The 72,089-nt window shown below is 40.7% G+C and overlaps 3 protein-coding genes across 5 annotated transcripts; 1 reads left to right on the top strand and 2 right to left on the bottom strand.

The window, feature by feature from the left end:
* Nucleotides 1-33,781: 33,781 nt before the first annotated feature.
* Nucleotides 33,782-42,506, bottom strand: LOC116039549 (protein Wiz-like). Of its 2 annotated transcripts, none has more exons than XM_031284413.2 (9): nucleotides 42,400-42,506; nucleotides 41,551-41,622; nucleotides 40,431-40,997; nucleotides 39,477-40,211; nucleotides 38,926-39,273; nucleotides 37,990-38,204; nucleotides 37,696-37,876; nucleotides 37,433-37,592; nucleotides 33,782-33,997 (listed from the first exon to the last, which is right to left on the bottom strand). In XM_031284413.2, the coding sequence occupies exons 2-9, from the start codon at nucleotides 41,561-41,563 to the stop codon at nucleotides 33,841-33,843; spliced, it is 2,376 nt and encodes a 791-aa protein (XP_031140273.2). In that variant the 5' UTR covers nucleotides 41,564-41,622; nucleotides 42,400-42,506; the 3' UTR covers nucleotides 33,782-33,840. The 2 variants fall into 2 exon arrangements, with proteins under 2 accessions (XP_031140273.2, XP_031140274.2); XM_031284414.2 differs by having other exon boundaries at nucleotides 40,431-40,931.
* A 3,011-nt stretch (nucleotides 42,507-45,517) lies between these two features.
* On the top strand, nucleotides 45,518-49,794 carry prdx2 (peroxiredoxin 2). The gene is made up of 6 exons (XM_031284419.2): nucleotides 45,518-45,652; nucleotides 46,665-46,785; nucleotides 47,001-47,154; nucleotides 48,326-48,448; nucleotides 48,752-48,882; nucleotides 49,406-49,794. The coding sequence occupies exons 2-6, from the start codon at nucleotides 46,683-46,685 to the stop codon at nucleotides 49,486-49,488; spliced, it is 594 nt and encodes a 197-aa protein (XP_031140279.1). The 5' UTR covers nucleotides 45,518-45,652; nucleotides 46,665-46,682; the 3' UTR covers nucleotides 49,489-49,794.
* Nucleotides 49,795-51,244: 1,450 nt separating this feature from the next.
* On the bottom strand, nucleotides 51,245-52,976 carry LOC116039550 (transcription factor jun-B-like). 2 transcript variants are annotated; one of them, XM_031284416.2, is made up of 2 exons: nucleotides 52,493-52,974; nucleotides 51,245-52,225 (listed from the first exon to the last, which is right to left on the bottom strand). In XM_031284416.2, the coding sequence occupies exon 2, from the start codon at nucleotides 52,185-52,187 to the stop codon at nucleotides 51,273-51,275; it is 915 nt and encodes a 304-aa protein (XP_031140276.1). In that variant the 5' UTR covers nucleotides 52,188-52,225; nucleotides 52,493-52,974; the 3' UTR covers nucleotides 51,245-51,272. The 2 variants fall into 2 exon arrangements, with proteins under 2 accessions (XP_031140276.1, XP_031140275.1); XM_031284415.2 differs by having other exon boundaries at nucleotides 51,245-52,976.
* Between the last annotated feature and the right edge of the window lie 19,113 nt (nucleotides 52,977-72,089).

Genomic DNA, 72,089 nt, shown 5'->3' with positions numbered 1-72,089 from the left:
TGGCTAGGGAACAGTGAATGTCTCCTCTTTGTTTCCTGATTCTCAGATAAGAGCATTGACCGTATCCGCTGGTGCTCGCATCCGAAAAATGGTGAAGCTCTGTTTCTATGACCTCTCCAAAGTCGGCAAGTATGTAACATCGAGCTATGTTTATCTTCTCTAGGTTGGCAAAGACGTGTCACCAGCTCTCCCACCGTGGCTTCAGCATCTCCGGCAGGGGGTCATCCCAGCCAACACCTTGGTGGCACATTTCCTGTAAGATCTTCTTCCCAGCGAGAACATATGGTGCAAGGAAGCCAAGGGGATCATATATGGATGCCACAGTAGACAATATGCCTCTACGTGTTGCTGGTTGGTCTTTCAAGGTGTTGTTAAATCTGACAAATCCTTTGTCTTGGTGTCTACTGCACACTCTGATGAGGGTAGGCTCTGTAGGACAGCATGGTTGTTTGACACAAATTTGTGAAGACGGAGACCACCTTTGGCGCATATCTCTCTTGCCTCATGTGCCACCTGAATGGCCTTTTCCACAGTGTTTGTACTTGTGACTCCATCATCAACATAAAAGTCTCTTGCCATGAACTGAGATCCTATTGGATGTGAGTGACTGTTTTCCTTGGCTAGGTATTTCAGCCCATAGTTCGCATAGCCAGGGGATGACACTGCACCGAAGAGATGTACCTTCATTCGGAACTCTTGAGGTGGTGTGTCTGTGTCTCCTTCTTTCCACCACAGGAATCGTAGGTATTTGCGGTCATCCTTCTGGACATGGAACTGGTGAAACATTTTCTCTATGTCACACATGAGAGCTATGGGATGCTGTCTGAACCGTATGAACCGCCCGTTAGGTTGTTCATCATGTCTGGCCCTGGAAGAAGGTGTTCATTTAGGCTTGTGCCGCCGTACTTTGCTGAGCAGTCGAACACGACACGCAGTTTTCTAGGCTTTTTAGGGTGGTAGATGCCATGATGGGGAATGTACCACCGTTCACCGTTAGTTCCGTTTTCGTCTACCTCTTCGACATCACCTCTTTCAATGATCTCATTCATGTATGCTGTGTAGTCCTTCTTATATTTCTCATCCCTGTGGAATTTCCGTCGTAAATGACTGAGCCTGATTTCGGCGAGTTTGTTGTTATCAGGTAAGTATGACCGCTGCTTAAAGGGTAAGGGCATTTCATAATGTCCCTGATCATCTTTCTTTATGCTCCTTTCGAGTTTGTCCAAGAAAACAAGATCCTCTTGTGAGACAGTCTTGTCGCCTATTTTAGTGTCCTTAAAGTCTGACTCCAGAGCACTTATCACATCCATCGGCGTTACTGGAGGGAGTTCCTTTAATGCGTTAATGCTTTCTCTACCTTCATGTCTTCTGTAGTTTTCATCATGGAGACAGGTTGGGTGCCTTCCCTTGCACACATCACAAGTGTGGCGGTGACGACATTCCTTGGCGCTGTGACCTGGTTTCACATATCCGTAACACAGCTTTTCCTTCACGTGTTTCCGTCGGTCTTCAAGGGACCTTTCCATGAAGTCTGGACACTTGGGGAGTTGATGTTTGTCATCTTTGCACCATATGCAGGGGAGCCTTGATCTTCCATTGCTTGGTGTTGATTTATCACTGTTTAAGACAGTTTGAGTGCTGAAGACGTTGGCTTTGTTTCCCTTTGTTTCCCTTGTGTTTCTCTTGTCATAGGGTGGGTTAGATGTGTGAAGAGCATGTAGGGAAGTGACTGGGTTGCATGCAATCTCTGCTTCTACTGACACAAACTTTGTGAAATCCTTTAGGGTGGGAAACTCTTTATTTTCCATGAGGGCTGTAGTAACCCGACAATTCCAACGGGATGCATGTAATAACACCAGTACACCAAGTACCAGCACTTTATTTTTGGAGAGAACAAAACAGAAACAAATGAGCAGAACTATTTCCTCAGTATTAAGATGCTGTCCTGTGTCGACACAGCTGAATATTTACTGGAGCGTTTCAGCGAACAGAACAGAAGTGTTTAGACTGAAGAACTTCAGTCTTCCATTTCCACAGCAGCACAGAACCCCTGATCATGATGTGAAAGTAGTAAGGCTGCATTAGAGTATTTATCATGAAATAAACAAATAAATAACTTGCACACTGCAGGGATCTAATGTCCACTTACTTATTACACCTAAGTGACATTTCGAGCAGTTTTCTTAGTCTGATGAAGAGCATTTGTTCTCGAAACATTCAACACATTCCTGCTGCCTTTAGTGACTAACCGACCAACAAGATACAGTGCATCCCTAAATACTACAGAACTGATTCATACAAGCTCTTACCAATGACCAGGTATGGCAAGGCAACATCGGTCAGTCGGTCCACCACTTTGGTCCAGACGGAAATATGTATGTAATAAAACCATTGGATGGATTTCCATGGAATTTTGTATAGACATATATGGTCCATAGAGGATGAAGCCCAGTGACCTTTTGCACTCATGCAGTGAAATATCACAACATGTGATTAATGGATTGGCACAAATGTTTCACAACGTGCGCAGGTCACTGGAAAGTACACTGCCCTTGAAAATGTAATTGAGAATGCAGTTTCGTTGTTTGGGAACATATTTTTTAAGGAGACAGGGTTGGGTTGGAAGACACTAGAACATCATACAAACTAGCATAGCTAACCAGCCCTGAGAGTTCCTCTAGCGACACCATGAGTTTGACATTTTTGGTTTTGCGTGAAATGTCTTAACCACTATTGTATGGATTGCCATAACATTTGGTTCACAAATCCCCTGACCTTTTCTCTTGCGCTACCATCAGGTCAAAATTTAAGCTTGTCTAATACTTTGGTTTATGACCAAATACCAGCAAAACTAATCCCAGTCCCATCAGCCTCAGCCGTACTTTGTGTTTAGTGCTAATTAGCAAATGTAAGCATGCTAACATCTGCATGTTAGCACTGTTATTATTATATCATTGTTAGCTTAAGCACCACTGTGCTTAAGTGCCCTTTCTAGCTGCTAGTGTGGCTGTAGACGTATTTGTTTACCGTCAAATAGAAATGTTCTTCTTTTCTTCAGTATATTACTGTGTCCACTCTGCTCTGCCACTGTATCAGGCATACACAGATAGCTATCACTTTGTGATATCTGTTTCTATTGATCACTACCAGCAACATTAAATTAAAAATAGAATTGAAATGCATTATTCTCAGATTATTGACATATCTTTGTTTATTTAGTCATATTGTTACAGTCATACAATACGTAAATGGATAAGGGACTGTTCGTTATTTATATAAAGTGCCACCGGAGGAGTTTTGGGATCTTTAGTAAAAGTGACCCTCCAAAATGGTTGTGAAAAGAGGTATGAACCTCCCCATCAAATTATGGACACCTTCTGTTCTAGTTAGCACTTGGCAAAGAAGTGCAGATGCATTTTATTTTTTACAGCCATGACATACATGATTTAATCTCTGCCTTCTCATCTTATACATCACACTCCTCTGTTATGGTGTGGTGGCCATTTCAGTAGATTCACTCACTAACATTGTTGTGAAAACACAATAAGCATGGAAACTAAATGCACACTTCCTGCATTACTTCAAATAGTTAGTTAGTTAAAAAGTTACTCCTCTAATTAACTAGTATCCACATGAAATAAAACAATAAAACATTGAGACCATTCAGCAAAGCACACTGGGTAATTAATTCAACACACAAACTGGTTGCTATGGACTCGTCACTAGGCTTCCTCAGGCATTGTATATTTTAGCTATATAGGTAAAGCTGCCGAAGCTTAACATTATCCAAAACATTATCCAAAACATATATGTTTATTTTTAAAGCAGATTTTAAATTACATTGTAACAATTTAACAATTCGCCCTTATGAAATCCAATCAAGGCACGGCTGTCTTGGAACGCAATAGACAGATGGTGGCGGAATGCCCAGACACTAAATTCAACTAAAATGTAACAGTGAACAATCAGTGTTTGACCTACATTCTGTTGAGATGCCTCTCCAAACACAGAAATGAAGCGCAGTCACACCATAAAACGTTAAGACACGTTAAGAAAAAAAGATCAGTAGATCCACAAAAAGGTAAATGACACGGTGTATCCAGCAAGGCCTATACGAGCGTCACATTCACCAGCCAGCTCCAAACAGGTGAACGAGGCGAACTTCGCCTTTTAAACAAATTATTAAACGTATAAAGTCCAAATCTACACAAAACCCGCAATCAATTAGTAAGCTGACATCAAATGTATATACATGGCATTTAGGAAACCTTTTATTGCAACGTTGGCACAGCAAGATGTCCAGACTAGTGCAACAGTAATTTTCGTTTTTTACGTCCTGCTGCTCCCATCGCCAGCCAGGTAATATTTTTTTTACTAAAGCAGTATATGAAATCTGATGTATTACCTACCACCATTTAGTTGTTTTGTGTTATTTAAAATATTTATAAAATGTCTGGTCATGCCAAACATAATTATTCCACTAATTTTTTAAACAATGCAATTACCTGTTTCAGCCACTAGGGGAGCAGTGCTCCCTCTACCCCCCCCCCCAGCAAACTCATGGGTCAGACCCATCTGGTAGCGAAGGAGGGCCGAGACTGAGAGCTACATGGAAAAATATGCACCATACAAGCCACTTTGAAATTTTGCTGTTTCATGAATACAAAAGTTGTGTGACCCCCCCCTCCTAGACTAAAAAATGTTGGGTGACCCTCCCCTCAACAAAGAATAAAAAGACATGACCCTCCCCTATTTTCCTCCAGTGGTCCATTCCATAAATACCAAACGGTCCCTAATGGTTATAAAATTAACCTGACTTAATATTCACAAATGTTGAACAGATTCCTCTTCTTCAGTATCCAGCTGTCACTGAAGGTCAAATGAAATGTCTGACTGAATGACGTCTGTTCTGGAGGACAACGTTCTCCCTCTGTTATAAATCTATCACCGTGTTGGGTCTACCGCATGTCCTTGACAGTTTTTACACCAATGACAGTGACTGGTCGAGGAGCTGACACTATGTGCTCAGTGAAATATTGTGAGTGGATGACACTGATAAAAGGGTTTCAGAAAATGGAGCAGCGCACCGCAGTATCTGGAGGCTAGCAAAGCCAACACGATTTGCCTGTTTTGTACAAATTTATGTTCTTTGTCAGGATTTAATTGTTGGGGTTTGGGGATTTGGAGGGAGAGGAACACTTAGGACAGCAGAACAAAGTGGTGTCATGACATGTACAAAGTAAGAAGGAGAAGAAAACACCGCAGTGATTGGGACGCCAGCCTCTGTGGCTGTCCATTCACACACAGGCATGCTGTTTTAGCACTGAGTAGTTTGTCATGCCAAGTACAGGCATTGTTTCTACTGCTTAGCTTGCTTCAGGCATTCATTTTCTCATGCAATCTTTTTTTCCATTCCCTTTCTCCTGTCATGAACCATCTTCTAAAATGCCCTCAAACATCACTTATTCCAACAACTGCTCCATTTGCATTACATCAGTAAAAGTGTTTTTGCTAGTTTTCTAAATATACTGATATGCTTTATTTCACGACTTTAAAAATGTGTCTCCTCGCAAAAAGTCAAACATCATCCTCAAGATAAGTTTATGCACATGACAGTCTGCGCTCCCTGGTTTCTAACTTTGGGAAGTGTTCTTGCAGAATATTTTCTAAGATCACAGAAAGAACCCTGTGACCTTAAAAAGAAAAGAAAAGACATTAATATATTTCCTTTTACAGTTAACTGTTATGTAATTCAGCAGCTTGAAAGTCTGCAGGTGCCAGGCAACACATCCAGTACAGGATCTCAACCAAATGTAGTTCTGAGAAGTGAAATTCCTGAAACTTCCTTCCTGTTGTCTTTGCAAAACCGTAACATTTCTGTGGCTTCTTTTCTCATCATTTTTTTTTTCATAAGGGAAACCAGTGACCATATCAGTGTTTAATGGTCGACATCAGTCCAGATTCTCCCTACACTGCCTCGGCCAAACTAAACCATGTTTAGTCAATATTTGAATAAATCTATAAGGGGACTCTGGCTGTCTCCAGCTGAGTTGGCTGACGTGTTTGGCTTTGGTATGGTTAAAATTGGATGGGTATTTGCCCAGACATAGAATTTAAATACAAAATACATGAAGGGCAATGGAAAAACATAAATCCTGAGTTGACATTATTTTCTTGTGCTGCTCCATAAATGTGATCCACATTCCTATTCCAGGACCTTTTAGATCAAAGAAGAGTAAAAAAGAATCACTTTTTCAATGCAATTTAGCAGATGAATATTCAGAAACTTTGCAGGGAGACTTTACATATCTGAGCACGGTGATCCCTGACAGCGCCCTCAATCATACCACACGGGTTGTGCGCTTTGTTGCATTACTAACATCTACAGAAATAAAAGTGAAGGGCTCGCCTCTTTGTGGTGATAAATGAGAAGTCCTGTCAGTGTGAATAAAATAGGGACAGTGGTAATTAAAGTGGGTTTGCAGCAGAGCGAGATTTAAGAACCCCAGCATGCTAATCAAGTCAGCAGAGATAATATTACAGTATGGTGACACAAGCACCCAACCACCTATCCACTCCCCACACACAAACAATTATGCCGTCACATATTCAGTCAGGCATTAACCTCTTAGCTGGAACCACCAGCAAGTACTTCAAGAAACAATGTGTTAATCTGTTAATTCTGATCAAATTTGGGATTTTAATTCCATTTAATACTATTTGCAATTGCATTATTTACATGCTGCAAGTGTAATTGCATTTGGATGAATTAGTTATGTGCTTTATTTCTCAGAGTTGTGTCATTTTTATTTCTTAAAACATTAAAATACTACTTGGACATTTTTGGAAATTCACTTATTCACTTTGTTGCTGAGAGTTATATGAGAACATTAATACCACTCTCAATCAGCGCTGTAAATATGAAGCTACAGCTAACACACTGATAGCTTAGCTTAGCATGAAAGACTGGAAATAGCTAGCCTGGCTCAGTTCAAAGGCAACACAATTTGCCTTCCAGCACCTTTTAAGCTCACTAATAAACACGTTATACAGTATCCTGTTTGTTTAATCTGTACAAAATCTGAAGCGCAGTTCTTCCTTTTACAATGGCTGGGAACAGTAACTTTGGCACATTACCCAAACTAAATATCAAAGTGTTAATTAGTGAGCTTTAGAGTTGGTGGTAGTTGGATTTTGATACCTTCAGACAGAGCTAGGCCATCTGTGCCCCCCTGTTTTCAGTCTTTATGCTAAGCTAAACTAATCGATTGCTGGATGTAACTTTATATTTAACATACAGACACGAGAGACACGATAGTCAAACCTCAGATTGAAGAGGAACAATGCGGATTCGGTCCTGCTCGTGGAACAACGGACCAGCTCTTCACTCTCGCAAGGATCCTGGAGGGGGCCTGGGAGTATGCCCATCCGGTCTACATGTGTTTTGTGGATCTAGAGAAGGCATATGACCGGGTCCCCAGGGAGATACTGTGGGAAGTGCTGCAGGAGTATGGGGTGAGAGGGTCCCTTCTCAGGGCCATTCAATCCCTGTACGTCCAAAGCGAGAGCTGTGTCTGGGTTCTCAGGAGTAAGTCGGACTCGTTTCAGGTGAGGGTTGGCCTCCGCCAGGTGTCCCAGGCACGTCCAGCTGGGAGAAGGCCTCGGGGAAGACCCAGGACCAGACTACCCTGGCCTGGGAATGCATCGGGATCCCCCAGTCAGAGCTGGCTAATGTGGCTTGGGAAAGGGATAAGAGGATAACGATGGATGGAAAAATGTTGAACTGTTCCTTTAAATGCCAGATTGTTTTTCAGAAGCAATTTGCTCAGTGAAGGTTGTTAATTGATCACAGACTGGTATTGAGGGCTCAATTGTATTCTATCAGAATAACCAGCAAGAGAAGTTTAGAGGACATAAAACACTATCTAATAAGGACAAACTGAATCTAGCCTGAAACTATGAAATTAGCCGATCTACAGAGCCATATGGTAGTGAGCCAAGCCAGGAAATGAAACACAGCCCATTAGTTTCTGTTTTCTTCTTCTTTTTGTCTATTTCTGACTTGCTACTGAATCAAGTGAGAAACATTTAATTCCCATCAACCTTGAAACCAAATGCTGGATGGCATTAAAGCAGCCATATTATGCTCATTTTCAGCTTCATAATTGTATTTTAAGGTTGTACCAGAATAGGTTTACATGGTTTAATTTTCAAAAAACACCATATTTGTGTTGTACTGCACCGCTCTCTCTCACTGCTGCAGATCCTCTTTTCAGCTGGTCTCTGTTTTAGCTACAGAGTGAGACCTCTTTTCTTCTTCTTCTTCTGTACTATCTTTGATTGCACTGCACATGCCCAGTAGCTCAGATGTAGATCATGTCAGCTAGCTAGCTCCATAGACAGTAAAAGAAAGGCTGTTTCTACAACTTTGGTCAGTTACAAGGCAGGACTAGCTGGGAGACTTCTAAATGAGGGCGCACATGTAAGTAGTTCTTTTGTAGATTATGGTGAACTTGTGTGTTGTAGCAGTGCTTTGCTATTGAGAACGAGGTAGCATGCTAGCGTTAGCATGCTAGCGTTAGCCATAGCGTTAGCATGTTAACGCTACGAGCTAATGGTTGCGGTTAGCCTGCTCGTTTCGGCTTGTGACGTCACAAGCCGTGCCGATTTTGAACAGCTCACCCAGAGACTGAAGGCAGGACACATTCAGAAACCGTATCTCACTCTAAACAGCATGGATGGATTTTTTTCAAAGTTTGTATGTGTGTGGAAGCACCAGAGACACAACATAACACCCCAAATCCCAGAAAAAGTGATTTTTTCATAATATGGGCACTTTAAATAAGGCCTTGTCATTGCGTTTTACCATTTACTACACCCACTTTTATAAACCTTTTTCGCACAGGTTATATTTAGATTTTAATGGCAGGTTACTATTTATGCATATATGTAGATAAAAGTGACGAGTTTGGAGTCAGGCAAATTGTTATTGATCGGGTAGCAATTAACCTTTGAGACTGAGGGCGCAAAGACCACAATTATAATATATGTCAATGTCACTCCTTTAAAATCAGATGCTCTGCAGCACACAAAGAGATTTACAGTGTCAACAATAATAGGAGCGGTGGCTTGGTTGGGATTTTTGAAGCCATCCGTCTTTTCAGTCCAGCTCCCTCCCTCCATTTCATTTCCATTTCATCATCAGTCTCATAGCCATGATGAAATGTCAGTGGCTATATACGCTGCAGCTTGAGGGCTGGAATTAATAGGATTCATCTGGACTCAAGTATTGTCATAGTGGCTCTCATCATAGAATAAAATGTCCTTTGTCACATACATTACTGAACTCAAACACTTAGGGTAAAATCTTTATAAATGTTTCATGATAAATGGATAAAAGGAAGTTGCCTGATTGGGAAAAGGTCTGCATAAGAAGCTTGCCTCTCGATAATTCCCCTGCATTTATCTTCAGTCTGAACGGTTATGCAGAGATGAGTGTACAGTAGTGTATGACAGATTTAGTGCAGGCAGGCCGCACACAGCTGTGACGCCACGGGAGAGAGCGTAGGCAGACGGACAGATAACTCACACTCTCGACCTTAAAACTTCTGCCGCGTTGACCACACTGAACTTGCTCAGCATAGTGCTTTTAAAGGTACATACTGTACTGTGGTGACACAGAGAAAGTAACATGCCAGCTCACTGATTTCGGTAACAAAGCTGATAATACATCCAGTCTGGCCCTCCCTTCTCTACTAACAGATTTTTTTCCCTCCTATACCACGTAGTACTGTATGTCAATGGGGTTTGAAACTATAATGTCTAGAATCAAAATCCCTCTAAATTGTGGCATATATTTAATTTGTGAAAGTAGATCATCAGTTAAATCAACCCAAAAAGTTAGGGTTATGAAAGATTGATATATCGCAGTATAACATAGCTGTAATCATGATAAATAATATTTGTCTACACACATGTACAAATCATTCACAGGCAGGTTTATAAATGGGCTCAAAATCATGAAAAAATATTGAGCTTCAAAGTTTTTATTGACCTGGGAAACGGTCTAAATAACAGAAAATGATTAAGGCAAGGTTCAATTACTTGATTTCTTGTTGAGCTGTCAGCCACAACTCATGGCCTTTATCAGCAGATGTTGTCATGAAGAGCAAAGCAGTCTTTATTAACAAATACATACCTCATTAATAGGTATGATAATTACAAGAAGTGCATAATTAATACATATAATGCATACAAACATGAATATAAATATGAAGATTATTTTATATATATTTTCAATCATTCATTATCTGTTTATACATGGATACTTCACAGTTGTTATTGTTGACAAATACGTGAATAAGAACTTATATCTCCTTATATCTGTTTTAAACATATTATACATGATTGTGTGTTATAACCCCTATTTATTAAGTGTTTCTATACTGTATACATGCTAACAGGGTATGTTATCTCTATGGATCACTACCTGGCCACAACCTTGCTGTGTAGTAATTTGGTTAACCAATACCAATGCAAGATGGAAAAACTAAACTGAATTAATGAAGGTCTTACAACTGGATCCCCAAACTGATTTTTAAATAGTCAAATCACCACAAACCACTAGACATCCAGTGAACTGATGTTCTGGCCATTAATAATAATAATAATAATGGATAGTGATACTGTTCCGCGAATACTGTTAGTTCTGTCTGTTTCAGTCTCTTATTGATGATGAAACGCAAACAGCTGGGACAGAAATACAGAAATACATCATATATAGTCAGTGCGCTCTTGTTATAGGAACCTGTTGAGGCTCCATGAAAGCATCAAAGGCTCATCATTGAGCCTTGTTCCCACAGCATCTCCAAAGTCCAGGCTCACCCTGACGTGATGGCATCTCAGTTCACTGTCGAGTAAATGTAATAAAGATAAACATGGTTTGAAGTGAGGAACACAGCTGAACTGCGAAGTATCTATTTCCAGAAACCTCAACAGATTGCTGTCTTACATTCTGTCATGTTTGTAGCAAAACTCACCACATCACCCTCACTTACTGGACTGGTTAGTGCTCCATGTTCCCTGTATTTTATGATTGATTTTTTTTCTTCTTGTTTGCTGTTGCTGTCATCACTTTGATTTATTTGGTCTCATTACCTGATAATTCATTTCATGTGGTACAATGTGATTAAACTCTAATGCTATTGTTTTTTTATTCTATACTTATTTATTGCCCCGTGTTGTATTTGTAAATTAACTTTTGTTATGTTTATTGTAATCTAGAGCCATTGTCTGTTTGTTTGGGGAAAAAGAAATACAGTAAAAGAAAAAAGTGGCAGTTTTGGGGATGTTTTTCCTTCTGCTTTTTAATGGTGTGTCTACGTTAGGTTTCCAACATTTAGGTTCTAGTTACATATGCTCGCAGTGAGACACCTTATTCAAACTGATTTATTTCTCAGTTTAGTTTGTCAAAAACTGAAGATCCGTTTGAAAATTAGGTTTTATGAGCCAACAAGAGACACTTTAACTGATGATAAACAATGTGGTTAGACATTTCTATAAAAGGTTTTACAGCAGGAACATTATGTCATGTAGAGAATTAGGAATGATGAGACATAACACTAATATTTAACCTGTAAATAGATCTGAGGGTCATTAAAACTGTTGACTCTAAATGCCAATATACATCTCATTGTTTTCACATAATCCTCTTTTATAGTCCTGTGTACTTTATGAAGCATCAAAAAACATACAAGGACACATCAAAACACTCTTTAATTGATCCTTGCCGTGGCTCAAACATTTGTTGCATTCCTTTGTCTGACGGAGACAATGATGTAAATTTGCTGCAGTGTGTAATGTTCGCTTTGGCAAAGTGCGGCCAGTTCTATGTAGGTGGCCTGAAGCAGCTTCTGCCAAATTACTACAACTAGTGCAGTGCCCGTTCAAAACGTGCCTGTTTAGAACGGGCCGATTGCTTGGCCTCTGGTATTGCTGCTTGCAGCTTCCTCGAGAACCATTGTACCCCAAAATAACTCACAGAAGGCCCTCCAAGCAACCCAACTCTATACTACTGACTTACTGTGTATTTCTATTTCAGAGGAAAACATTGTACTACTACATTTACCTGACAGAGAGATGTTACTGGTTATGTTGCAGATTCAGATCAAGTAATCACAAAACATAAAAATTAAAATTTAATGCATTATTATTCAATAGACTATCCAGCATTATATCAAAGTTGAAAGCTCCACCTTGAACAGACATTAAGTCAATTTAAGTACATTGTACTGATAATGCCTCTCTCATTTGAATGCAGGACTTATACTGTGCAGTTCACTTCAGAAAAATGTTTTGAGGAATTCTTCTACCACTGCCAATACCAACATTGGCAACTCAAAACGTTTTGATGATGAAAAGTTATTACATCTTAGTCTAGTTTTAGTCTTTACTTTGAGTAAAAAGGTTTTCTTCCTGACTTTTCAATTCAATCAATTTTATTTATAGTATTAAATCATAACAAGAGTTATCTTAAACTTAACAGATAGAGTAGGTCTAGACTACACTCTATAATTTACAAAGACCCAGCAATTCCAGTAATTCCCCCAAGAGCAAGCATTTAGTGCGACAGTGGTGAGGAAAAACTCCCTTTTAGGGAGAAACCTCAGATAGACCCAGGCTCTTGGTAGGCGGTGTCTGACGGTGCCGGTTGGGGGTGTGATGAACAGTGGCAATAATAGTCACAATAAAGATAATGGAACTATGACTAGAAATAGTAGTTGTAGTAGTTCATGGCGTAGCAGGGCACTGCAGAGCATAGCAGGGCGTAGCAGGCGTAGCAGGACGCAGCAGACGTAATTACAGAGATGTGGACTAAGCATAGACACTCTGCTGTCCTACTGTAATAACAGATATGTGGACTAAGTATAGACACTCTGCTGTCCTACTGTAATTACAGACATGTGGAATAAGCATAGATACTCGACTGTCCTACTGTAATTAAAGACATGAACTAAGCATAGACATTTGCCTCGTTTATGGACGGTGGTGCGCGAATGAAACACTGATGTATGATTAGATTTATTTACTTATTAATCGAAGGTGCCTGAGCAGTTCTGGATCGTTCTGGCCCACTTTAACCCCTGGTTAAATGATTATGAATGCAGCTTTGCAGTTACTCAGAGTCCTCAGCGGAGGTAGTGAATGTGGGCATGGTTTGCAGCACTGCCGTGAGTTGTTTGACACAGCTAGTGCTCATTGACTAGTTATACTCTCCATTCAAATGCAGTAGTGTGCTGGAACCTGGGATGTCTAGTACACACCAGAGACAGACAGCCACACCGACTGTTTTTTGTTTACTATTTAACTGTTTGCCGAACTTTGTCAGTTTGCGTACTACGTGTGGCAGAAAAGAAGCTGTGTATTTATGTTGGCAATGTGTGTGAGCAGATGTGAGAATAAAAAGTGCCATTGTCTGTGAGCGGATTGTCCTGTCTGTGCTCGCACAGAGAGAACTCACGGTGCTGGCGAGTTTTGCTACAGTATTAATTTTTAAATTATTACGTATTAGTCACCGGCTTTGACCACCGCTGGTTATAAAGTTATTTTAAGGTAAAATAGTTACATAATGCATGCTTTAAAGAATGGATTTAATTAGCCGATGATAACGTTATAAGTGTTATAAGTTAGTAAGACAAACTTATACAATTTTAGTTGCAACCTTTTAAGATATCCACTCCTGCTTGTGACTCGACATGGGAAATAAGGAAGAGTTTGGTTGGTATATCCAGCATCAGCAAAACACACATGGTGAAATACACAGCAGAGGTATTACAGTAATTTCCACCAATGGCCTGTCAGAGTATCTGTGACGCCTTTTTTTTACGCATGTCAGCACGTTTGCAAAACAGACAGCCGGACGGACTCACTCACTCACAGACAGAGATTCCTGCCTTTATTAGTTAGATACCTACTGTAAATGTTTGAGGGGTGGAACTTGATGGAAAACAAGGAGGAAGTTAAAAAAAAGTGCATGCTATCAAGTATATGAGTGTGTGCATGTGTATGTTACATGCAAGGGTGGAACTAAAAGATTAACTTCTGATTCTGTAAATTAATAACTTTTATATACTTAGACTTTTAAAAGCAATAGATTGATACCACTCTCCTCTTTAGAGTGGTATCAATCTTCTCATCTCCCAAACTGTCAAACTATTTAACTATCTAACCCTAACCCTTTTAAAGCATTTCCAGTCAATAATTGTACTTTTAAATATGTTTTTAATAATAATAAGTAGCCTATATTTTGTACTCCATTAACACATTTTAAATGGCATTCATTGCAGAATAAAAAGATTATTACAACATTTGAAACGGAAACTCACCAGCTGTAAACTGGCCAGACCACAGAATTTTGTCAGCACAGAAGAGTGATTTGTCTTTGTGCACTTTTTATTTTGTTATTTCCACATTATCCATCTAAAACACTTACATTGGAAACTCAAAATAGCAAACTCAACTCAGTAACTCAAGAAATATATTAGTGAAGAAGTGCTTCAGTGGGGCATTTTAGTACTCCACAGCTGCTGGATGTATGTATGTATGTCTGTGTTACCACTAAGTTACAGGATGTCAGTGTGCCCTGGCATTCTCACACACTAAACCTAAACCACATGTTTGGCATGATGCTGCTCACCACATGAGACTTTGAGCCAATTACTGCAATGTCTATACAAGGGTAGTACAACACACATTTTATGTGGTTAAAGAGTTTCTTCAACTAAACTTAATTCTGCGCTGTACTCTGAATTAGGAAAAATATCAATCTTACTCACATATCTTTTCCCATAGGTCAGGAAAATACAGTATTTCAGTGGACGACAGCTTTTTTTTTTTTAAGCGCACAAAGGCCCGGCTGTTGTTCAAAGCACAGAGTGATGATGCAGACTTCAAAACATCTGGAACAAATAATACTTTTGTGTTCAAGATCTGGGCAACATTTGAGATTTTTCACATTTCACTCGTACTATGAGCAGGTGTCAGTGATAAAAACTTATTATAATGGTTATTAGTTCAAACACAGTCCGAAAGGTCGTAATTTAAGTCGAACAATGAACTTGGCTGATGAAGACAAATGATGTATCTGATGACCGTGAGAGTGTCACTCCACCGGAGGTTGGCCTCCGTTTGTCTTTTAAATGTGCTCAGATGGCCCTTACATTGTACTCCGTGCATTGTGTATCATTTGGAAGCATTTCAAAGGTTGTTCTGGTTGTTTTGACTAAAAGCTGGGACATTTTTTTAGCTATAGACTTATGAAAGTTCTTTTAGGATTTCACTACAGTCCCATTACTCATTCCTTACTTCCATTCATAATGTGAAATACAATCTTTATTCCAAAACCCTGTCTGTCCTTCCACTTACACATTACACATTATTTCAAGTTATACTGTATATATGTGTATCCTCTACATTTTGTTTTTGGAAACAATTTTAAGATAGTCGCCATAGTTTATGGTGGTATTAAATCATACTGGCTGATTGCAATTTCTTTTTTTAAGTTTGTAATTACATTACTATAGTTCGCCTCATGGTATCCTAGGTTATTAGCTGGAATTTTTCCTCCCAGCTAATGTAAATAGCAAATTAAATGTATGTGCAATATAATGATTAAATAAAGCCTTTACAAAAATTGACAAAGGAAATATGTCAATAAAACTGTCTTCACAAAAAATGGAAAACTTTGTGTTTAAAATCTAGTGTAGTGTGTAAAAGAACAAAGGAAAAGAACTGATCTGTACAGCTGACTCAGATGTTGTAGTCCAAATCAGATACAGCCAGTGACTCTGCCAGATTATGATAAACCCTGTTATCAGCTCTACTATTGAATAAGAATTTGTAATGAATCTGACCACGCTGAAATGGGTTTAAGGCCAAATGGTTTTTGGAAGGAAAATATTGGCAACAGCAAACATATCATAGAAAAAAGATGCAGCACAAATCATTTCAATCAAACAAAAACTTGGAAATATTGAGTGTAATTGCATTAAATTCTCATGTTTTTTGTAAAAGCACTTAGGTGAATGTTGGTGGGGCGACGTTTAATAGTTCCTGTGTGCCAGCTGTCAGTCTGCAATTCTCTGTGATGTTCAAGCCAGTCCGAAGTAGGTCAAGAACTGGTTTAAACTCCTTTTCGATACAGGCGAGCCAGTCCTGTCTGAGTTCCTGTTAAATATACAATGTGTTGGCATGGAAAGTCGTTCACTGTGGCTGATTAAATGCTGCTGAATAGAGTATGGCTGAAGGCTGATTGGAGGCCAGTGTAGTAGAGGTCACCATGCAACAATAGTGTTGATAGTGGTGACATCTTTCATCCAAACGGCACTCAATGCTGCCCTTTTACAGTAGTTTCTTTTAAAATCCAATTTAACAACAAATGGCTTCAATATGTTTATTTAGGACTGTGTCAGAAGAAATACCAAGCAAACCCTAAATGTTATTCTCAAGAACGGGAACTGAAGAATCTTGACTTTGACATTTAGCAGACTTTTGAACTCGACTGTGTAATATCGACATCTGTACACCATTACATAATATTTTCCTGCCAGACAGAATCTTTTTCCTTTGAACTCAGGTTCATCTTGGTGCTCTGGTGTTAAGCTTTGGAAAGATGCAGTGTGAAAAAAAAACACGTTGGATGGCTAACCAGTAACCGTAGGAGTAGGAAATGGCTGGTACAGCTAATGTTCGCTACTTTTGTATGTTCTTGGGCCTGGCTGGTTTTATTAAAAAATCTGGAATCTAAATAAAGCTAATATTGTGCAATGAATGAATCAACTGTTTGGACTTTACAGTTATAACAAATCAGGAAATAGAGGTAGTTCTGTCCCTGTTCTGTTTTATTGGATATGCACACTATTGCAACAGCCCTTGAAAACCCATTAGATATTTAATGAGTCTATCATATGCAAAATCCCTGCTGATATACTGTAATTGTCACTTGTTTCCCAACTTATGTGACTGTGTTGACAACCTTTGAGTCTGAACTTGAAGTTAAAGACCTTAACTGATGTGTCCTTCAGTAAGCCATCGTCATTATGCAGTTCACTGTTCACCCCGTCCCCAAACAGTGATTGTCCAACCCTAACTTAGAAACTGTTACTAGGCATGGCAGACTTGTCAAGCTTTGTATTTCTTTCTTGAATATGTTGAAGCAGGGCCCACGGGGCTGTAGTAAGAGCAATCCTATGAATTTAAAGAGTTTGGAGGATGAAGGCAAGGAATGGCCAACATCGAATGTGACCAGTTTTAGCGCAAACCCCTAATTAGCTTATACGCGAAAGTAAAAAGAAATTGCTATTTCCATACCACTAACAATGCTCTAAATAGCACCACACTTCCATGGTAGCATAATGAGGGTTCCTACATGTAAACTGAAGCATTGAGAACTTTATAAGTGTACAGACTTAAGATAGTTTATAAAGACTGTACCTTCACGTATACAGGCAGGCGCCATCTTGGGAAAACAGTCACGATCAGTCGAACGACGAACGCCATGCTTGAGCTATGTTACTAGTTACTGGTTGCACTACGTTCGTCGTTCGACTGGTCGGACTGTTTTCCCAAGATGGCACCCACATGTATACATGAACGGTACTGTCTTTATAGACTATCTTTTTAATAAACTGTCTGTACACTTACAAAGTTCTCAATGCTTCGGCTATTTTGGGCCTTGTTAGTGGTATAGAAATAGCAATTTCTTTTTACTTTTGCATGCCCCGAGGACTAACGTTATAAGCTAATTAGCGGTTTGCGCTAAAACTGGTCACATTCGATTAGCATGAAAACATATCCCAGAGAACGGTCGACTCGGTACCCATGTGTTATTAACACCTACGTTCATTTTGCGCTGGATTTGTGCTTTAACATGTTTATGTGCTCTAATATCATATACGCATATAGTATGTCCAGCTAACTAGCTTACTACCAATTAGGAGTGACCCAGTATTACCACCAAGGCCAACGAGCACATCATCAAATCTACATTAGTTTGTGGTGTTACGGTTACGCTCACTACAACCACATCCACTCTGTAGTTTTTCCCCACTGTGTGGAAGCTGGTCCTGGAAGAGTTTAGATTAACAGGTCTGTCCTTCCTTTAGATTTTGGGGAAGTTTACACTTCAGCCAACGTAAGCCGAGATAGCAGTATGTTAAAATAGTGTTTAATACAGACAAGTACACTACGTAAGTTAAGGAGCCAAACAGGTTAATAGAACAAAATACCTGCCATTTTTTCTTATCATACTTAAAGGACTAACAAGTTCTAACATTACACTGCAATGATAAAGGAATACTGTTTCTCTATTTTCACGTTTTTGATGTGGCTCAATAACTGGTGTGGATGCTAACATTTTTCTGAGACATATGCAACTTTAACCTCAGTCTTTTAGCACAATATTGTGTGTCATTACGTGCATGTTTTATTTGTTCATTTTACAGGATTCTTGTTTTGAAAATGAGTTAGTTTTATGTCAGCTGGACATGATAAGTCGTTAGCTTAATTAGCTAGTTAGCTACGGCTGATATTGACTGTCGCCGGGTCGAAATTAGAAGCCAGCTTTTGTCTACATCTGTCTTAAACCAATGAGTCATTGTTTAAAAAAATACTATTATTGTTAAAATATGCCACTTTTTTATTGTAAACTCCATATGCCTTGCTTGACAGGTGAAGCAACAGAAACTGGAGGAACGGTCAAGTCAGTGAAGCTAACATAAAAGTGTGCAGCAGGTGCACCAGGGATGGAATGTACAAAATGTTTCTTCTTTCTGTTTCACTGGGAATTTTCAGTCTTTTCACACCCTAGACCTCGGCTCTCCACGGGCTTCTGAAATGCACGAACCCATGAATCACATGCAGATCCCAGTGGAGAGACGGAGAGGGGAAAAGAAGCAGAGAGCTGAAAGGGGTGATGAAAATCAAGAAACTACAAGGAGGGTTGATCCAATGGGTGTGAAGCTAAAAATCTGGAAGTTTGATGCATGTTAGGATACAATACATTCATTTTGGCATTTTGTCCAGCATATTGGCTGCACTCTCTCTTTCTGAACAATCCACATGAGATCACAATTTCAAATCATGTTTTCTCTTTTTTTCCCTGTAAATTCTTGCTCAAATTAGTCTGGGTGGGTCCGTTTTTATAAATAAGTACACTTCCATGTTTTCAGTCTTTGCCATTTGGGAGGTGCAGCTTGTCCTGAAGTCATCCTTGTGTGAATTTATGGGAAGTTTCACTGGCCAATTTAGGATTTGCCAAAAACATTGTCTATATGCAGTTCAGATTTCAGAGTTTGGTGGTTATACTTTGCAGCTCGAGGAAAGGATAAAAAATGTGTTGACTGACCTCTGTGTTCCGTGGGTGGAGAGGACACTGAAATACTGGACTGGTGTCATCCAGTCACAAAGGGAGCGGGTGGAGCCTGCTGGCTGATTTCCATGACCGTCTATAAACAGCTGAAGAGATTTGAAGGATAGCAGCTAAAGATGTATTATACACAGATACAGGCAGAGGAGTGCACTGATTGACCTGTTAGCCACCTTGTTTGTGTGTGACTACAGGCAGTCCTGCCTTGAACTGGTCAAATTGATCCATTTCTTACCAGCCATAAATTACACTCACCCAACAGGTTTGCCAATATACTGCGGATATAAAGGAATAAACAAGATTCATCATGAAAAGATCATTAGTGTCTGTCTGCAACCTCAGAGTGGCAGTGAGTTATTTATGGTATGAATTAGCATGCCTCTGTGTGTTGGTTTCTACTAACATGTGAGTCATCAATGGTGCAAAATTGGTTTGTTGTGTGTGATGTAGTGGTCGGTATGTGAAATAAAGCTTTTAAAGCTACTACTTGCAAATAAATCTCACACAAGGGTGTTCAAACTTGTTTTTCCACTTTCACATGCTTTGATTGGTTAAGGAGGTCCACAGAGAGCAGAAGGTAGAACACGGTGAGACAAATCGAAGAGGAGAGTGAACAATCCATTACGAAACAACATGAGTCAAGCGCTGTTCAGGAGCCAAGCTCCCTCACCGGGATCGAGACGAGACGGGCAGTCACATTAGCCTGTGCTCACTGCTGATTGAGGCATTACTGTAAACATCACAGAAACAAAATCATACAGCGAGCTTTTAGAGATTTTGGTCGCTCCCCAATATTTTTGGTTCCATATTTGGAGCTTGTGCTGCCCTGCAGAGCATCACAGCACCATAGAGGAGTTGTGTGTTTATGTGACACAATGAGGAGTCACTGAATGTTATGTACGAACTCCACAGCTCTGTGCAGCAAATGATGTGAGACTTGCAAATATGTCACACAAGGTTGTTATTATTCCGGAAAGTACACCTAATGCTTAGTTTTGCATAAGATGACTGTTATCTGATGCACTATAAATATTGCTGCATGTATTTTTGGTGTATAAGGTTTGTTGACTTACTGAATATGGGATTACTGAAACACTGTGCAATGTTATTTTGTGTTTTGCTATATTTGCCTTGTAAATAAATTAGGAGTATTTTGAATAATTATGAGACATAATAAGGTGTTTATTTTCCAAGTTAAACATTAAGACACCAATTAAATTTCAGGCTGGGTCTTAACCTCAAAACACCCCACATGTGTTCCTGGTCTGACTCTGACTCAGTATTCATTCACCTGGACCTTCTTGACTGGCTGTATCTGCAGACTCTTTCTCTGATGAACCATACCGAAGTGTTGATGAGTGACAGAGGCTCAAACAGTCACAACACCATGCTGTACTGTACTGTACGACTTTCCTGGAAATTACTTGTGAGTCAGTGTGTAGAGTTCACTGTTACTGTGGACTAAAAGAAAGACTTGAGACTTCACAGTGCATAACAACACAGTCATGTGGATTTTAATCTACAAAGTATAAATAGCAGGACATCATACTGTATGTCGACCCTATCTGTGAATGAGGGAAATATATTTGTTCATGCATAGTTAATGTAACAATTTAAAACATGAATTATTTACTTACATGGTGTATTTATCAATGCTTTATAGTCATTTATGTATTTTGGCCCCCTCATCGAATGTACAAACCCAGTTTGTGACAAAGGGAAGGGTTTTTAGGGGTCTCACTAAATTGACCCAATGAGTTCCAGTTTTTTGGACTGTAAGTGAAATATCCATTTTGCATGGCTTACACCTTACAGCACACTGTTTCCCACATTCCGGTAACCACACTGGTTTGGAGCATTTTTCGTTTGGCCGAAGCACTCCTCTATAATGAGCAGAGCTACTGTGTCTGCCTGTGTCCTGTTACAGCATCTTATAAAGTTAAAAATGGTTCATGTAAGGTTATACAGTGTTGGGAGGGGAGGAAAGGCTTTGCATTGAACTATTGGTAGTGAGTGGAAATTTAAGGACTTTGATGATTTGCTTTGAATTTAAAACGTCTTCGCTCATTCATCTGAAATGTAGTATTCTCTCTGCGCCCATTAACACTATGTAGTTAATGTGGACGGGTGCTGTTGGACCATGAATAAATCAGGAGTCAGAGTTGGACAGAGGGACAGGAAAATGGGGAGTCAGGGGAGGCAAAGCTTCTGGCGACATGCCTGTTAGTATGGTCAACTCGGACACATAGTTATTAAGACAGTGACATCTACGGAGCATCTTTTGCCAAGTACCTACAAAGTATTTACCGAAAGAAGCAATTTGGTGCTCTGCCACATCCCTTTTCTCTATATTTTATATGAATATGAATGTGAGTCATTTTGTATGTGACCATCTGTGTCAGCACTGTGAAGGACTGGTAATCTGCCCTGGCTCTGTCTCTGGGCCTCCAGTTTAAGTCCACGCAATGTTTTCTTACCTTTGCACAGTACAAATGTCAACATCAACCCTGGCCAGTTCTGACAGAGAGGAAACATGCTGCAGGCCAAATAATGTCACTGGTAACTTTATGTGCTGGTACAAGAGTTCATGTTCTAAATTCAAAGCAGAAAAGCAACCACAGGCTATTTAGGCATGGCAGCTAATAGAATTTCAGTTTTGGTATCCTGTTGCTAGCTCAGAATCACCCTCTCTGTGAAATAAGGCAACCTAAGCCTTCACTGCACACATGGGCTCCTGAGAAATAACCTCCAACAACTGCAATTCAATCAGGAGAGACTTCGTTGCAGATATGCAAGATTTATTTGTAAGTTACATATGCAAAATAGGAATTGTACATAGTCTTTGGAGATTGGACTCCATCGTATAAAATATATATATATGTTTTAAAGGGTTAGAAAAACCCAGACATATCCCCCGATGGAGTCAAGACACTGGTGGTGGCGATGAAGGGGCACGAAGACCGGATCAAAGCAGTCGAAGGGAGCGGTCAACCGGAAGAAGACCGAGAGTGCCGTGGGTAAAGATGCCTGGAGGTGGAAGGGGAGGAGGAGGGTCGCACTCTTTCCTGAAATGACAACTGACAGCCGCAGAGGAGAGAACAGATTTAAAACATGGATGTCATGCTGTGATTGGCTTGTAAAATACATGGCCGATTCTGATTCGTTTAACTGAAAAGTGACTCCCTCGAAAACAGCTGATCAGTTTAGGAGAGAAGTGATAAAGTTATTGAAGTCTCCCTGAAAGAATTTACGCTGAGCTACATTTGCTTACATGGTTTCCTCTTCAGTGAAAATGGGCAGTGTGATTAGTTTTTGTTTGTTAAATTCCTCTCTGAAGTTGCCAGTCAATACAAATCAAAGGCAGTTTGTAAAGCAAAAGAAAAGCTTGATCTCCACTTTTGAACTCCCTGACAGAAATATGCATTGATTAAAATGGCCCAGTGATGGAAACGTCCTACCACGTTAATGCCAAATAGTTTTATAAATAATGTGGTGTTATTAGGAGTATTATGTGACAAGATAATGAAACTTACAGCCCTGCCTTCCCCCTTCTCTTCTTACCTTCTGGAAATACACACTGACTAGTATTCCTTCATTCCAACGGAGTCAATTTGTACAAGATTCTAGTTACAGTAAAAAATATTTTGACATTTTTTGCTCCAAGTGAAAATTGGACAATCGATCTCTATCGATCTATTTAGCACCCATGATTTTAGTAATGAACTGACACAGAAATTCTCCCCCTGAGATGGATATTTCAGTGAATATCAATTACGGTTATCACGGTTTTTAAACTCTTCAGGGGAGTGAAGGCGAAAAAAAAGTCTGGTACCAGACAACACTGGGGGTAGACTTCTGAAGCATTGTGCAGAGAGCAGCTGGCTGGCATCTTCTCTTTTATCTTCACAAAGTCTCTTCAGCTCCACAGGGTCCCCCGTCTTTGGAAAGCCTCTGTAATTGTTTATCAAAACACGGAAATCACCAAATGACCTTCGGCCTGTTGCCCTAACTTCTCTCATTATGAAGACTTTTGAGAAAGTTATAAAAACAAAAATCTTGGATGTGACTCAGAGCAGTTTAGACCCAATCCAATTTGCCTACAGGGTGGGTATGGGTGTTGATGATGCTGTCAACGCCAAAAATGTGCTCGCTTGGTTTTTATTGACTTTTCCTCTGCTTTAAACTGTATACAGCCTCACATTTCAGCTGATCGTCTCACCAACATACACAATATTGACAAGAATCTAATATGCTGGCTAGTTAACTTTTGAACAGACAGATCTCAGAGGGTGAGGGCAATGGTGTTTTATCAAATACTTTTGATACTTTCGGCTCCCCTCAGGGATGTGTCCTCTCACCACTTTTATTTAACTTATACACCAATGAGTACAGGAGACGAGATGTAGACAGACACATTGTTAAGTTTGCGGATGAGTCAGTTGTTTTGTCGCTACTTAATGACAAGGACACTAGTCATGGTGTAGTGGTGAATGATTTTATTGAACATCTGGGTAGAATTATAGACCATAATCTGACATTTGATGCTAACACAGATGCGCTTTGTGCTAACCAGCGAAAGTACTTTTATCGGAAGTTGAGACGTTTTGCTGTTGATACATCTTTTATGAAAATGTTGTATTCTTGTTTTATAGAGTCTGTTTTAACTTTCTCTTTTAGCTGCTGGTTTGGGTCTCTCACTTTGAAAAATAAGCATAGACTAAACAGCATCGTGAAAACACTACTACAGGCTCAGAGCCATGAGGAAGGCCAACTCGCTGACCCTAGTCGCCCCTTGTCTTAGGATTACAGACAGCTGCCGTCTGGTCGCAGGTACGTTGTACCTAGGTGTAAGACCAAGACATTCAAGAGCTCTTTTGTCGCTGTTACTATAGGTCTGATTAATACCTTGATGTCATTGTTGTGTTGTGTATGAGCTGCTGTCTTTTCTTCTCTGCTGGCTGTAGAAAGAATCTCCTGATTAGGGCTGCACCATATGAGGAAAATATGAATATCGATAACATTGTTGAATATCGCAATAACGATATTACTTGCAATAAATAAAGAGATATTAAAGCGTACTCAGTATTGCATTTCTGCTGCTTTCAGCATTCTGCTAAAATACAACAAATTGCTTGTTGAATTAAAAAAAAGAGAAAAAAAATATATTTCCAACATTCTTTTCTTGAACAAATTGAACATTGAATTGAATTGATTATAAAAGGTACCACTAAAAAATGACAGTTACATTTTAAAGTGCATTTTTCTACTCATAATTTCTTTCAACTAACACAAAAAATGCGTCTTTCGCGATATGTGAAAAATAAAAAAATATGTATATTGTATAAAAAATGATATATTGTGCAGCCCTACTACTGATCCCATATTAATCTTATCACAGAGGAAATTCTCCTTCTGGCTTAAGGCATCATAGAGCCACATATTTTACTCAGGAATCAGAGCTAAAAAAATTATATATATATATAAATCTTCCTTGCGGTCAGAGGCATAACTCTAAATGAATGCTATTGTTGTTCCATGTCTGCTGGACGTGTAAATAGATAACTGTTTGGTAACAAATTTTGCCATTTCCACCATGGATGTATTAAGACTTAAGTTTGTTTCTGCTGCTCTCACATGGCCAAAAAAGACAAACAAATCAGCAACTGCAGATTTTATGTTCAGTGGCATATTAGAGCTCCACATCCTAATTGCTATTCATTACTGACACATTAAGTGTGTCATGATTAATTGTCTGTCTAAATAAAATTAGCAAGTCAAACCACATCATCACAAAATAAATTGATAGAACTCTGGAGCAAAACCAAAGACATCAGATTGATAGATTGATGGAACTCTAGAGAAAATGAAATGAGAATAATGTTTTTTTCTGGTGTCTGCTCTCTGGGGTCCCATACATGTTGTCGTATTTCAAATGTCTTGTTATTGTGTTGTGGAGACATATATTTGTGTGTGTTCACTGAAACGCTCTGATAGCTCCAAACACAGAATTTTTTTTTCTGTTTATATCTCCTTTAGCTGTACTCTAACACCTGTTCTTATAACCGTATTCTGTTTGAAAGTTCCCAAAACAAATACCGTATTCAGTCTGTCGTCATTCCGGTCTGCTGCAGCCAAAGACTGGAACCACGTGCAAAAAACACTAAAGTTGGAGAATTTTATCTCCAAGGCAGCTTTTAAGAACTCTATTATGGATATTTATTTTGCTAAAATGTTGCTATTTCCCGACCCACTAATATGCCCTGTATCTGTCTGTTCCTTACTGTTGTCAATTGCATATTTTTGCTGCTGCTGTTTTGCTTTGCCTCTTTGTCTTACTGCTTGTGTATGCTGTTTTGTTGTATTGCCCAATGCTTTTGTGCTAGACTGTATGTCATTTATGTAATGTTTGTTGTCACATATAATGCTTGTTATGATTGTATGTAAGTGGGTGATGTGTTCTCCAAGGAAGGTTAAAAATCAACAGCAACTGGACCTGGTTAAAGCTGCTGGAAGACGTTTTGTCTCTCATCTGAGAGACTTCTTCGGTTCTGACTGAACGGTAGGGAAGCCCAGCTATTTAACCTCGGTGGGGTTGTTGTCAACATGAGTGATACCACTTTGTTTGTTAGTGCTCCTGGCTGTTGTAACAACAGACATTATGGTCGTTGGAGACACCCGAGGCCAAGTCTGAATGACCGTTGCTGGCGTTCTCACATGATGCCAGATGTGAGTGTTTGTTTAGTTTACTGGGAGGAGAAAATATAGTGGGTGTGTTGGAAAAAAAATTATATAAATAAAAAAAAAACTAAACAATAACAAGAAATAAATGAATAAAACAAAAATAAAAACTTGATTCTGATCTGCTGTCAGACGCATATACATCCACACAAATGTAGGCTACTGCCACACACCCAAACCCTGACCAGATGTGAGCGTCGTTCTGCATCAACCCAAGCAAAAACAGGGCTCCAAGCCACAGCTAGTTATCAGAATATAGTGTGATGGCAGGATGTTCTAAATCTCTACAGCGGCCATATTTTCATGATCACATCTGTCTGGGGAAGGAATATTTACGTAAAGTAGTGAAACAATCATCACACAAAAATCTCTAGAAGATTAAAAGCAGGGTTAAAAAAAAAAGAGCTCTGTATCTAATTTGTGACTTTGGAAAATGATTATTCCATCTGATAAAAAAAAAAACATGTTGAAACAAAATGAAAACATTGTTTCCTTTTTTTAGAATAAATGTAAAAGATTGTCAGTTTTATCGATGAGGTATAAAACATAGTAATGTCCAACATCTCTGTTGTGTTTGCAGAAGCAGTAATTCCAAACACACACTTAATGCTCTGCTCTGTTCAGGGGGTCAGACGTAGAGTTGCAGCCTGTCTGTCAGACATCTGCTCCAGCAGTTGGTGTCTTGTTTTGTTTTCCAGCCTTGCACAACTTTCGCTTGTTAACTTCTTGTATAGCTGAGATGTGATACACAAATATGGGTCTGGGCTGGATTTCCAAAAAGGCCCTTGGCAGTAAATCATGTGTTTGTTCCACTGTAATTCACTGGAGTGATGAATTGCTTGTGGCAAATAGGTTTCAGATTATGTATGACTGATCCAGAATCTGTAAACGCAGGAGTTATGCGAGGTCATCTGAGCAGTCTCAAAAACAGCAGCATGATGACACCAGCAGCAGCACGGCCCCCTGGGAAAGGCTCTGCGCTCGTCTCTGGTGTCCAGTGTGAGTCTGAATGCTGCAAAGCTGGCAACCTTAGCAGCCAGGTGCACTTTGATGACATAATCATAACCTCCCTGCCTGAAAAATGACAGCGCAGTAAAATGCTGTATCACACTGTGTGATCCAAGAGACTGATGGCTTTACTCCTGGTGCAAAAATACAAGGAGCTTGTTTGTTTCACAAATGCCGTTAGAACTGCGTACGTTGTGTTTGCATATATCTGTGCAGTACTTGTGCAGTATATCAACACCAGCTATTTAGAAAAAGAAAAAAGAAAACTCAAAATCAACCCTAAACAGAAAAGTGGGAAAAGTACAAAAGTGCAAACATTGCACAGTCTTGGGGAATCGGTCCTCCCTGAGGGATGATTGCGAAGCCACAAGTTGTGTGATAAAACTCCATCTTCTGCCAAGCCCCTGAAACATGCTATAAATCATGGAGATGCTGGAAGAATCTCCTTTCAGACATGAGTCATAGACAAACTCGAGAAGGGAGAGGAAGCCTTATTCCCTTTTGATCCGCTGCTTTGCTTTTGCCCAAATAACAAATCAACAGTTATAAACTTCTACCTTTACCTTCCTTTCAAGGAAGTAACTAAAAGAAAGAAAAAAAAACACGATTTAATACACCGTTGTTACACTTGATGACTGGATATTAGGAGGAAATTTATGCTTAAAATGTTTGCTTAAAATAGCTGAGTGATACCAGGTGTTTCCACATATTGTCTGTCACGCCCAGCTCTCGCTCCTAGGTCATGTTTTGGTTTTCTTTTTACATTCATTGTTCTTTGCACACTTCCTGTTTTATATTGGAAACTCACCGTTTGTTTCTGTTGCAGGTAATTTTCCTTCCGATCTTTGTGTGATCACCTGCCCCGCCCTAATGTCCTGTGACTGAAGAAGAATCTTAAAGGTCCCATGGCATGAAAACTTCACTTTATGAGGTTTTTTAACATTAATGTGAGTTCCCCCAGCCTGCCTATGGTCCCCCAGTGGCTAGAAATGGTGATAGGTGTAAACCGAGCCCTGGGTATCCTGCTCTGCCTTTGAGAAAATTAAAGCTCAGATGGGCCGATCTGAAATCTGGATAGCAATTTCCACATTTGATCGTGTCATGTAATGTGGGACTCACTGGTCTGGTCTTGGTCTTGTCTCTGTCTCAATCCCTCAAAGTCTTGGTCTTGTCTCGGTCTCCACACACTCTGGTCCTTGGTGATGACTTGGTCTCGGTTTAGGTGGTCTCAACTACAACACTGTATTTCAGGGACGCATTTCTACGACCCTACTTACCGAACAAAACTTGAATACTTCGTAAGCGTCAACACACGCAAAGATTCTCCATAACCAAATTACAAGCTGCGCCAACAGTTGGAAACGGTACACACTTCCTGTCTCCTAAATAGGCGTGGCCTCGTTTGAAAGTGTAGCGAACGTCGTGTGGATGGATGAAAAGTCATATTTAGGTTAGTAATATTTTATTTTGCTAACATTAGATATGACCCTTATGAAAAATGTGGCTTGTGAAAAATGGATGGAATATTTATCGTCAGAGCTTTCTCCATGTGCCAACCAGCGCCACCTATAGGAAATAAGTAGACCTGCAGCAAATGTGGATATGCTGATGTTGCCGCATACAGGCTAAAAAAGTAATACCTGCACATTTTAACACCTCTACACAAAGATTTTTTTACAGCTGCAGTTTTTTTCTTTAACTGTGTCTGTTTTCTATGTGTGTGTTTTATGCTTCGTGTTTAACTCTTGTGCAAACTGTTTGCTAAAATAAAATCATTAATAAACCAGGAGTATTATGGTTTCAAACTAACCTCCAGTGGATGGCATTAAATGATTTTGTAGGTAACTTTGGACAAAAGAACTACAGAACAAGCTGATGAACCTACATGCTGACATCACCTTATAAAGTTTGTCAAATTTAAGCTGAATATTCACTCTCCTTTTAGCTCTGATTTGGTGTAACATCTAGGTGCTTTAGGTTGCCTGCTGTTTGGTGCTCATCAGATGGAGTACAGCCCTTGTCACAGCAGTAAATGCACAACTGGTAGGCTACTAATAACATTGATATTATGAGGGCTGTGCTAGAGCTGCATCAGACAAGTCTTAATGACTGCTGTGCTATTCAACTTTTGTTTCAATCCACGTTTCCTCCCACCTCTAAGACCCTTTTAAGGTGAAGATTTAATATAGTGAATTTTATGGGGTTCCTCTGCTTAAAACATTTAAACCATGTGGAAAACCACATTAAAACACCGTAGGGAATTATAATCCATTAAGTGTCCCCTAAAACCTCATAAATGTCACGTTAATAAATCATAATTAATTGGAAAGTTAATGGCATTTGCAAGTTATTCAATTTCCTGGTGACTTAGACTTTAGAACTCCTATTCTTCCTAAAGTCCACATTGATGCGTGCAGTCTTGTCAAGAGTAAGCTAATAAGGATTGAATGGTTGTGCTAGACTGTCCAGCTTCCAGTTTTAAATCCCATGGACCACAGTCAGAAACCCAGTTATTTTACCAGATCTTACAAATCCCACAGCCCTGGAAGACAGATAATTTGGGCTCTCACTTCAATGAGTGCTTGGAAATAGCTGCTTTGAGTCCCCTGAGTCTGTGATTAAACCATCGGGCGTTGATAGCTGTGAGCTATAACCTGCTCAGACCTTGTTAGGTGGCATTACTCGCTCACTAAATTCCTTGAGATTGGTGTGCCAGCAGAGGAGTAGACATCAGATTTAGCCATCAGTGACTGAAGGCAGACAGAAACGCTGCCTGCTCCCCTTGGTAGTAAATTACAAAGAATGAGAGAAAGAGAGATCATCACTGTGACATGAATATATAGCAGAGACAGAGGAGAGTGGAGACCATGTACGGTCTATGGTGGAGACAGAAATTGTGTTATGCTGCATAGAGAGTTATTACAGATCATCTTCTCAGCATTTCTGTGAGGTGTTTTCTCTACTTCACTGCAGAACAGAGGGTCCATTCAGCAGCTGTTCAATATACTTTGCACCACACATGGACAAAGATGTCCCTCTTTAGAATAAAACACATTTCTTTCTTATCTGAACAAGTTGTATGAGACACTTCAGCTGTCATATAGATTTTAATCTGATCTCACCTGCAGTATTTATGTATTTGAAGCTTTGGTTTGAGTCAAATAAGTTATCTTTAAACTTGAACAAAACTAAATTCATGATATTTGGAAATCGTACTATATATACAGATGTTAAATTAGTAATTGATAACGAAACAATTGAAAGAGTCTATGGAAGTACATTTCTGGGTGTTGTACTTGACCACAAACTGATGGCCAGGAGTATTGGTATATTGAGTAAAACTAGATACATATTGAACCAAAATACATTACATACTCTGTACTACACACTTATTTTACCATATATGTTATATTGTGTGGAAGTTTGGGGAAATACCTACAAAAGCAACTTACAAAATATTTTCACATTGCAAAAAAGAGCAATCAGGATAATGGATAAAGGAAATGTAGTGTAGCACACTAATCATCTGTTTTTTAATTCACATTTGCTGAAATGTATGGACATTGTTACATTTAAAACTGCACAATTTATGTTTAAAGTTAAAGAAAATAATTTACCATGTAACATACGCGCATACGCGCATGTTTAATGAAAGAGACGGGGGATATCATCTAAGAGGACATTGTATGTTCAAACAACCTCTTGTGCGAACTGCTGTTAACAGCATGTGTGTTTCAGTTTGTGGGGTGACCTTATGGAATGGACTGAACAATGACATCAAACAGAGCCATAATATCATTCAGTTCAAAAATAGATAAAAAAAAAAAAAAAATCATTACTTGAACAATACAGAAAATAGGCTGAAACACAGGAATGGAATTGTAATGTAAAGGTATTGTTGTATATTGTTATAAGTTATTGTAAGACCTGAAAGATTGTATGCTGTATTTGCATATCTATTTGTTTTGTAATAATATATTGTGAAGTAGGGGCAGGACCAAATAAGCTATTTGCTTCCGCCTGCTCCATCTCGAACTTATCCTTTATTATTTTTTTAGTTTTTTGGTAAATTCTGATTGTTTTATTTAGGTTTTATTTTGTGTTTTTAATTTTTCTTTTTGTTGTTTTCTTTTGCAACATTGTTGATTGTTTGAGATAAATAATAAAATGAAAAATGAATGAAAAATGAAATGTATAGTAATGCATCAATTTAAATAATGCTTTTTGAAATGTATTTTACAGCTATTCAAGGTGTAAAAAAACTACATGTGTATATATATATATATATATATATATATATATATATATATATCCATACATACATACACACGTTTTGAGAGAATCTGAGCAGACACGGGGCAGATTATTCTTTATGGTTGTGTGCAGAGTTTACCAATTTAAGCCGTTCCTCTTTGTGAGCTGAGGGATTCAAGCTCCACCGAAGAGCAATAAAGGATGGAGGACCTAGTGCAGAAGCCAGACAGGTAGTAAGATTAATGACCCCTTGTCAACACAGTTATGGCTATATACTGTATTTATCAACATATCAATAATATGTCTATGAAATGGAAACCCTTTCAGGACTGAGGAGTATAGAAACACATACTTGTGTGGTGAGGTCACGGTGATAAATGTGATGCTGAATGTGCTTCTTTTTATTTTCATGACTTACATTTTCAAGACAAAGATGCTTGAAAACTGAACTCTTATCAGACTGTGAGCATGAGGTTGTTTATACAAAATGGAGATGCGGTTATAATGCAACATGGCAGAGAAGGAACATTAAGCCTTCATGTTTCAAGGAATGTGTAAACAAAGGATTTTTTTAGGGACTACAGGCACCATCAGAAAAGCAGCAATCTGCATCGAAGACGGTGGAGAAACTGACAGTTATTCAAAACAGTGCTGTTCACACATTCTTCCATGAGGGGGAATTAGATTCTGGTGTGAAGTTTGAAATGTTAACCAAGTCTGAGTCACAACAATGATAGGGTTTTTACATGAGAAGGAAGAGTTGTTTTCACAAGTGGTCAGTTATGTAGCATCTATCTGACACAGGCAGAGTTTTATGTCTAAACAAGCAACTTGAACTACATTGTTTAATATATTGGCTTGTTTTGGAAACTGCTATATGGAGAAACTACCTGTATTATCGAAGTCTTACACAGAGCACTGTGGCTGCTGGTGAAGTGCAGGTTGTTTGTCATTATTTGTCCATTGATTTAAATGAAAAATTCATTTCATTTAAATAATTTATTTGAAATATTATAACTTATTTCACAAGTCAATTGCTGGTAAACAACATTAGATGGCAAAAAGGTAATTTACAACAATAGGTTAAGTTTCTGGAGGTGCACATGAATGAACCATGATTTTAACAGGTGCAATTGAATGCACCATTAAGCCCAGTCTGTGTTGATTCTCTGACTCCGGCAGTGGCCATGGTGTCTCAAAAAGCGCAGCTAGGCTACACTGTGCCTTTAGCTGCAGACAGCTGCACGTCCTGCTGTTGGAATCCTTTGCAGTAAAATACAGCCACACTTTAGACAGTTTAGCTTTAAGCATTTAAACCGTGTTTAAGCCAGCTAGTAGCTAACGGTAGGCTAGCGTTACCTGCTGCCAGGTGTAATGTTAACTTGCATGACATGCAGTAATGCTTCTTTGTCTGTTATGTTCGTTTCGGAGGACCAGAGGGGCAGCGCAGACATTTAAGTGGCACCGAAATCTGCGTTGCCATTTAGTCTGGTAGATAACGCCCCGAGCAAAGGCACCGGAAGTATGTGGGGGGGTCCTCTACATAGAAATCAGTCCACATGCTGTTATAGGCAACCGAGAAAGTCAGGGAGGTATCAGTTTTAAAGTTAAGTTACAATCCTTTCACATACATTGACAATAGAAAATAATTAATACAAAAACTAAACTTGCAGTTATACCTGAAGAAAATGGCAATAACGGAAACACAGTGTCTCTATGGTCAAGACGGCTGAGGCTTTGATTTTCAGGACATTAAATTACTGATAACCTTTTTTTTTTCCAACAAAGTTGTCACAAGTTGGGTACAAATTCTGTGTCTAACTTTCTTCTATCAGTGTTTGAGAAACAGTTTAATCCATCCAGATTTATAGAAAAATTCTTAAAAATACATACAATTCAAAAGCATATAAAGGAGATATACTATATCACAGTGAAATGGCGACCACACCAGTCTACTCAGTAGGACAAAAACAAAAAGAGAAAATCATTGATCAGGATCATTCTATCCGTATGGGACATGAAATGTGCTGATGACAAATATTGAATGGCATTCCAACACATTTACAACATCTACACAAATGGTAGGATTTATGAGCAGGAAGAAAGCACTGACCATCAAAATGAGGGCTGAACTATCTTTGGATATTTTCTAAAAACTTCTAGTGATCAGAATTGCGATCTATTGTTTCGGGTGGATTTTACCTGAGTGGATTACCTTCTGCTGCTGCTGCTCCCTCATATGGCTCAAGCTTGCCCTCTTTAGGACAAAAAAGGAACGTCTAATTTGCACGTTTCTGACTGATCTGTTGCCTCAAAATAGACATAAAGGCTTCTTCTCGACTTCGTTGTGACATTTGAAAATGATGAAGTTTGAAATAAAATGATGTTTAGTGTGCATTACAGAAATACTTTGTGGACTAGACAGCTACTGGATGGACAAGTGCTGGAGCTGCCACTGGTGCAGCAGGAGGAGATGCTTTGCCTTTGTAGCCCAGCGACAGGATGTGTTTCTGCAGGTGTATGATCCACCGCTCTTGAACAGACTGAGGTCCATGAAAAACTTCTTCACAGAACCTGAACAGCAGCACAGAGAGGGGGATATGATCTTAACTGCATTACATGAGGTACACCAATTTCTTGACAATGTAATTTAACAACAGAGCTTCAATGTTGCTAGTGTATCCCCAAATGTAATTTTAAATGTAAGCCTATGTGAAGCTCAACAAAGAAACGTAATGTATGTGAACGTCATCACCTCATCAACAGTGGGTCTGTGTAATTGTGTGTGTGTGTGTGTGTGTGTGTGTGTGTGTGTGTGTGTGTGTGTGTGTGTGTGTGTGTGTGTGTGTGTGTGTGTGTGTGTGCTTGTTTTACTATATTCGTGGGGTCCAAAAACCGGGGAATACAGTATACTTGTGGGGTCTGCACAGCCTTGTGGGGCCCAAAATGCTGCACCCCACAAGGTTAAAGGGCTGTTTGAGGGTTAAGACTTGGTTTTAGGATTAGGGTCAGAATTAGGTTATGGTTAGGGTGAGTGTAAGGGTTAAGGTTAGGCATTTAGTTGTGATGGTTAAGGTTAGGGTAAGGGGCTAGGGAATGCATTATGTCATGTCCCCACAAAGATAGTGAAACAAACATGTCTGTGTGTGTATGTGTGTGTGTGTGTGTGTGTGTGTGTGTGTGTGTGTGTGTGTGTGTGTGTCTGACAGTGAAAAAGAAAACCCTTTTAATCTTTCAATAAACTAATGTTAACATGAATACATTTAACTGTTTTTCTAACTCCAGCCAATAAGCAGTTGTGAAGAATTCTGTTTCTACGCAATAGTAACAACATAATATATTAACATCACAATTCATAATTAATCTGGAAAACAGTTTTTGAGGTACAAATTATAATTTTTCAAGATAAAAGACACGTACCTTGAAAGTAAATAAGGTGTCAGAGTGCATAAACAAGCATTGAAAATAGAGCTAGTTTATAAAAAAATTCCAAGCACTGACCCAGCCCCAGGTCAACAAAGCATTTTTTTAGCCAGAGACCGATACCAATCACTTTTTTGCGCCGGAATTGTGATTCCAAAATGAACCTAGGGGTTAATAACATGTGTACCGAGTCGACCGTTCTCTGGGATCTGTTTTCATGCTAATCGAATGTGTCTCTAGCTTGAAACAAGCTAGCGCAAACCGGTGATTAGCCTTTGGGGCAGAGGGTAAATCGCTATTTCTACACCACTAACAAGGCTCAAAATAGCACCACCAGTTGAACCACGAACGCCGTGTTTGAGCTATGTTACTGGTTACTGGTTGCACGGCTGGTTCGTGGTTCGACTGTTCATGACTGTTTTCCAAGATGGCGCCCGCATGTATACATGAACGCTACTGTCTTTATAATCTATCTTTTTAATAAACTGGCTGTACACTTACAAAGTTCTCAATGCTTCGGTTTACATGAAGGGACCCTCATTATGCTACCGTTGAAGTGTGGTGCTATTTTGAGCCTTTTTAGTGGTGTAGAAATAGCGATTCACCCTGTGCCCTGATGGCTACCGTTAGAAGCTAATCACCGGTTTGCGCTAGCTTGTTTCAAGCTAGAGACGCATTCGATTAGCATGAAAACAGATCCCAGAGAACGGTTGACTCTGTACACATATGTTATTAACCCCTAGGTTCATTTTGCGCTGGAATTGTCCTATAAGGCCAATGTATGCTTTTGCATCAAATCGACGCAGTGGGTATGTACGTGGAGATACGGATCCTACCCCAGACTCTACGCCGTAGTTGTGGCTTGGTAGGGGTGGGGGGAAAAAATCGATACAGCATAGTATCGCAATATTTTCCGTGGCAATACTGTATCGATACACAGACGCCAAGTAACAATCTTTTATTATATATGTGTTGGTCAGTTTGTTTGCTTGACAATTCCATTTTGCATTTTCTGATAAAACAGATGTTGATAGAGTTTCCTTTTGGGGACATAATTTAAAATTGGGAAAAATTTGAAGTTGGAAAAAAGGAAATTAATTGCAATATATCGCAGAATATTTCAATATGTTTAAAATCGCAATAATATCGTATCGTGTCATAAGTATCGTGATGATATCATATCATGAGGCCTCTGGTGATTCCCACCCCTATGGCGTGGTAGCTTTGCATTTCCCCCTACTCGTTTCCGGGTTCTCCTTCTCCATAAACAACATGAAATCAAGGACAGTTAACTTTTCCTGCTACAGATTTCCAACAGTGGTCAGAAAGCACAGGGGAGACACTTTGTTTCTCTCACTATGACTCCAGAGTCAGTACTCGCTCCGAAGCTAACCACCATCTCTCTCTCACTCGCTCTACCACACACGCCGCCGGCCCTGCTATTCTGTTAAAGAGATCGATGCACACACCAACGCACAGGTATAAACTTCAGGCCACTTATGTAGGCTACAGCAAAAGCTCTACGTGGAGCCTCTGCAAAAGCATAAATCCTGCTTTAAGCTCTCTCTAAAGGTCGTGACACACTAACCCAATAATCGTCTGTCAGACAGTCAGGCGAGGTCAGTGACTCAAGTCTGTTCGGTGTGTTCCGTGCCGTCGTCTGTCGGCCTTCATTTTGGCTGATTTGACATGTTGAATCGGAAGGCGGGCACTGCCAGCAGTCGGACTCAAATGACCAATCTGATTGGTAGAGTGCTAACCCGAAAATGAGGTGCGGGAAATCTTTTAAACTGACCTTTGTCGATCTGAAATGAAGACAGATTCAGCAACTGCATGGCCTATTTCTCGCTTAAAATGTTTTCAGAAACACGTTTCGGTGAACTATTTTAGTACTCTTTTAGTAACTTAGTATTCTGAACAAGCCGCCTTGGTGTGTTCTGAGGCACTTTTTTGACCAACTCGGGGAGACTGATCAGTCCAACTGCCTTTTCTGCCGAGGGTTGGCCGTCTGGTTGGTGTGTCAGGGGCTTAAAGCGCGCTCTCTCTCTCTCTGATGCACACAAACACAATACTAAGAGATACATTTATAATAGGCATGTCTGGAGATTTGAATAATCAATGAATTGCGCACAGCGTCTTTTAATGGGGAGACACACTTATCCTTTTTGCTGTGGTGGGATAGCTCTCAGTCATGTTTCCTCACTGTGTGCTCTGCAGCACATATGGGCACAATGAAAGGAGAGAAGTTATATGAGCCTGAGTTTGACCCAAGCCCAGTCTATAAATAAAAAAAAAAAAAAAAAAAAAAGGCCAGAACCCGGCTCAAATGGACTCAGCCCGTCAGGTCTGTCGGGTCCCGACGGGCTTGCAGACCTCTAATGTCATCCCCGTCTCCTCCCCCCCCTCATTTTCTGTCACTTCTCTACTGAGTTCTACCTAATAATGGCAAAAATGTTGAAAAAAAATAAAGATTTATTTTTAATACTTGACAATGCAAGCTGCTGAAAATTGGTCTATTACTCTAAACACTATTCACTGAATCCAAGGGGAATGTGATTATTTATATTTTGTACTTCATAGACTGACCTGCACTGAAGGGAGTAGACTTTGCCCACCAGTTTGACCAGCGGTGTTAGCGGAGGCTTTGGCAGCATAGCAGGGATGCTGCCAGACCGTGATGGCTGCTGGAGATTGGTGCCCTGATTTTCTTCCCCTGAAGGCACAACATGTTTTGGTGGATGGACCCCTGAAACCACACAGAAAGGAAATAGAGTAACGGAACAGAAACCAATCTAAATGTTTTTTCATCAATTACAGTAAATCTGTTTCCAGCTAGTTTCATCTCTCACCCCTTGGGAAGCGCACACTGGGGGGGCCGTGGGCTGCAATAGTCCGTACGTGGCTGTGAGAGTGTCTGGATGAGCTGGCAGTTACACCTAAGTTCTCTCTGCCCACTGAAGGCTTCAGGCTGCTGCCGGGGACAGAGTCAGAGTCTGTGGACCGAGAGGGCGACGCAGCACCTCTCTGGGACTGAAAGAAAATGAATATACAGTAAAGTAAAATTGGCACTGCTTAATACATTGTTTGCGTGTATCCAAATCTGAATAGGAAGTATTTTAAGCATATTTTAGAGCACAGCCCACCTTCTTGATGTAAAGGTCTCCCATACGATAGCGTCTGGTTATTGCTGCTACCTTGGCTGGGTCCCTCCGCATCAAATCACTGAGGAGTTCAATTGGCGAACTAGCTCCATCTGCCTTCCATTCAATAATTCCCAGCTGTCGGAGGTGGGCCCGCGCGTGACTGGCCAGCGCCTTGCGGTTTTCAAACTCAAACCCACAAAGCTCACAGGACGTGTCTGACACAAAGATGAGAGATTTTGGAACAAGGATCAGAATCTACATTACCAGTGACAGATTAGACATGTATTACCAGTTCAAGTGAGTTCCAGGAATAGTTTTGTGCACTGCTAAGAGCAAATCACATTTAACCATGTATATCCAGCTAATTTAAATAGCTCACGTTGCTGTATTGTGTGAACAGTTAACTTTATTAAATATTGTATGTGGCGTTTTCTTTTGCGGGGTGCAAATGTTCCACCAAAACAAGTTTCTCCCCATGACTGCGTCTGGAACTTAGCGCTGTCCAAGGCGTTGTGATTGGTTTAAAATAAATGCAAACAACCCAGATACTGTTTTTTCTTCTATCTTAGAATGTATCTCTGGTGTAGCCAGACCTTACTCCACATCGCTATAGAGATACAGTAGGTCCGGCAATGTGAGACTATATCTCACCTAACAGAACGTTTGTGCATGCGGGTAGAATCAGTTAGAGTATCAGCAGAGCAATACCAATACTGCCATTTTCCTGTTGAGGTAAAAGTTGTGTAAAACATTTGGTGTTCTAGTGAGTATTTATGGCACCAGGGCAGTTTATGTAGTTCATGTAGGATTGACTCAGTGTCCTTGTTCATCTTAGTTAATGAGAAACATGTCACAGAGTACAACAACGTGGCTCACTATCATAAAACAACATGGTTGTTAAACTGACATAATTAGCCTGTGGTGTTAATGTCTTACCGGGGTGGGCGGCTCCACTCTTGCCAGGGGGGGATTTCTCTTTCATGGAATAATCAAGAGGTGAGGTGGAAGGGTTGGTGGCTGGTTCCCCTGACCGGAGGCTGTCCAGGGACCTTCTAGAGCCTTGAGGGGTCCACGTGGCTTTGCCTGATGACCCTTTCTTGCCTTCTTCACCATGAACCATGACCTCTTTGAGGAGATCAATCGGCGACGTTTTGATCGACCAGCTGAGGCCGAGCTGGCGCAGATGGGCACGGGCGTGGCATGACAGAGCTTTGCGAGTCTCAAACAGCTGGCCACAGAAATCACAAAGAACTGTTGGCGGGGATTGTACATCTGTGAAGGACACTGGGAAATGGTGGAAGTGAAATAAAGAGGATGAATACACAATATCTGGTGTACATATACAAACAAACAAATTAATACATGGAAAAAATGGGGTATATCACAGCTGCTGAGAGTATGAATCAAAAACTCAATTGGAGCATGTCATAACCAAAAAAACTAGCATTTGCCAACAACTAATTCAGAATAATGACTCTCTGTTTTACCTGCATTGACAGGCTTTGAAGCAGCAGCGGACTTCTGTGTGGGAGAGTTGCTGTTAGTGCTGGATCCCTTCGGCTGAACAGACACCTCAATCTCCAAAGGCTCAGGCTTGGGCTTCCTATGAAGGGGGTCCACTGCTAGCCGAAAGCCTTTCTTAGCCTTTGGAGCCCTGTTAACAGGAGACCGGATGTATTTTGCAGGGCTTGAGGAGAGCGATGTGGAGGCAAACGGGGCTGGAGATAGTGCTGCAGATGTTTTGGGAGAGTGTGTGGCTTCTAGCATGCCACTGCTGACCAGTTCCTGGACGGTGTCAATTGCAGAGATTTTCCCCTGCAGGTCAACCACTCCGATCTGACGCAGGTGAGCACGTGCATGGATGGCCAGGCCTTTACGATTCTCAAACTCCTCCCCGCACAGAATACAGGTAAAGTCCTCTGACGATTTAGGCTGCTTGCTGGGTGGAGACACAGGTGGAGAGGATTGATTGCAGGGTCGTTTAGAGGAGGATCTAGGGGGATCGTTTGAGGTGAGCTGCTCCCGTTTCGCGCTGCCGATGGGCTTGAGGTCCTCCTCCTCCATGATCTTGTAAAGCAAATCAATCGGGCTGCCCTTAATGTCGCTGTCAGGGATTCCAATCTGGCGCAGATGGTCCCGAGCATGACCGGACAGGCCTTTGCGTGTGCCGTACCAGCAGCCACAAAGTTGGCACACATGGACCTCATTGTTAGTGTCTGAAGCTGCAAGAATGAAGAAAATGATGAGGAATTCAGTCTCAATGAGACAATGCTGTCATGCTAACGTTATTAAAACAACTGTTACATGACTAACTACCTGCTATCAGTGGTTATATAATCACATAAGGTACCTGGGCGTTTTAGCTCCATCTTGCACACACAGCTACTCCCCTCAATACTGCCAACATTTCTTTAAAACATTGATTCAGAATTCAGCCGTACCTAAGGTGATGGGGGCGTCAGTCGCCAGCGGCGCCCACTTTGGCTTGGCTGTGGTTTTGTGCTTTGATGATGAGCTGCTGCCTTCACTTGTTCTAGACTCACCCAGCCTAAGACCAGAGGGGGGCGAGTGGAGAAGAACAATTGGTGACTCTTTCAGTCTGGCTGGAGATTCCTGTTGATGCAGCTTTTGCGGAGTTGTCATGACTCTACTCCCTGCTTTTAAGAAGTCACTCCTGTCCTCTGGTGCTGAAGGTGTCCTGGACTCCTGCTTCGATGGTTTTTTGAGAGTGGCCGTCCCAGGTGCAGAGGAGTCTGCTTTGAAATCAGGGAGAGAGTCACCTCTCTCCTGGACGAGCTGGTAGAGGAGTTCAATGGGAGCACCGCTGCTTTCTGACGACGTCACACCGAGCTGACGTAGATGGAGGCGTGCGTGGCTGGAGAGCCCTCGTCGTGTCTCGAAGTACGTACCACAGACCTCACATATGACTGGCTGCGGGGTTGCTGTGGGGAAGTCCAGATGGCAGTTTGTCATCACAGAATTAAATATGAGATCTTCAGTCAGTGTCTCTAACAAACAAAAAGAACAAACCTGAAGCTTGTTTTGTTATGGGCTGATTAAGATATTGCCACTTAGCGACAGACTCGACAACCTTTACTTATGTCAAGATTTGATAACAATGTGAGTTGCAATGAACACAAATTAATAGCAATGCACCAATACAACTTTTTCTCTCCTGATAAAAATTCAGATACCTAAACTCAGGTTATCTGCTGATACAGAGTACCGATCCAATACCAGTTCTCTCTTTTTCCAAAATTTTAAATCTGTAGCACATCTGTATCACACTGCAAGAAACTTGGGATCAACGTTCTGTAAAGTAACTTGAGGCCAGAGATTGCTGTGGCACTCAAAACTGAGGCGTTGGCCACCCATGATTGAATGAATGTACGTGATAGCAGAAGCAACCTCTATAAAGAATCAAATTAAAATGATACTACGACCGAGGTCTAATCATGGTTATGACCAATGAACTTAAATGAACAAGCTCAGGCTCTTGTAACAATGCAACCTAAAAAATAATGTAATTATTGGTAGCTCATTCATAACAGTGCCTCCTACCTGGTGAATCCATGAGTGCTGATAATGTGTGGGGGTTTATTTTGAGGGATGATAAAGTTGACTCTGCGGATCCTGGGTACACGAATGGAAGAGGATTATATAAATTAAGAATATCAATGAATTAATGTACGGTGTTAAAAAGTGATGACATGAATTTAGCTTCCAAAATGCTAAATAAAAGTGTAACTTTCCTGCAATACCCAGACTCGATTGTGGGTTAACACTTTTAAACACAAAGTCAACCCTGGTTGAGCCCTCGGTGTGAAAGCGGTATAATGTGACCACAAATGTAGGACTTCCAAACCAAACAACCCCATGACGCCACCGGCTACACTAGGACAAGATGGAGCTACACCTTTGAAAAATGTAACTTAGATGACTTATTATTTTAATCCAGTTTCACTGACAGTGTTAAACCTTTACTTTTTTTAGAGTGGGAATACATCTTGTAAATGATGCTAGCTAGCTACATCTAGTGTTTTATGTCCTCTTTAAAGCTGTGGAATGGAACTTGTAACATTGTTTGCTGTAGAGAAACGTCTCCATTTCTAATTGTATTGTTCGCATTTTAACATCTCTTTGAGCAAAACGCAATCGACTACTTATAAAAGTGCATGTGGCTGAAGCATCTTGTAAGTTAAAGCCATAGATATATGAGGTAAAGCTATAAAAGCTAACTTAGGATAACTCTGTTGCACCCTTTGTTTAGCTTTGGAAGCATGCTAACGTTAGCTGCATGCTAGCTCAAATTAAATGTCAATTTGAGCGAAACAGAGACTAGCTACACATCCTACGCCCTGGACTAGAAACCAAACTTCAATAATCAATTATAGAGAAAAGTTAATTTACCTAAAAGCTTGAACAGACTGCCTCAGCACATCAGTTTTAGACACTGACAATCTTAGCGGAAGTAGCTGTCCACACATTCCCGATGCGGTGTGTTTCCAAAATAAAAGCACTGAGGCTATGCCTTTACAGTTACAAGGCTATGCCAACAGAGCTTCAGGTGAACAAATCTGACCTCTTGGGACAATTTACAAATAAAAGCCAGGGGGGTTAATTATTCCACTGAATATTTGCATATACAGTACTGTGCAAAAGTCTTAGCAGGTGTGGAAAAAATGCTGTAAACTAAGAATGCTTTCAAAAATATAAATAATGATTGTTTATTTTTATCAATTTACAAAATGCAAAGTGAGCGAACAAAAGAAAAATCTAAATCACATCAATATTTGGTTTTACTACCCTTTGCCTTCAAACCAGCATCAATTCTTAGGTACTTGCAAAAAGTCAGGGATTTTGTAGGATTGTAGTCAGGTGTATGATCAACCAATTATAGTATATTATACTGCATCAGCAAGGTCTCTCCCAGACAAATATTTCAAAGCAGACTGGTGTTGCAAGATGTGCTGTTCAAGCTCTTTTGAAAAAGCACAAAGAAACGGGCAACGTTGAGGATCGTAGACGCAGTGGTCGGCCAAGGAAACTTAGTGCAGCAGATGAAAAACACATCAAGCTTATTTCCCTTCGAAATCGGAAGATGTCCAGCAGTGCCATCGGCTCAGAACTGGCAGAAACCAGTGGGACCCAGGTACACCCATCTACTGTCCGGAGAAGTCTTCATGGAAGAGTTGCAGCCAAAAAGCCATACCTCCGACATAGAAACAAGGCCAAGCGACTCAACTATGCACGAAAACATAGGAACTGGGGTGCAGAAAAATGGCAGCAGGTGCTCTGGACTGATGAGTCAAAATTTGAAATATTTGGCTGTAGCAGAAGGCAGGTTGTTCGCCCAAGGGCTGGAGAGCGGTACAATAATGAGTGTCTGCAGGCAACAGTGAAGCATGGTGGAGGTTCCTTGCAAGTTTGGGGCTGCATTTCTGCAAATGGAGTTGGAGATTTGGCCAGGATTAATGGTATCCTCAATGCTGAGAAATACAGGCAGATACTTATCCATCATGCAATACCATCAGGGAGGCGTATGATTGGCCCCAAATTTATTCTGCAGCAGGACAACGACCCCAAACATACAGCCAAGGTCATTAAGAACTATCTTCAGCATAAAGAAGAACAAGAAGTCCTGGAAGTGATGGCATGGCCCCCACAGAGCCCTGATCTCAGCATCATCAAGTCTGTCTGGGATAACATGAAGAGACAGAAGGATTTGAGGAAGCCTCATCCACAAAAGATCTGTGGTTAGTTCTCCAAGATGTTTGGAACAACCTACCAGCCGAGTTCCTTCAAAAACTTTGTGCAAGTGTACCAAGAAGAATTGATGCTGTCTTGAAGGCAAAGGGTGTCACACCAAATATTGATTTGATTTAGATTTCTCTTCTGTTCATTCACTGCATTTTGTTAATTGATGAAAATAAACTATTGACACTTCCATTTTTGAAAGCATTCTTGGTTTACAGCATTTTTTCATACCTGCCTAAACTTTTGCACAGTACTGTATATATAAGCATTTAGATCACTTGTGTTGTATTCAAATCTAACACAACTATATTTAAAGAATGCTGCATTCAGTGCATTGCCAAATAGAGGCAAGTGTTAGCATTTGACTTTAAAAGGTCAAGAAGAAAAGTAACAAATGAAGGTTTTTACCACAATGTAAATAAATGTCACTGGGGTCAGAAGTCATGTGAGCTGGTGCAACTCTATTTGCATCATGATAACAGAAATGCACTGCCATCAAGTGGACTGTCCCAAAAACACATCACTTCACATCACACAGCACATGCGCCTCAGTGGAAAATAATTTAATGTTTAAAAGCTGAAAGACAGGAAAGGAGGGGTTGAGGAAATAACAAAGGAAAACCAAAATGTTTTAGAAGAGGATGTTATACATTTATTATAATATAACAATAACCAGCTTTTGAAATCCAAAAGACAGAGTAAGGGATAAAAAAAAAAATTGCACTACTTAATGAAGTATTACTAGTAATAACTCTCATACAAAATGTACAAATGTTTGTTAAAATGTCATTATCATCATAACAGGCCTTCAAACGATTTTGGTTACAGATATAGTACAAGAAACTACTAAGATGCCATTTTAATGATAGTTTCGTAAAGTTTAAAGGAAAACTATTCGAACAACCCAACAGGTTTCATGGAAAAGATTAGCGAAATTAGTTGATAAGCACTCACACTGGTTGCGCCATTTTCTGAAAAGACATAAATAGTGGGACTGAGGTAATTGCTATTGTACCAACAACAAAAAGTGTCCAACATAAAACAACCCTAAGACACAAAATGGATGCATACTGTCACAACTATGTCCTTTGACCCCAAAGAAAAAAGATGTCAGAAAATATTTCCCTCCATTGTCATGGATATAACATGACTTTACAACAGTGAAGGAGAGTTTGATGAAACTCTGTTCTTCCAGGTAAGTATCCTTATATAAGCCTGCATCATTTAGAAACTAATCCACAAAACCTCTGGAAAGAAACAGATGTTCAGTGAGAAGAATATAAAGGAATTGACATACTGGGATACTGTAGGTGCTGCCGGAAGTCGATGTGGAGAACATACATGTTTTTGATGCATTTGAATATTTGTTCTCATTCACACATGGATTGTGGGAAAACTGATACGTGGTTTGTTCAGAATGACAAGAGTGTGTAACATAACAAACGTGTCCACAAAATCAGTCTCCCATTCATTGTCTATGGAGCAGACTTTATACTTGATGACATCACAATTGCTTCTCTGGTTTCTGGCTTTTGAGAGAGAGAGAGTAGCTCATATTGTAATTGAATTGCCCTAGTCCATGGAAATAACATATTGGAATTCTTAGTTTAGGTGGTGTTCCTCTTTAGTAAAATGTCAGTGTATTTCTTACACCACTGCTTTTCACCACTGCCAAGTGTATTGGAGAGCAATGTCCCAAGTTATGTTTGATGCTAATGTAGGCCTACGGAATTCAAGTCTAAGATACCCTATTAACCTTTAGTTTGAAAATCGTTATTTCACTTCCGGAGGCCACAGCTGGCCCTGCCTACTTCTTGCACTCAACCGTCCCTCCTTTGCGTGCGCTCCTCCTGCCAGCAACAGACCTTCGCTCTGCCAACTTCTACTCGGCTTTACGTAAAGACAGGTGAGTCGCAAATTGTGCATTCGTTTGACTCTTTACTGTTAAAAGTTCCTGTTGTGTCTGCACAGCTCGAGCAGAGCAGCACATGTTTGGCCTGGAACAGAGAGAACGTAAAAAACCCGGTTTAACGTTACTACATAAAGCTAACGTTAAGCTAACCAGGCAGTGCGGGTCAGTTGCTCCCCTCCTTCTTAAGTATTTGGGCCTGTTTCTGGCTCTTTCTTTGTCCCTGTGCTGCAGCTTGCAGGAGAGACTGGTCACTGCCCCTTCGCTTTGTTCAACATTAACGTTAGTTGCCACCACGTCATTTGACAAACTAATTTTAATTGTAAAGCTTTGACCTACAGCGCTGAACTTTGATCAATCAATGTCTGCTACTGGCGTATATATCTATACATCATTGAAGACGACAAGGGATTGTTAGCTTTTGTCTAGTTTTGAATTATAACAAGGGCAATCAAATAATGTATGTATATGCACTCGTTGTAACGTTAGTTTTTCAGTTACTACCAAACTGTAGCTAGCTATTTAAAGGAATTAGTACCTCATGGCTGCTGTGAAGGCCTGGTTGGATCAATACTATGTTTAGTGTGTAAAGTGATTATCCTGCATTTCTATATAACTGCACAGGATAAAACGTGATTCAAAAATATATATACAAGTATAAAGTATATCAAATAATTATCCTCATCGCTTTCTGCTTATCATGGTTATGTAAGCTTCCTAATAGGCTATTGTTCCCTGCAGCCTCAGCATGACTTGCATGTGACTTTACGTGGTTTTCCAAACTGAATACGCTTTTGAGCTGTGCACCAAATATCAAAGAGCTGCAAAACCTGTGTCTGGTTAAGCCTCAGGGACTTGGTCTATTTAGTCAAAGTGTCATGTTTGTTTAGACGTTTTGATTATGTTGAGTATGTTTCTGCTATCAGAGCTCCACCCAGCTGAACTGATCTATGACGGTATATGAGCATCAGGAATTTTCTGTTAACTATATGTGCCATCTCTTCCTCAGTCATTCCCCATAACCACCATGTCCTCGGGAAATGCTCAGATTGGCAAGCCTGCCCCAAACTTCCAAGCCACAGCTGTAGTGGATGGGCAGTTCAAGGACATCCAGCTCTCCGACTACAAAGGTAACTAAGTTATTTCACATAGACCAGTGTGCACCACTGGTAGTAGAAGTATTTGCACATTTGTTAACTATCTCTGAGGAGTTTGCGCTTGTCAAACACGTTGTATTTGCAGTATATTTAAGCCCAGTTTTCTTCACTATCACTTACTAGATTTGATGTTATATCTAATATGGGTTGATCAGAATTGTCTCGTCTTTTCCTTCTGTGCTTTTCAGGGAAGTATGTTGTCTTCTTCTTCTACCCCCTGGACTTCACATTTGTGTGTCCCACTGAGATCGTGGCTTTCAGCGACAGGGCAGAGGAGTTCCACCGGATCGGCTGCGAGGTTATCGGCTGCTCCGTGGACTCTCACTTCAGTCACTTGGCATGGTGAGAATTCCTGCTAACTGAAGGGAAATCATGGCTTGAGTTTCACTGTAATCCATGTGATTGTACGCAGGGCCAACTGTTTTGAAATAACATCCACGCAGCCAACACGTGTCAGCAAATGGATTAAGCAGAGCTGCTTTAACAGTCATTATTTTGCAAGTGAACTGTGCCTTTTTTAAGTACTACTGTTTTTGAAAAAGAAAATTATTCTTGTTACAACAACAACAATACGGGTCTCTCTACAAATACCACACAATACATTGACTCTATGAAAAAAAAAACAACCATAAAAGCTATTGGACACTAAAAAACACACAAGGAATCCATTGAATGAAAGCTGTAGTTGGTGTTAACAATTTTTGATCCAGGCTTAGTTTAACATTTGTGTGCGCTGGGCAGCCATGGTATCCAGGGAAATATAAATATTGGATCAGGATTCTGTTGATATTGAATGGTAAATAACTAAGATCAGGACATCCCTAATTGGCAGTTTCTAATGACTCCGTTAATAGTGAAGGTCTGGAGCAACACCCACCCAGCTTATCAGTTTAGCCCCCGTCACTGTGCTTCTCTGCATAGTCCTGATAAGTTTTAAGAGGTAACGGTCTCTGAATCAAACTGCACTAACTGAAAGGGAATAAGAACAGTGAGGAAATGGGGCTTATTAATTGCACCTGTACAATTTGAGGTGTAGTAAATAGTTTTGGAGTTTAAATATGTTGTTTGGTTTGTCTGATTTTGTGGAAATGTTGCCCCAGTTGGACTGCCTTCTGATGTCTTGTCTTAGTAGGTTGTAAGGAAGCATCACTTATTGATAGCATCAATTAAAAAGAAAAGAAAAAAAGTTTTAACTTTCCCACAGGTGTTTTTTTTTTTTTTTTATTTATTTTTTTTATTTAGCAGCATGAGTTAAAACATTTTATACACACGTATGTCTTTTGCTTGAAGTCTTGGAAGCATTCCACACTTTTGAATTAGCTTTTGAAGACTACTTTGTCCTCCGTTTGTAACGTAACCTTACTTTTATAACTACAATCCGTAAAATACCACAAGACGCTCTTTGGTGATGGGAGTTACATTCTTTCAGTAAAAGTAATGCTGTCTTGTCAGGTTGGTGGCCTATAAAATGGGTTTTTGATTTGCCATTTTATATTGTATTTTCCCCCTGCAGGATCAACACACCAAGGAAGCAGGGAGGTCTGGGTACCATGAAAATCCCCCTTGTGGCGGACCTCACCAAGAGCATCTCCAGAGACTACGGCGTGCTGAAAGAGGACGACGGCATTGCATACAGGTGAGGCAGACAGTTTGTGTACCACTACTACTACAATGACTTAAGCACTGAGAACACAGAGCTACTGAAGAATGCAGATGTGATGATTGTTCCCGGCTATGAAACGTCTTGCTTTGGAGAGCCAGGATACATTTCAGCATCCCAATGTACTTATTTGTGTCTTACACAAGAGCATTAACCCATACGCATACCACCTCGGCCAGTATGCCACACATGCTCGTGCAAGTTACTTGCACTTGGGACACAAGTTACCAATGTAAAGAAATGTCGTGCAATACTTTAACCGTACTTTGTGCCTCTCAGGGGTCTGTTTGTGATTGACGACAAGGGCATCTTGAGGCAGATCACCATCAACGACTTGCCTGTGGGTCGCTCCGTGGATGAGACTCTGCGCCTGGTCCAGGCCTTCCAGCACACTGACAAACATGGAGAGGGTGAGTAACATCCCCTTGCTTCAGTTTAATATAACCCTTGCACTCAAATATTACATGCATAGTTTCGTCGCTGTTTTTGTTATAGCTCTCTGTACAGGACAAATCAGTCATTTGTAACTAAATGCATTTATGTTGGTGCCCTTAGCATCAGCTCCAAGTAATTTAATAAGTAACTGCTCTTCCCTTTCTTTCTTTTTTTAAGTGTGATAAACAGGTTATGAAGTTAGGTGTTGGTTGAAAGCTAAAGTGGTTCATCTGCCATAGATTTGTTATTGCATCGTGCTTTAGTTATTGTTGTTGCATTTTCATCCGTGATGTAATAAGTTAGAACATTTTTAAATGAGGTTGCCTGTAGCTGTAAACTGACCTGAAGGGTTTAGTGTGTGGACGTAGACGTGCACTATTGGTTTATCCTCCTGGGTTTTCCCACATGTACTTTGTGCTCAAGGTATGCAAAGTTCAATGTCTCTTCGTTATGCCTCGTGGTAAACTTTGTCCCTGCTCCCTCCCCCCCCACACACAGTGTGCCCTGCTGGCTGGAAACCTGGCAGTGACACCATCATCCCTGACGTCGACAAGAGCAAAGACTACTTCTCCAAGCAGTAAATGTGAAGGTCTTCTAACTGAAGCACTTGCCTTCGGATGAGGTGTCCCTGTGAAGCAGTATCTCATGGCGTCCAATCTAATGTATTAATAAACCCAAATACATTCTAAAAGTCGTTAGATAAATCTTTTGTTGCAAGTCTTTTATCTTTGTACGTCCAGTGTACAATTGGTGGGGCGACCTCATAGTCTCAAGCACTGAAACTATAGTTGTTTTGTTCCCTTTTCAGAAAAAAAGTATTGGTTTTTTTCCTTGCTGTAATTTAATAATTTGCTACCATCTTTATTAAACCAGTGTGGAATTTGTGACTAAGTGGTTTTTTTTTGTTTGACAAATGCAGCAGAATGCTGTAAAATATATTGTGAAAGTCATTCCCCGTGTGACCTCTTGGTGGTGCCCAACTTCTTCCTTGAATCTGTTCTTGGTGCCTACTAGTTGATGACTTTATAATTTTAGAAGTATTATGCCAACAGACATTTTTTGGGATTAACTTGATGTATCAGCCATGTGCCCAGCTGAGGATCTGATCACGTCACAAGGCTCTGAAGTCTTGGTTAATGCTGGAGTTATTGTGACTCAGCACAACAACCTGGCATTGTGGCTCATTGGGAAAGATTGGGTTGTTGGATATGAGTTATCAGACCCGCATGACTGTCCCAACTCCTGATAATTCTCACGATTTAGGGGATGTATCTCACTGGAATTCCAAAAAAAAAAAAAATCCTTTCCAGTGTATTGACAAGACATTATTTTCTCGCATTCACCTCCGTAACCACAGTGTTGTCTTATTTACTGAAGTAAAAAAAAATAAAATAATGTATCACTCTTCAGATAAAATAATCTTGATTTGTCATAGTTTATACATTGGTTATTATTTGGTAATGGCAGTATTGTGTGGATTCTACTACATATACTGTGTCACCGCTACTCCCCAACATGTATTTCTGCCAGCTTTTGTTGACAGTAATTCTTGTAATTTCAACCTAGGCTATATCTCTCAACCATCCGAGAGAAATTCTATTCTGCATGTTTGTGTGGAACTTTTTCAACGATTTTTCCATAAAGTAGTGCTCTCACGACTTGTTTTGGGAAATTGAAAGCAGAATGGGAAACTCCCTTAACTCGAATAAACCACTCATTGACAAACCTCTTCATTAACACACACACACACACACACCTTGTGGTGTAAAGGGGAGAGCGCTGCATTTCTGACGGGCAATGTAGGAGGGAGTTCCCGGAAACCTTCTCGTTGTGTGACGTTTGCAAGCTAAATTGACCATATATGGACTGACGTATACGTCAATGGAGAAACAATCCTACGCTGCTGCTGCTGTAAACTGAACTGCTGACCAGAAGAGATCATTGACAACCGTGTGGTTGTGTTAACGAGAATTGTCGTAGTAACCCTTAGAGGTGGCCGTTTTAAATACACAACCTCAATAGGAAACAACACCACACATGTCTTAGTTCCATATTTTCATTTACTTAAATATATACTGTACAAGTAAAAAAAAAAAAAAAAAACAGGCTTATCAGGCTCAACCTGAGAAACACAAATAACTTACATAAGAATGTATCACAGATCGCAATTAAAGTAAAATGTAAACAGGCAAAGCCAAGACGACACTTTTAAAAACTTATTCAAAAATGCCCTAAGTGTTTGTTTTTAGTCTCTTTCAGCCATAGAAACCAGAATGGTCCAGTCCTCAGACAATGTATAAAGACATTGTTCATTGTCAGTGCAGTTATTGTCCAGTGTTTTTTTTTAAAAAAGTGCATTGTTTCTTCAATAGGACTTTACTTTGGGCGCTAACATGAGCTGGCAGCCACTGCTCACATGTGTCATGACTTTCTGTTTGAGTTGAGCCACCTGCTCCCGCAGTACAGAAGCCGTGTTTGACAGTCCGGCGTTGTCTGTTTTCAGAACTTTCACCTTGTCCTCCAGACGAGAAATGCGCTCCAGCTTGCGCCTTCGACACTTTGACGCTGCGAGCCGGTTCCTCAGTTTCTTGCGCTCCGCTTTCATCCGGTCCTGGTTCTCCAAATCGATGGGGGACATCGGCGGAGACCCGTCGCTGCTCAGCATGTCTGGGACTGTCTGAGGCTCCTCTTTCAATCCGCCGAACCGCTGCGAGTGGATGCCCGCACTGGCCAGGGAGTGCTGGAAATGGTGAGATCCGTGTGCAATGGCCTGGGGATGCTGGTGGTACTGGTGGTGCGGCAGGTAGCTGATAGTAGTGGAGGGATAGCTGGCACCAGCTGCAGAGGACAGACTGGGGTTCGTGGTGCAGCTTCCCAGGGTGGTGTACTCGAGCGCTTCTGACTGCATGGATGAGCCGAACACCGAGGCCGGAGCCGAGCAGACAACACCACCGGGAATGCCACAGGCAACGCCACCGATGGACACGTTTGGAGGAGCCATCTGGTTCATCTTGTGTAGGTCGTCCAGCGCTTTCACAAAACCGTCAGCAAAGCCTTCCTGCTCCTCTGTGATCCCGCGGTTGAAAAGGTATTGGGTAGGTGTCGGTGTTGTAGTGATGACCCCGTTGCTGTTCTGGATGATCAGTCGCTCCAGTTCCGGAGAGGCGAGCTTCAGTGAGCCCACGTCCGCCGTTCCGGCCGAATAGAAATCACTGTCGGCGCGCAGGTGCTGTGACTTGAAGTTTGAGTTCCGATATGAATCGGAGAAGTTCAAGTTCATATTCTGCTTTAGCGGCTTGTAGTCTGGCAGGGCTGCGCCTGGATGGCCATAAGCAGAGAGAAACGAGTCGTCATAAAAAGGCTGTTCCATTATTGTGGACATATTTCAAATCAGACAGTCAAATACAAGAGTGCGCTGCAAAGATGCTGCTTGGACACCGAGGCTTTAGTGTCCCAATTGATTCAATCTCCAGCACAAAGTCCCGCTGTATTAGCCTATTATAGCCTACTGAAGACCAAGCTAAAAACAGAGCAAAACTTCCAAAAATAGTGGAACTGTTACTGTACCAAGTCGTTGATTTGTACCTTTAGTTGAATTCAAAGCGGAGTCCAGTGACTAATTCAGATGTTTTGATTCCACTCGTGTGTAGGAGAGTCTTTTTTTTCTGCTCTGAATCTGAGCTCCGCTTCTGTTTCCTCTTTACTGACTGGCGGCCGTCGTGCTCCGCTGTACTTAAATCATCGGGCTCCACAAGCGCGTCAAGCAGCCTGCTGATTGGTTGTTTCCTCTGTGGTCCCCGCCTCCGGGATGTCACACACTTGATGACGTTGTTGCCAGGAACAAGGACTGTAAACAAGATGAGGCCTATTCGGCGCGGGGGAAAACTCAACCCAGCTAAAAACATAAAATAGGCTACCTCAAGTGAACATCCACACTCATTACCATTTATTAACAAGTCCGTTTCAATGTGTCTCACAGCTCAAAGCCATCCAAAAAAACACAATATAACTTTTCCAAGCGTAGCCTACAGACACCTAAAACACTCCAACCGTCTTTTTTTTGTTCTCAACAGCACCAATCCTAAGGATATATAGTCTGTTGCTGAGTCATGCGATCCAAAACTGATATCGGACAGTCCATATTTGGGTATCCTGGCGCACCAGTTCCTCCCTGACAGGAGCGGGAAGCCAATCCCATCCTGGCGCGCCTCCAAATCTCCGGGATGTGGGAGGAGGAGGAGGAGGAGGAGGAGGAGCGCACTGCTGCCCTTCTTCGCCCCGCAGGCAGAGAGAGGATGGGTAGGTGCCGTGAACTCTTGGGCGTGAAGCCTTCAAAAATGCATGAAACATAATAGGTGTCTGGCAAAGGAAGACATATGCTTGGCACCAGAGAGAACTGTACTCGTGATGAAAACAATATTTAAAGTATTATTATTAATAATACTTTAAATATTGTTTTAATAAGCAGAAGCCTAATTCTACTCAGATGAGCGACTCATAAAACGGGTTCAGTGTTGCTCACCAAAACTGTAATTTTAATTAATCTTGTAGGAATTAGGCAGTTCCGCAGGTGTATCATTCAATATTGAAAAGTTGTAGGCTTAATGTCAAATTGGACCTGGCTCTAGCCAGTTGGTATTATTTTTTTTTTACTTTTTAATATATTTGTTTTAAGTGCACTGAACTGAATAGTTCCTATAGAAATGATGGGAGCGTAAACAAATGACGGAGCCTTTAAGCTATGTGGGAGTAAATAAATGTCCCCTGGACTGAACACCTGTTTGATAAAATGACATCTTTGTCTTGTCTATATGGTAATGACCTCTGAATCACTTCCCAGAGGGCCTTGCGCCCACGCACCTTCATATCGTCTGATCTGACTTTCCAACCCATCCTCAGGTTAGACGTGTGTTTGGGTTTTTTTCTCAGTATAGCAGCAACGTAACCATCCTTTTTTATCTAGCAGTCTTTTTTTTTTTTTTTTTTTTTTTTTTTTTAAGGAGAATAAGATTATTCTTAATTGAAGACGTAATTTTGTAAATTAAAATAAAGGAATAGTTCCCCCCAAAAAAGTTGTGACCCAGACCATTGAAGAAAATGGGAATTTCACACAATTGCAACGTTAGTAAAACACTCACGCAGAAGCAGAGATATTGAGAATTTTAATCCCTAGTGAGAGTCGAGCTTCTGAAACACAGGATACTACATTTCCCATGATGCAATTTAATAGAATCTTTGTTTAGACCACCACTGCCTCCAAATTGTCCACTTCTAGCAGACTCCACATGTCTAGTTTGTACACAGGCATGAAGCGAATGCTGAGACAATTCTGATGACATCACTATGACATCATCTGGCTGGGTTATTTTCTCAGACTTGACAAAGCTATATGCAGAACCACAGGGGGTCCGGGTTCGACTCCGACCTGCAGCCCTTTGCTCCATGTCATTCCCCCTCTCTCTCCCCTTTCATTTCTTCAGCTGTCCTGTCAATAAAGGCCAAAAAATAATCTTTAAAAAGATTATACTGTTTTCGCAGGCTGAGCAGTACTCCTCATAACGAGTAAACTGCAGAGTGCCCCTTTACTGTGTATATGATGAGTACCTTATCATATTTAGAGATCAAACACATTTCAACAGTATAGCTCTTCTTTTTAAATCGAGGGGGGTTTCCCTTATATACCAGTAATAAGAACAGGTTGACCTTTGAAGCTTTGAAGCTTTTTAAAACATGTGAAGCTAGGTCCTCAGTTTATGGGAGGGTTGCAGTGTGGCCAGCTGTTGGCCGAGCTCCTTCGAGTGAAACAGTGGTCTGATGTGCCGGTCAGGTCTACTGTCAGTGAGAAGAAATGTCAGGGGAAACAGAAAACTGAAGTAGTTTCAGGGAAACAGTGAAGTATCACTCAGTGGTCAATTCCAGTTTCAGAGTGACCTCATCCACTTGACTAAAAGTCACTATAGTCACAAAACATTGTGACCTCTTAAACCATGTGGTCTGATAAATGTTTGCTTCCGTTTAGATGATTTTTAGAAATATTTTATCTAATCAGCCAGCTGTTCTTTTTTTTTTACTGATTGTGTGACTGAGAATCTCGTGTCTTAAGCCAGATTGAGTGAGGATGATATAAAAGGTTTTTTTTTTTTATTAAATTTGCACATGCTAGAAACTCTACTATGGAATATTTACATGTGAGTTTCCTATTTGAGACCCTTATTGGCTCTGAGGCTCTGAACAATTTCTTGCTTGCATGCACATGATTACATGCGGCTATGCACCAGAATTCACAGAGGCACAGTTCGAACACCTCATACTGCAATTCTGTCACTATCTTTGAGCGCTGTTGTGATTCAGGTTGACAATAGGGCAATGCGAAACAAAAGCAGCAGAAATATGAAGAACAAAAACAACAACATGAAAGCAGCAGAGGAGCATATATAGGTGCAATCACCCACAGCGGTACAGAAGGCGCCTGTGGCTGAGCCATAAAAGGCCACTTCTTCTGTTCTTCATTGGCTATTAGCACATCACTGTGGTACGTGATGACTGCTGGCTGTGCCCAGGAGAGAGACTGAGGGCAGGTGAAGTGAACTGTGGGAGGGTTAGGAGGAAATAATTGAACTTGTCACATTGTACTGTACAAGTGTGTCATTTATAAGAAAGTCAACAACACACCTATACTCTTTCAGTCATGAATCATGCTTCCAAAATATTTGTTTTACTGAGAAGTCGATGATGCGGAGCACCAGGACTGCTGACAGAGCAGAGTTTAACCGCAGAGTGAGGTGGATTGCAAAATCTTTAAGAAATGTTCTATAAATCAGGATGAGTTTACAATAAATTAAAGAGAGTTCAATCAAAATAGGGATTTTGATTTACAAAATGAAGGTTGTCTGTAATAGCTAAAATAATTCATTTGGCTTTTATGAATATTCACTTAACAGGAAAAAAAAAAAAAAGAAGAAAAAAAATCTTGTTGTTGTCCTTCACTCACTTCAAATCCGAAACTTTTGTCAGAAAAGGACAAAACTGAAGAACGCCTGAAAGCTGCTGATGTTCATTTGGCCTTCATCACAACGTTAACTCCTTTCTTTCCCTCTCGCCTCCCACCACAACCTCTACAGCTCATTCAGGCACTAAAACACTGGCCGGCTTTATTAAATGAACCAGAAGTAACGTCTCTACTGCGTCTTTGGCAAGGTCTTCCATGTTGGAAGCTCGATGACCTGGAAGTGGCCTGTAGGTGTGGTGAGTCAGGTAAGGGGTGTTCATCAGGGCAAAAAGCTGGCTGTCCCCGCGAGGAGAGGACAGCTCACTCCCTCACACAGCATATTAAATCGGAAGACTGTTCGTCAGTCCTTTAAGAGTGTGTGGGTCACTTAAATTAACGCTAACAAGCAGCCATTGTCAATTTCTTTTTCACCCCCTCCTCAAGCCTTTTTCGTCTTCTTCCCCCTCATCGTTATTTGGCTGCCCATGGGAAATTGAACCGCCTTGTGCATGTAATCGCTTTAATGAAGGCATGTTTAATCAGCATATTCTTCGTCTGTAACCCCCAGATAGTGCCAAGGAGCCTTGTAGCGACGAGAGACCTTTAGCACAAGACAGGATGATTGCTGGGGCCAAATGAGTGTGGCAGGAAAAGACAGTCGGGCCCAGCTGTCCCCCCGGGCTGACGTAACGCATATGGAGCTGTCCTTCCCACTTCCCCTCCATCTACACGGATGCTTAAACTCCTTGTCACTCTGCCAGTCTCTAAAAAAGGCAATCAGCAGGAAGTGGGGGTTTAATTAGGTCTAATCTGATTTTACATGCCCATTTGGTTTAATAATTGAGCTGGCTCATTGGTGCCTTTTTTGTTTGAAAAGGAGTGCAGAGGTTAGCTATTGTTTTGATATACTTCAGTCTACTGGAGATCGTGGCGTCCTTTGTCTTGTTCCGATCATTTATAGCAACCAGACTTACAGTAAGTGACTCTTTAAAGCTGTATTTATGCACAGCAGTGCTTTTGAGCTAAATGCTAATGGTAGCATGGCAACATGCTCACAAGGACAACGCTAAACATGGATAATGTTATCCAAGTTCACCATCTTAGTTTAGCACTTAGCAATCACCCACGCGAGCAATCACGGCCATTCAAGTCAATGCTTGATATTCCACCACCGCGTCACGGCGTGTCCCAGAAGCGTGCGTGAAGCGGCTCTCCGCTCCCCTAAAAATACACGCCAGGTCTATTTCCACGCGAGAGTGTGTTCGGATAGCCGGGCAGGTAGTGGAACAGCGAGAGCATCCAGTCAATTTACCAAAAGCGACCCCCTCAATATGTATATGTCTCCTCTACAACACCACAGATGACGAGAGATTCATCTTAGAGGTGGAAAAACATAATACGACACCACAGTTCCTTCCTATAAGGACAACGTCAGAAAAGAGACGGCATGGAGTTCTGTGGTGTGACGCGTGGCGGAGGACGGAACAAAACCGCAGCGCAGCCAGAACGCAGCACAGGCGGGCCCAGTGGAAAATCTGGCTAACAGAGTACCACGGAGAAACTGATGCCATATTTTGCCAAAAGTTTAAAAACTTTTTACATGTTCATGTATAAACTCGATAGAACCGATTCTGTGAAAAGAATCAGTCCGCCCATCACTATTTGGCATGCTAACATTTGCCAATTAGCACTAACACATAGTACAGTTGAGGCTGATGGGAATGTTGCTAGTTTTGCAGGTATTTGGTTATAAAACAGACCTGCTTGTGGCGCTAGATGAAAAGTCAGGGGATCACCAAAGTCATCAGGATTCATCCTCTGGGGTCCATGCATATCTGTATTAAATTTCATGTCAATCCATCCAGTTCACGCAGTTTTATTTGATTGTATTTGCTAAAACTGTACATTAGCCAATAGTTAAGTGACAGATGAGAGTATAAAGCCAACCACTCCCTTTTCTGCAAGCACACCCAAACAAGACACATCAAATGTTTTCTGTGAAACTGAGGGCTGATATACTGTAAGTGACTAAAAGGATGTTCACAGCGCTCTGACATAACGTAATGTGGTTTAACCTTTGCACATAAGCCCATATCATTATAAACTAGATTTGGATCTGCTCCTTTAATGTGTTCTTCCTTGGCCCATGCTACATCCTTCCAGCAAAAAAAAACGGGCCAGTTATTGTTCCTTAATCCTGCTGCTACACATATAAAATGATATATGTCTTATTGGGCAGCATAGTGGGCCTTTCTGTATTTGTTTTACACTTCAATTCGCCACACATACTGTAGATGACAAATGGATTCATTTTTACCCTAAACTGGTGGATCAGGGAGGAGCGATGAGTTGTATTGCGGATGTTTGATTCCTCTGGCTGACGCTGGCTGAGAGTTCCTCTTTGTGAGAAAATAGGAGAAGTGAATGTGAAGTGGCAGTAGGCCAGGGTGTGGAGGATTTGGGTACACCAATTTTCATTTCCTCAATAGTGGGCCAGTAATGGGCCAGCTGTGGTTCCAATGTGGCAACGGCAGCCTTGACAAGGTTCAAGTCAGGAATCATGCTAACGGACGTGCAGGATCAGTAGAGATCTCTCATTAGGGGCTGCACATGCTTTGTGATGCTTTGTATTCAAATTAAGATGTTAGATATGATTTTAAAGTCATACCACTGCTACCTTGATTAACCTTGTAAGTCACATATTACTCATGGCTGTGTGAACCTTGTCATTCATAATATAGTAATCGTCTGCAGTGTGTTGGGTTGCTATGGACATTTCTTCATAATATTCTATGTCATTATTAAACAATTGAAAGCTTAATGTCTGCTAATATGAAATCACATGTTCATTACACAACCGGCACTCAAAGTCTGAGTCACTCTCTTGTCTCTCACACACACACACACACACACACACACACACTCTTAAAGGAATAGTTAAAAGATTGTGTTTGTGTGTGTTTTTATAGGGTTTATTTTTTTATTTATTGGATAGTGACACAAAAAAGCAGGGGAGAGAGAGGGGGGGAAAGATATGCAGCAAACGGCCCAGGCTGGATTCGAACCTGAGCCACTGTGGTAATAAGTACACTTGACACAAGGTGCACACACTCTACCGGGTGAGCTTCCAGGGAATCCCCATGCCAGACTATTTCTTTGCTGAGAGCAGTCCCTTCCCGCATTCTCCTCTGATTGGCTGACGAGACTCTGAGATTCTAGTCAAAACTCCAGCGAATCGTCTCCTGGTGTCAAATTTAACAGACAGATGTGAGAATGGTTTTGTTGTTGCATGTCTTTTCAACAATTTTTTACATAGCCTTAATTGTAAAGTTTGGACTACACAAGGGGTGAGTATTGTAATCAACTCGTTGTATGCACTTGCAACAAGGTATGTTATTGCATACAGTATCTATTGACCATATTTGTTATACAGCATTCTCAAGATGACGCTTTGTTAAAGAACTCCATTGATTTTACACATCAAAGTCTGTTTAAAGGTCTTGGGGAGTACTATTGCATGTGAATAGACTTGTATTAAGCATTTTGTGGCTCCGGAGAGCTGCATGAAATCTGACAAATGTCCTCAAGTGAGGTCACTTTAGTCAGCGTTGGTTGGGTCTGAAGACTACAAGTTTAATGAAATCATTAAAAAAAAGCGAGTCTAGGAAGAAGTGAGCTTACCAGACCTCGTATCTGCTTCAGGCTAGCGGCTCGAGGCTACATTAGCCGCTTTTAGCACAACACACCCAAATCTCTGGTGAACTGTCGGTGGTTGAGTTGCATTGTGGGTAATGTAGGCATCAGGTTTTGACAAGGAATACAAATGCAATAAAAAAGATATCTCTGGTTCTGCTACATCCCTTTACAAAATCAACCATGAGTCTGACAATGTTATAGGAGTGCAGTGCTGAATTAAAGTGTTGGGTTATGTTTTCATTATCACTCAAGTCAGAGCCATTGAAATGATCTCTGTGCAGTCTCACCTAGTATCTATGTCTCTCCCTCCTGCTTGGCATTTCTGCAACATTCCTCTATACTGAACTCATCTGTCCTGTGAAAATAAAAAGGGAGCAGAAATACGGACTGACCTGTGAGAAAAAGAGCTTGTACACATCAGGGCAGATTAATCACAGTAGCTGGTAAATGACTTGGCTTATTTACTCTCGACATGTAAAATGAGAAGCTGTGGTTTTGGTTTGAAGTGAGAACCTCATTTCTGCCTACACAATTTCCCAGCAGGTAATTTAAATGAGAGATGGTAGCTTTGTTTATCTTTCAGTGCAGATACAGTGTTGCTTATTGTAGATTATGTTACTGATATAGAAAAAAAGGTCCAATGGGCGGATTCTGCAGTGGTTAGGTTTCTGCAATGGGAGTTTTTAACCCTCAGGAAAACGGATTTCCAAGAACTCTTCTGTCTCTCTCCAGTTTATCTCAACACTCTCGTGTATGTATTCATTCACATAGTAATATAGATATCAGTAGCCTATATATAAGTCTGCCACATTAGTTTGTGTGCCTTGTGTATTTAAATCTGTCACTTCTTTGTTTTTTGTTGTCTGCATGTCTGCTAACTGCATCCCTGCCAGCAATCGAGAGCACCTGCATTATGAGAAATGTTTGTCAAAGAGACACTAAGTAGATAGTAAGGACAGTGTGTCTAATCACATGGTTTAGGTGAGATCATTGGTGCGAGTTGGGCTGGAACTGTGTAGGTGCCCGAGGCACATTCTGTTGCTCGTTGCAACACATTCGCATTCCCACCGCGTAAAAGCCAGCCACTGCCCAAGCGTCCGTATTTTACGAATTCGGAGTGAGAACGGGTTGGATGTTCACACTGTTGCTGATGATCATCGAGACTCAGCACTTCTAGACTCCATTGCTTCCTGGAAATAAAGCAGAGAGACATGAGCAGAAGTGAATGCCATCATATGGCTGCCCAAAAATATGTATTATCATGAATGTCTACGTCTTGTAGAAGAAGAGCACATAGAGCGCTTGGTGATTTATGTAGGTGAGCTGTTTCAATATTAACTTCCACGACTGCTCCAAACAACAGAGGAGTTCTTTAAAGTCAGTTTCCCACCCATTCATTCATTATAACAGTGAGTACATCACACTGTACTCAGAGTGATGTACATTCTGATAACGCAGCAAGGTGAGGATGCCCACGCTGTTCCAGTTTTCATTGTTTGGTCATACTTCAAAAGGTTAAAATGTCCTCACACTCTAGATGTATGCATATGTACATATGTGAGGCTAGTCCCCAACGCATCACAAACACTGCTATAATATTAAGCACATAGCACAAAACTAACATAATATTAATCTCATAATCAAATTTTCATCCTGTGAGAGGGATTACAGTCATAATACAAGCTAACTTAATCTTTTAATGAATCATTTAAGACCCTCAAACCTTCATCTGAATTCAGCAGTCAGAAGAGTTTCATTCAACCTCATTATTTACTGTCTGTTTCACGTCAATGTGAAGATGACACCAGCAAGCCAAGCCCACTACTTTATTTACCAGAAGTGGTTTAGCGTCTTGGGTTCGCACACACACACACACACACACATTCCTGTCAAAGGATAGTTGTTCTCATACTCAGAAAGCCAAGTGAGCGAGTACAAAGGCGGTCAAAAGCAATTGTTGTTTATATCTACGTGCATTGAATAGCTCCACTTAAAGCTATGCGTGGGCTCCTAGATCATTCTGTATCAGTCAGTCTGTATATCAAGAGAGACGTTTCAGTCCTTGAACAAGCAGATAAATCCATCATTTACTGTATCTGCTGTTTTCAAGTCCTTTTACTGAAGTGTGTGTGTGTGTGTGTGTGTGTGTGTGTGTGTATGTGTTACTTCTGTGTGTTCCTTTTGTGCTGAGATGTCTTTTATCTCACAGCTCTATGATGTTAAAAGAATTTCCTGAAAAGTTAGTCATCATCATATTACAGCCTACAGACCTTTTGGTGCAATATATATGTGTAGGGTTAGGGTTAACTATCAGTGGTAGTGTTGGCCTACTACATATGGGCCGCTGTTAACAGCACGAAGCAAAGGGGAAAGACATGCTCATTGCCAAATTACAAAATGACACTTATAAGCAAGCCACATTAAATATAAAACACCACATCTCATGAAAACAACAAACCACAGACACCAGACTCATTTCTGTCACCTGTACTTTCTCATCCTCCTTTTTCATGACACATATGTGGACACTCACAAATACACTCACATGGGACATTTTGCTTTTTGCATGTTTTAAGTTTTTGTATATTTAATCTTTAATCTTTTATGAACAGTTGACTGTTGATTAAAGTATAACTAAGCTGATGATTTAAAAGGTCTTAGATGTTCATTTGTTATGATATAAAAGTTTAACTTTTAAAAGAAAAATTAACTCAATATTCCTCTTAAAAATAAAAAGCAATCCAATGCACCTTTTCTTAGTTTAGCACACTCAGGGGTTTTGCTGCTATAGCCTCACTTGGTCTGGTATGGCCAGTAGCTTATGGTGGCTAGTTTTAGCTAACTTTAGATAGCCCACTGTAGTGTAACTAACTACGTTCCCATACAACTCAACAGAATTCTCAATTAATTTTCAAGGGTGCACATAATTGTGTAAAAGTGCACATAATTCTTCAACACCAATGCAAATGTCACGGCAAAGATTTTCGGTAACACTTTAGTTGAAGGGGCGTGCATAAGACTGACATGACACCGTCATAACTATGACATGATACCTATCATTAACATGAAGCAGTCTTTACTGTTTTTATTATTATTATTATGACACTTTTAATGCTAAGTTAGCATTTCTTTTAGATGTTTGTGTTATGACAACTTGATATTAATGAAGACAATATAACCTGTCGATGTCTTTGTTATGACAACTTGTCAAACGTTACTTGTTGCTAAAGTAACCGCTGCAGTAACCGCTCCACCACTGTAGTTAGCTGCTGTTAGCTAGTTAGCTTGGTTAGCTGTACAGCTGTCCAATTAGCCGACACAGTGCAAAGTTTGATCATTATTTTTTTTAAAGATTATTTTTTGGCCATTTTAGGCCTTGTTTTATAGATGACAGCTGAAGACATGAAAGGGCAGAGAGAGGGGGAATGACATGCAGCAAAGGGCCGCAGGTCAGAGTCGAACCTGCAGCCACTGCATTGAGAAGTAAACATATATATATATGGGCGCCTGCTCTACCAGGTGAGCTACCTAGGCGCCCGCCATGACATATTTATGACAGGTTGTTGTCTAGGTTAGTGTCAAAGTCAAATTGTCATAACACAGATTGTTGTCTTCGTTAATGTCAAGTTGTCATAACACTAACATCTCAAACATTGTAACTTAGCATTAATAACTTAGTCATTATTGAATGACACTTAATGACAACAGTCATGAACATTCAAAAAGACTCTTTCATGACAGGTGTCATGTCATAGTTATGACGGTGTCATGTCAGTCTTATGCACACCCCTTCAAATAAAGTGTACCCAGATTTTCTTATCAAATCAAGTCTGTTTTTTTCTTCTAATTATTATTCAACTTTGAATTTAAAGGCTGATTTATCAATTCACTTATGTTTTATTCACATTTGTTTTTAGATTTAAGACCATCGTATTGCTTTAATCACTGCCCTCATATCTTTTTTTGTCACATCATTTTTGTGAGTTCCACCCCTCATATTTACTACTCCCCTTACATTCCCATGAGAGCAAAGGGGAAAGAGAAACACAGCAGGGGGGAAAATGCACACTCATTTGTAGTCATACGTTCTAGAAAAAAAACATCCCCTCTGCACAAGCACTTAAATCCAGAAGTAGTGAGCACTTCATATGTAGCATTTACAGTGATGAGATAAACTAGATGTGCTTTTTTAAATCAGTTTTATCATAACATTTGGTTTAATTTCAGTAAGGTGCAGATCATGCACACCAGCCATTAGTAATCATAGGTAGTACGCAGAGACTCCTCCTCGTAGTGTTCAGTGATCTGTCAGGTAGTGGTAGAGACAGGCGTTACTGGGAGAGGTCTAGTGACACTTTCATCAATACTCATAAAACCACTAATTTATAGAGACTGAGAGAGAAAGCTTTTAGTCAGACAACCACAACCGACTCAATTCTGTCTGGCAGTGAAACGGTTAAACTGCACTTTTGCTTTTTCTGTCTCCCAGCTGTCTGGTATTACTGGTGGAGTCTAGTGCCCAGAAATGAGGTGCAGGGTGTTATCACTCAATCAGATGGGTATTATAGGAACCATGAGGCGATGTGTAAAAAGATCTCTGCTTGAATTTGAGTTTTTCCTTTATAAAACAGCCTTCTTTTGTTCCTTGTATCTCCTGTCTTTATCTATCCATCTATTTTTTTGTCTCTTTTGTACATGTGTGCATTATGTGCATTATGTGTGCATTATGCATGCTCAGCTGAGCATGCTGTTCGCCCTTAGGGTGTTTTTTATGTAGGAATTCTCGGCACAAGCAGTGTATTTAAAATTCTGCCCAGGGGCAACACTTGAAACCCTTGTTTCCACTGCAGAAGCACATACAGTAGGTGCACACACAATAATGATTACACAAAGTCTTCTTTTCATTTGCACTTTTTGTTCTGCAGACGCTCGACTAATTGAGCCCTTGTTATCGTCTGGGGTTCACAATGATAACAGTGGCAGATTTACCACTGAAAAGCCATCATTGCAAAAGAAAAGTCTTTAATGTTAGACAGAAGTAGACAAAAGCAGGCTTTGTAACTCAAATTTTGATGGCTGAAATGACAACTGCAGCTAGCTAACGGATTTCATCATCTGTAGCTGGCCAGCTAATTAACAGTGAATGTTTTGAAAACTTCAACTCCACCTGTTTTAAAATGGGAACTCTCAAAAGGTACCTAAATATGTTCACGATGGCTGCTTACATGATATAATCCTAATAGACTGAGGGTAAAGCTACATGTCCTAGACAAGCTGACTACCCTTATTCTCGTTTGTTGATGAAGTCCTTAGCATGTAGAGGACATTTTTCTATCCTTTTTTTAAAGCACCATTGTTGATGTTTTGGTGGGTAAAGCTTGTTAGAACTAGTAGTTAAGTTGTATTTAAAATGTTATTTGTTCTAACCTAACCTTGTTTTGATGCCTATTGTAAAACAAACATACATTGGCAAGCAATAGAGGTTAGAAAAGTATTACTTTTACAAGAGGCTTTTAGGATGAGGACTACCTAATGTTTGACAAAAAAAAAATAGGTGTATAAATAAAAAACTAAATAAAAAGGTGTCTTTAGCTTATATTTTAAAGTAATCGTCACAAAGTGTACACTCAGGTACTTTATCCCCGAGGCCTGATCAATCAAATTGTAATACAATACAACGAATTAAAATACAAGTACAAATAGAAAACATAACAAACAACCATAAAAAACCCTCGACTAACTAAAAGCCTGCTTGAATAGCAGAGTCTTCAATTGCTTTTGAAAAGATTCGACAGAATTCACACAACGTAGAGAGGGAGGCAAGACATTCCGCATTCCCTGTACAGTAGTTTTGAAATGAGTGTGGGGAACCACTAGTAGTCTCTGACCTAATGACCTCAGACTACGGGTGGGAGTATGAAGCTGTATCAAGTCAGAGATGTAGGGAGGAACTTGACCGTGAATGGCTCTAAAAGTAAGGACCAGGATTTTAAATTTAGCGCACTCCTCTCTGTCCGGCAGCCTGCCCTTTTATCCTGGATCCAGCTGTCCACGCCAGGCACACTGTGTGTTGTTGTCTCTGCAGTTCTCCACCAGCGGTCTAGCCCCGCCACCACCTCAGGTCCTTTCCACACCTCAATCCGCCCGCTCTCTCCCACCAGGACACTTATCAGTAGCTGTCAATCTTCACGTCTCTCTCCTGCTTAGGAAATCCGCTTCAGGTGCGTTTTGAGAGTGTCCTCAGTGTCTATGCCAGTCAAGCAGAGAAAAACTAAACAACCCAAAGAAAAACACCACACTTAAGACTATTTACAGTAAACATATGTGCTTTCTGCTGCAGTGGCCATGGTGGCAGAGACCTCTGGTGATCTCTGTGACAAGGCGTTCATGTTGCCATTATCTTTCCCTGGGCGATATTTAAAGATCCAATATGTAATATATTCACTGTATTAAATCGAAAAATGACCACAATATGTCATCAGATATTGAGGAAACATGCCAAGTTTAAATACTATCTGCTCTGACAACAATGCTAAAGCCAGTATTTTCTCCTTTGAAATGTCCATGATGACAGAATGTCTGTTTTTGTATTGGCCTATGTGTTGTTGTGAACTTCTCCTTTTGACACCTGGGTTGCCAGACATCAAACGCAAACACGCAAAAACAACGCGCTGGCTGCAGCCGGAGCTGCAAGCAAGCAAACAAACAAACTGGATTAACAGAGTTAGATTCATTCTACCCAACCTAAAAAAAAACTCTGCAACTTTCTAAACCGTTGCATGACCAGAGACGTGGTAAAACACGGGTAAATCAGTCTCTCCAGAAAAATGCGATTATGCGATCGCATAATTCAATGCATAATCAGCCAAAGTCCGCATATTTATGCGGGGGGCCGCATTTCTTTCAACTACGGCGCACTTTCGCTGCATAAATTGCCGATTTCCACGCAAAATATGCGGGGCTTGCAAGATTTTATAATCCCCGCATTTTCGTTGCAAAAAAGTCACATATATCTTAGCAGAAAGGTGAAAAATGTTTACGTTTACGTCACACAAGAGCAGCCATTTTCCTGTTGCCATGGGAACATTATGAAGTGACGTTATGAAGTGACGTTATGAAGTGACGTTATGAAGTGACGTTATGAAGTGACGTTATGAAGTGACGTTATGAAGTGACGTGAACATCATTGAAAAGCTGCAAACCCCGCGATCAAGCCATGATGAAACCGTAATTTTTGCAAGTTCCCGCAATTTCATTGCATAAAATTGCATAAATATCCTGCATATTCCAACGCATTTTTTTAAGAAAACGTGCCGCATAATCAAGGAGTTTTGCCCGCAACAATCACAAAAAAACATTTTTCTGGAAGGACTGGTAAATATTGAAGATGCATTTAAAAGATGGAGACAGCTTGAACCCAAAAGGACGCTGAGTAGTATAATTTCCTCCTGAACAGGTTACTAAGCATTGAGCTTCTCACAGCTAGTAGTAGGGATGGGCATTTTCAGTCATTTCAACATTCGTGTGCTCGCAGTAAAGGAGAACTCCGGGCAATTTTTACGTTAATCTTGATCGCTATACTTTTTTGAGTACTGTCTATAGCAAAAACCACGAGCCGAATTGGTGCTAGCAAAATGGAGCTTCTGTAGCTAATGCCCAGAGCTCCCGTTAGCTAAAACGGCAGTTATGGGGGCATAAGCTAAAGAGTGCCTTTGTGCCTCTTAACAGACTGACAGACTAGATTGTTGTCGGCCGCGTGAAGCCAGGAGGGCGGGGAGGAAGCAGAGGCAGGGACGCCGGCCGGGCATGCTAGTCCGGCTAAGGAAACCACAACGATCGACACGGACAAGACTCCTACTCACCAACGCCAGATGGATTGCACACTAAATGGATATTTATGTTACAAATACACACGGGACTGCAGCGTGATGATTATTACCGAAGCCTGGCTGAACACACTCACTCATCCCAGACAGCAGCTAGCAGCTAACAGGGTATGTGAATTTCAACAACGGCTAAGTTGCTAAACGCATCTTGTTGTCATGTAAGGGCCCTGTTCATGTTGCACAGACATTTTAATAGCATTTTGAGTCTGTTAAGAGGCACAAAGGCACTCTTTAGCTTATGCCCCCATAACTGCCGTTTTAGCTAACGGGAGCTCTGGGCATTAGCTACAGAAGCTCCATGTTGCTAGCACCAATTCGGCTCGTGGTTTTTGCTATAGACAGTACTCAAAAAAGTATAGCGATCAAGATTAACATAAAAATTGCCCGGAGTTCTCCTTTAAATGATATAGAGTACTGGAGTTAGTTACTCGCAAAATAATTGAGACACAGCTGGTGAAGTGATCCTGACTGGTGCTGGCTAACGCCGCCATGCTAACACGCTAACTGCTATTGTTACCGGAGGACTGGGCAAGCGGGCCACGGCCTGGAAAGTAGTGGAACCAAAAATCTCCCCCCTGCCAAAATTCTTCCCTCGCTTCTGTTCAGTGGCTGTAGCCGAGAAACGGTGACTGTGACCTGGGTATAGACGACAGAGAGAGTCGCCGTCTTTTGGCGGTTGTTGTAGTCATTTTATGTCGAGAAAGGGTGGCTGTCAGTCAGGTACAGAGGGCCACGAGGTCGCGGTCTTTTTAGCAGCCGTTGCAGTCATTTTAAGCCGTGACAAGGTGACTGTCAGCCAGGTACAGAGCTCTGTGAGAGCACAGGCTTTTATGACTGTCAACATAGCCAGCATACTTCGCTGCGCTGTGGAGTAATGTCTGGCAATGCGAGACTAGCATCCAGCTAACATTGACATTGTGGGATATTGGGTTCAGTGTTCTCAACCTGGTAACCCCATAAACTTTGAGTCTGGGAAGGAGTAGTCTATATCGACACCATTTCATAATAGGATTGTTCCAGTGCCATTTTAATTCCAGAGCTAGCGTCCCTACGTGCACATGTTCACCAAAACAAGTTCCTTCCAGAGGCTATTTTGCAGAGGCAACGTGTCCAGCGCATAGCACCGCCCATGACGATTGTGATTGGTTTAAAGAAATGCCAATAAACCAGAGCACGTTTTCCGTTTTTCCATCCCGGAACGCAGCGCTGTGGAGGAAGGTCTGGCAATGCGAGACTACTCAAGTCTGAACTCTTCTGGTAATATGTTTACATTTGAGCAGCATAGAAGCTAAAGGCACCTGCAGTGTGTTTGGTTTTGACTCTGAGAACAGTACATTAGAGCGCTTATGGTTTCATGGTTAAAGCTAATGCCAACTCCAATCTCTGATGACCATTACTGGATTGATTGATTTATTGATTGATTTATTGATTGCTTGATTGATTGATTTATTGATTGATTGATTGATTGTTAACTTTGCATTTGTCCAAAGCCATTCACACTGTACTGTTTCTCACCACATACACATACACAAGGAGCTATTTAGGGTTTAGACCTCAATCTTTGAAAATAGCCAATCAGTTCTCTCAGCATGCACTCTGTTTTTAATTGACCGTCTTCTCGTTTTTCATACTTATATAAGTGCACATTCATGCCATTGCTGCCTTTTTATAAACCCAAATCTCCATTCATCAAATGTGTGGGAGCAGAGAATCTCGTGTAAATATGATTACCACTGATTATAGAACTTCAAAAGTGCTGTGAGTGAGACTGTGGTCCACAGAGAGCGGCTCTCATTCATAATGCACTGAAACACACAGAGTTACTAACCTCACATCCTGTGCCAAATGCAGCAGGAAATGCTTGATTTCCTGTAGTGAAGTGTAGGTGGGGGCTATTGTGCATTTGTGTGTATGTCTGTAAGTGTATTTGAGATGTTGGGTTTGAGTGTGTTTTTGTATATGTGTGTCAACATTTCATCTACATTTGAAGATCTATTAACTGGAGTGCACTTCTCAGAAACATCCTCTGAGAACAGCCCTTAATTAACTACTAACCGTTAGAACATCCTGTTTATTTAGAGCTGTTTATTTTAGAGCTGTTATTTATTTAGCAACTTCCTATTGACAATTATTTGGTTGCCAGTGCCACAGATGTGCGAGGATCATTACAGTAACAAAAATAAATTGCAAATAAGTGTGACGTTCCATCTTATCACCAAATTTAAAGCAGTAAAGGAAGTGCACTTGATATTTTCAAATCCATCTAGATCTACTGTTAGTTCGTTTTCTCGGTCTCTAAATGACGTCAATGAATTTCTAAGCAATTAGATGATCCAAGAATAGACTTGATACATTGGCGATATTATGTGATCGCCAATGCTGCAAAACAAATTCAAACCTCGTCTGCTGGTAGAGGGCCTTTGAAAGCTCTCCTGGGCCTTCACTCACACTCACTCCCCTTTATTTGACATCTACTTGTATTGAATATTGCTATGAGGAATGGGAATGTGATGGCTCATTTCAGACAGCATGAAGAAAGTAGTTCCTCTCAGTGACGCAAAACTGTTGAATTCACCAGAAAAAATGGCCTTGTTTTGCAATTTTGGCCACCTCCCTCTTGACTAACAAGCTTTTAACAGCGGTGTTGAACATGCACAGATGTAACACACACATGTTCACACTGCCACCTCTGATCCCTGAAAATACTATACTGTTGTCAAGGAAACGTTTGTGTGTGTGTGTGTGTGTGTGTGTGTGTGTGTGTGTGTGTGTGTGTGTGTGTGTGTGTATGTGTGTGTGTGTGTGTGTGTGTGTGTGTGCGTGCGCGTGCGTGCGCGTGCGTGTGTGTGTGTGTGTGTACATGTGTGTGCATATATGTGTGTGTGTGTGTGTGTGTTTGTGTGTGTGTGTGTGTGTGTGTGTGTGCGTGCGAGCGTGCGTGCGTGCGTGCGTGCGTGCGTGCATGTGTGTGTGTGTGCGTATGTGTGAGAGAGAGAGAGAGAGAGAGAGAGAGAGAGAGAGAGAGAGAGTGCATTTGTACATCTTGGAATAGCTTCAGTGACGCATACATTTGCTCACAAACACCATGCCAGCTAACCGCCCTCTCTCACCTCCCCATTCTGTGTTACAACATACATCCATCTGTTCTCACATCTTTTCCTCACTTTCTTTCTTTTCTCCTTTCTTTTTCTTTTCTCATATTTGACTCCTCTCCCTTTCCATCTTCTTCTCGTCTCTTCTCTCAGTTCTTCTCCTCTCCTCCTTCTCTCTCCCCCACTTTTCGCTTCTCCTTTTCTTTCCATTCCTCTCCTCTCTCGTCCTCTCCCATCTGAGCACGTATTCAGGGAGTTGTGGTTCATTCCTCCCTCTTCATGGGAAATATAAAACTCCCCCAGTGGAACCTAATCAACCGTAAGTTGATTTGATTAAAAAAGTTATTTTCTAAAACAAAATGTCACCTAGAAAATACGAATGCACCACAGGCTGCCAGAGCTTGTTAGTTTGTGATATCAGTGTTAGCTTATGAGCCATGTAAGGTTTATTTTTACAGGCAGTAAATCCCATGAGGGAGTGATGACTTCATATTGTCTCTGATTAATGGTTCTACATGAGGATGGGGGGGTGGATAAAAAAACTCAGCCAAAATCCCTTCTCCTCTATCCCCTTAAGGCATCTACAACCTACATTTGTACAACAACCTACCAACTCTGGTGACAAACTTGAATCTTATGTTATGATATCTGGCTGTTAAGTGAAAGGCTGTCCTCCTTCCACTCTACATGCAACATGGATTTCTCTATTGTTGACCTTATAATTATCCCCACAAATAACTAAAGATGTCAGTTGCTTGGAAATCTTGTCAAACTATTTTGGCTTGTTTTAGGCAGCATCTCCTGAAATAGATTCATTTTGACATGACAACAAAAGATATATTTAAATACTAATCCCTAATCCACCATCAAAGAAAGACTTAGCACTGGCACCCTTTAGTACTGATAAATGTAAACTTTAGCTTCAATTCATTTATCTTCACAAAGTCACTTTTATGGCTCCTGATTATAATGTCAGTTACATGTGATTGATTATTTTTTTAGCAACACGAGGAAAAAAAAATTGTAGATGACAAAAAGAGTGATATCTGAGCACATGTGATAACAGGTCACAAGGTCACATGTCATCAGATCTTCCAGCTCTCTGTATGCAGGTCAGAAAAGTGTGTTGTGTTCAGCTTATTCAACCCTAATCACTCAACTCACGTCAACAGGAGCTCAAAGGACTGCAACCAATAAAGGTTGCAGCAGTTTGGCACATACAAGTGTTTGCGTGTATGTGATAGTTTTGTGTGCGTGTTTCTATGTGTGTGTGTGTGTGTGTGTGTGTGTGTGTGTGTGTGTGTGTGTGTGTGTGTGTGTGTGTGTGTGTGTGTGTGTGTGTATGACTCGTTCTGACTCACTGCTGTCCCTCTGGGTGCACAGCCAGGGCAATGAAGAAGGGTTTGTGTGAGTGTGTGTTTGAGAGTGAGTAAAGTGAGTGTGTGTGTGTGTGTGTGTGTGTGTGTGTGTGTGTGTGTGTGTGTGTGTGTGTGTGTGTGTGTGTGTGTGTGTGTGTGTGT

This window comes from Sander lucioperca, chromosome 4, assembly GCF_008315115.2.
Source record: "Sander lucioperca isolate FBNREF2018 chromosome 4, SLUC_FBN_1.2, whole genome shotgun sequence".
Classification (NCBI taxonomy): domain Eukaryota; kingdom Metazoa; phylum Chordata; class Actinopteri; order Perciformes; family Percidae; genus Sander; species Sander lucioperca.
This window is presented reverse-complemented; position numbering and strand designations above follow the sequence as displayed.

Excerpts from the sequence above, each read along its gene's own strand:
- LOC116039549 (XM_031284413.2), bottom strand. Across the intron at positions 37,877-37,989 it reads GAGACCTTTACATCAAGAAG|TCCCAGAGAGGTGCTGCGTC; the intron begins GTGGGCTGTGCT and ends ATTTTCTTTCAG. Across the intron at positions 37,593-37,695 it reads CAGTGTGCGCTTCCCAAGGG|GGGTCCATCCACCAAAACAT; the intron begins GTGAGAGATGAA and ends GTGTGGTTTCAG.
- LOC116039550 (XM_031284415.2), bottom strand. The coding sequence starts at position 52,289 with ATGTCCACAATAATGGAACAGCCTTTTTATGACGACTCGTTTCTCTCT.
- prdx2 (XM_031284419.2), top strand. The coding sequence starts at position 46,683 with ATGTCCTCGGGAAATGCTCAGATTGGCAAGCCTGCCCCAAACTTCCAA. Across the intron at positions 46,786-47,000 it reads CCAGCTCTCCGACTACAAAG|GGAAGTATGTTGTCTTCTTC; the intron begins GTAACTAAGTTA and ends TGTGCTTTTCAG. Across the intron at positions 48,449-48,751 it reads GACGACGGCATTGCATACAG|GGGTCTGTTTGTGATTGACG; the intron begins GTGAGGCAGACA and ends TGTGCCTCTCAG.